This window comes from Spermophilus citellus, assembly GCF_964194105.1.
Source record: "Spermophilus citellus genome assembly, chromosome: 3".
Classification (NCBI taxonomy): domain Eukaryota; kingdom Metazoa; phylum Chordata; class Mammalia; order Rodentia; family Sciuridae; genus Spermophilus; species Spermophilus citellus.
Window position 1 is genome coordinate 207,293,010 of NC_138184.1, and position 72,089 is coordinate 207,365,098.

Consider the following 72,089-nt stretch of genomic DNA (forward strand, 5'->3'; position numbering starts at 1 on the left):
AGTCACATTAGACTCTGATTTCCATGACTACTTCTTAATGAGATCTTTCAACATCACTTGAATTTAAAAAAAAAACTTTATTTTCACAATTTAGTAAAATAAAATTATTTCATTTTCTAAATGATACAGAGGCACAAACATTAAGAAGATCTACTAAGGTGCTAGGGGCATAGCTCAGTGGTAGGGTGCTTGCCTAGGATTAGGAGGCATATTTGATCCCCAATACCAAAAAGCAAGGGGAAAACAAGGGGGGAGATTAAAGCTGCAGACCTAAGGTCAGTTGAGGGTCACCCACAGAAAAATGCAGAAATAGCAAGGAGCAATAGAAGCAGATACCTTACACAGACAGTGGGCAGAGCAGGACAGTTCAGAGAACCACAGACCAATCAGAGTCAGGAGAGGTAGGGAGGGGCTGAGTGGGCAACCAAAGAATTCTGATTCTCCTTCAAAAGACAAAGGAAAGAAAGAGAGGCTGCATCTAAATTAGCAACAAGACTTGGAGGACCTAAAGAGAGTGCTCAGCATAGTATTCTACGCAAATAAGTTGAAGCACAGGTCACAATCTAGGTGAGAGGGGATGTTCCCAGAACAGCCAGAACACCCACAGGCTTTCTAATAAGACAGCTCAGACCCTGAGGTGTAAGGATAGGTTGCATCCTTGAGCTTGCAATCCTCTTTCCTCAGCCTCTGGAGTGGCTGGAATTACAATAATGTTAAATACTGAAGATGAAGGAAGGCAGACTGGTATCTGCCTTCATGTCAAAATGATCATCTCCACACTAACAATTACTTATCCCTTTCCACCACTCCCTCAAATGCTGCTCCAAAGGGAGTCACTTTTCCATCTGTTAAAGTTAAAACTGCCTGAAGAAATCATTATATTAAGGTACCCTCCAGGAGGTCTGGAAGAGCTCCACTAACCCATGTCTACAATCTAGGAGCTCAAAGCTCTTTGGAAGTGCAAAACTCCAGATATTGCTTAAGCATGTTAATTCCTGCCCTCTACTCAAGCTGCATGTGTGTTGGGGAAGAGGAAGAGGGTACATTCAGGTATCCCAAACCAGGGAGAAAGGATTCTTAGTAATCCAGAGCCATTTCATCTCTTAGGCTACTTCTTTGGAGAATATAAAGGTACTTTTTTGGAGGGGAGGGGGGATAGCACAGCCAGAGATGCCAAAGTCAGCAGGGTAGAGGTAGAAATAGCTCTGGAAACTTCCTTTCCAGGGTTTCCTTAGTTAGATTTCTGATTAGTTTCTTGTTTATTTACCCTTTCGGAACTGCCTACTATGTCTTCAGAAATCTGTGTACTCAGGGGGAAAGTAAAGCCCATTAAATAAGAAGTTGAGAAGTTTAGGAGAGTAATGTACATGTGAGTAGTCCTAAAGGTCAGGGGGATAAATAGGTGTGGCAGATTATGGACATGGGGTCTGGAGCTTCTTGATGGTACAAAACAAACAGGAGACTCACAAGGAGTTCAACAATGTAGAGGAACTTCTGAGACCCCGGGACTCAAGGACAGTTCAGTGGACCCCTGATGCTGGCGAAAACTAGGGCTGGGGGTGTAACTCAGTGGTACAGTGCTTGCCTAGCATGGGTTCTACCCTGAGTTCTACCCAAGTGTGGGGGTGGCTGGTGACACACCAGCTAAAAACTTTTGGGAAAGGGAGTGCATGTTGCACTTACAAGTTTTGATTATTGCCTTCCATTCTCCAAGACAGGCAAGAATTCAATTCAAACTGATGCCCTAAGTGAGCCAGATTCTGTTTTTTAGATTGTTTCGGTATATGTGTGTGTGTGTCGGGGGGTGGGGAGTACTGGGGATTCCACTGGGCCTTGTGCATGCTAGGCAAATGTTCTATCACTGAGCTATACCTAACCAGCCCATCTTTTCCTATATCAAGCCAGGGTCTTGCCAAGTTGCCCAGGATGGCCTTGAAGTTCCCGATCCCACTGTCTCAGCCTCTAGAGTAGCTAGGATTACAGACAATAGGGCCCAGCCAGATTCTGCTTTAATTTTAGGTGTTGATGCTGATACTGACAGTCAGCCCAGATAACCTGCCTGGCCAGCAACCCTGCAGGCAAGACTCAGCTGCCCCGATATAAGAAATAAGGAAGCAAGGAAATACAAATTGTATGCCTGTTGACCAAACTGGGGAGAAGCAGCTAGATTGTTTCTCTATAAACCCTAAAGAAACTGGTTACAACTTACAGAAATAAAAGACAAGAGATATATATGTACGGATGTAGCTTGGCTATGTAGCCAGAGAATGTGAATTTCACTTCCTTGGCAGGAGCTTGGTCAGGACTTGCTCTTAATTTCAAAGGGGATCTGTTTCAATGCTGTCTATACATTTGAATTGAACAGTTCCTCATTCTGGTCAACTTTAACCATGTCCCTATGAGCACTTTTCTCAACTAAGCCTCACTTTCCATAGCCTAGTTTAAACAAAATCATCCTACCCTGGCTTTTTATCACTCTCAATATTTAATCAAATTCTTCACTCTCCCCACCCTTGATGTCTCATCACCCTAACCTGCCTTCAGCAAGAATCCTGCTTAGTAATTCTAGTAAGAATCTCCCCTACCCTTGATGTGTTGTAGTAATTTTCCATCCACATTACCACCAGCTGGTTCCTTGACTATACTTGTGCTCAATGTCAAAACCAAAAGCAAAACCAAAAAAATCTTCCATACTGCAAAAGTCTTATCACTTTGACCTATCACAATAGTCCTCAATAAATCTTCCTTACTCTGTTAACTAGGGTCAGATAAATTTTTATTTAAAAAAAAGCCCCACCTATTCTAGACAGCACTGACATGCATCTCCAAGAACTAAGAAACACTTACCAGGATCTTATTACTTGATAACCTAAGGTGAGGGGGTACAGGACCAAATCAAAGGATACCAATTTCTCAGAATATTTTTTCCATTTCTTAGGAGAGAGAGAGAGAGAGAGAGAGAGAGAGAGAGAGAGAGAGAGAGAGAGAGAAAGGAGAAATCACATCCTTAAATGCAATAAAGTTGTGATATGGAAAAACACCAAAGTGTTTAAAATAACAATATCCTAGTAATCATTCCATTTACACAATAAAATTAAATATGGATTATTAATTAATTTCATATTAATATCCTTCCAGAATGTCTTAACATGGAGTCATATTCTTCAGATAAATGGCCTTGATCGGGAGTTGGACACAATACCCTGGCCACATGGTTGTGTCACACTGTATCCCAACCACCTCTTATCACAGCCTGGGCTCCTCCAGGGCAGGAGCTCTGGTTGGGAGTCAGGATAGGAAGCTGCTCATCACAGCTGAGCACAGGCCTCTAATTCCATTATCTCTTGAAGAGTATCAGGTAGAGGACTAGTGTTGTGGCTCAGTGGTAGAGTGCTTGCCTAGCACGTGTGAGGCCTTGGGTTCAATCCTCAGCATCACATAAAAGTGGATAAATAAAATAAAGATATTTTGTCCATCTAAAAATAAAAATTAAGAAAAAAAAGAATAAAAGGTACAAATTGTGGACCATGAGAAGCTCCGGACAATATTTTGGTTCCTTAGATATCCAATAATGTAAATAAGTTATAAATTTGTGCCTAGAACTTTTGAAGTTGAAACTTTTTTTTAATTTATTTTGTTGTACTGGGGATCAAAATAAGTGCCTCCCACTTGCTAGCCAAGCACTCTATCATCGAGCTATATCCCAATCCTTTTTATTTTGGAATTACAGGTGGGTACCACTACAATGCACAGAAATTTAGTTCTTTAGGAGACCTTCAAGGATACATAAAATTATAAGAGGTTATGAGGGGCAAGGGGGAGGGGAAAAAAAAAAGGGAGAGAATTGAACAACAGCAGGGGAGGTAGAGAGGGAAGATGGGAGGGGAGGGGAGGGGAGGGGGGATAGTAGGGGATAGGAAAGGTAGCAGAATACAACAGTCACTAATATGGCATTATGTAAAAATGCGAATATGTAACAGATGTGATTCTGCAATCTGTATTTGGGGTGAAAATGGGAGTTCAAAGCACAATTTGAGTCTAATGTATGAAAGATGATATATCATGAACTATGTAATGCGATAAATAATCAATAAAAAAAAATAAAAAATTTTTTAATCATAGGTGGACACAATACCTTTATTTTATTTATTTATTTGCATGTGGTACTGAGGGTTGAACCTAGCACCTCACATACTAGGTGAGCACTCTACCACTGAGCCACAACCCCCACCCCAGAAATTGAATTTTTTATTGCCCCTCTGGTCAAATTATGTCTGGTGCTATTTCTTTATATCATTAGATGATCTCAGTTAAAAAAGGAGAGAGAGAGAGAGAGAGAGGCAGAGAGAGAGAGAGAGAGAGAGAGATATTCAAGAAAATTTAAGTCCTTGTCCAAGTGGTAATCACATTTCCCCAGTGGCAATCAACACAGACTTAATATTATTATATAGGCTTTAAATTTTTAAAAAAATTTTTTTTTGTGTTGACGGACCTTTATTTTATTCATTGATTTATCTGCGGTACTGAGAGTTGAACCCAGTGCTTCATACATGTGAGGCAAGCACTCTACCACTGAGCCACAACCCCAGCCCCAGGCTTTAAGATTTTTTCCCAAGGATGTGTATTCATCTATGTGTCCATTTATAATGGATACAAATAAAGACTGTTCTGCTTCTGTTGGGGTATAAATGGCAGATAATTGTAGCTTATATTATTTCTACAGTTTTTGTTATTTTAGAATGGCTTATAAAGTGCTTTGTATTTGGTCATTCTATTAACTTAAGAGCAAGTAGAAATAATTCTCCTCCTCCTCCTCCTCCTCCTCCTCCTCCTCCTCCTCCTCCTCCTTCTTCTTCTTCTTCTTCTTCTTCTTCTTCTTCTGTACTGGGGATTAAACCCAGGGACACTTAACCATGGAGCCACATCTCCAGTCCCTCCACTTTTTTTTAATTTTTATTTTTTAGTTGTAGATGGACACAATATCTTTATTTCATTTTAATGTGGTGCTGAGGTTTGAACCCAGTGCCTCACGTGTGCTAGGTGAGCACTCTACCACTGAGCCACACCCCAGCCCTTTTATTTATTTTTATGTGGTGCTGAGGATCAAACCTAGAGCCTTGCATGTATGAGGCAAGCCCTCTCCTACTAAGCTATAGCCCCAGCCTGCCCAGCCCTTTTCTATTTTTAAATTTTGAGACAGTGTCTTGATAAGTTGCTCAGGACCTGGCTAAATTGCTGGAGGTAGTCTCAAACTTGTGATCGTCCTGTCTCCGCCTCCTGAGTCATTGGGAATACAGGCATGTGCCACTGGGATTACAGACATATGTCACTGGGCCTGAAACGAGTAGGAATTATTGATAGAACAATTTTTATAGCAAATTTATAAGAAGAGAAAGTAGGCAGGCCCAGTGGCACATGCCTATAATCCCAGTGACTTGGGAAGCTGAGACAGGAGGATTACAGGATCAAGACCAGCCTCAGCAATTTAGCAAAGCCTTAAGCAACTTAATGTTGCTGTCTCAGAATAAAAAATCAAAAAGTTCAGTGGCAAAGACCCCTGGGTTAAGTCCTCAGTACAAACAAACAAACATAAAAAGATAAGGAATGAGCCCTAAGTTTTCTTACACTTATTTTTAATGTTTTTAGTTATAGATAGACACAATACCCTTTATATATTTATTTGTTTATTTTTATGTGGTGCTGATCATTAACCCAGTTCCTCACACATGCTAGGCAAGTGCTCTACCACTGAGCTACAACCCCAGTCCTACTTATAGTTTTTGATCTAACAATTTTTTTAACCTTTCTAGAATGATTCTATATGTACTTTTTCATTTGCAAGTCAAAATTCTAACTAAAAATATAATTTAGGTTACCTGAGTGATGTACACATTTTATGAAAACATTTATTATGTAAACAAAACTTTAATAATCAATATGTACACATTAATGCCTTGTGCATCACCCTCAGTTTATGGTTCAAGATGGTGATGATGATGATGATGATGACGACGACGACAACGACGAGGGCTGCAAGGATGATGATGAAGCCTGATTTAGTGGAGAGCATGCTCTGTGACCAGGCATAGAGGTTGGTGCTTTCCTATGGTCCCAACTACTATGGAGGCTGAGTTTGAGAACAGACTGGGCAATTTAGAGAACCTCTGTTTCAAACTAGAGCCTGGGGGGGTAGCTCAAGGGTACAGTGTTCCTATTGTTCAATCCCCAGTGCCAGGCAGGGTGTGGGGAAAGAACAGTTTAGTTGGTGGAAGTGGATTGATTGAATTTTAATACCTGGCTCTTACTCTTATTGACTGTGTTGTCTCAAGGAAGTTACTTAATCTCTGGACTTTAATTTCCTTATCTATGAGAGGTCATGATGATCATGATTATGATAATAATAATACCTAGCCCATAGGATATTTATGAGGATCAAATGAATTAATATCTGCACCGTTTTAAAATAGTGTCTAGCACTCAAATTCTTGATGAATTAGAATAGTGCCTAGCATATAGAATGTACAAAGTAACTATTTTGTAAACAAAGCAATGATAATTAATATTCGCTGCAAACTTACTGTGTGCCTGATTCCAAGTTTAGTACTTTGAACACATTACTGCTTTTCATCCTCCCAGAATCCTATATGAAGGATAGAGATTCAGGTTACAGATGAGGAAACCTGAAACCCAGAGTGCTTAAGTAGTTTGTCCAAAGTGGCACAGCTAGTGTGTAGCAGAATTGAGGCTGAGTTAGCCTATCTCTATCTAGAGGTTATATTAATACCCACTGCATGTCCTTGTTGCATTTAAACCATTCTACTATTGATGGAGTTGATTCTGTACAATTTTGGTTCCTCTACAACCTCAGTGAGCTGCATAAATATTCAACTTTGTCATTCTCTTCTTTTTTGTAAGTATTCAGATAAATCTTAATTTATTCTTATCTTTTTGATATCAAGGTATACACATTTTTTTGAGACAGTTTCTCCCAATACTGTCCAGGCTGTCCTCAAATTTATAATCCTCCTACCTCAGCTCTCTGTGTAGATGGGATTTCAGACATGTGCCACCATGCCTGCATAGAGATATATATTTAATGCCAAACAAAATAACATAGCTATCTTTAATAAACATATAAGGATAATAAAGATGGTTTTAGGCTCACAAATATTCTGTCTCTGCTAATAAGGAGATTACTTGAATTATTTAATCTATTACTTTGGTGACCAAATATTTTATTTGTTTGACCACAGATTGAATTCTTCTGAAGTAGAGTAAGGCCAGAGGTACCAGGAATTGAACCCAAGGGTGCTTAACTACTAACCCATATCCACAGCCACTCCCCAGCATTTTTTGTTTGTTTGTTTGTATCAGGGATTGAATTCAGGGGCACTCAACCACTGAGCCACATCCCCAGTCCTATTTTGTATTTTATTTGGAGACAGGGACTCACTGAGTTGCTTAGTGACTCACCATTGCTGAGGCTGATTTTGCACTGGTGATGTTCCTGTTGAAGTCGCACCCCCTTTCTCCACAGAAAAGCCCTCTTCACCATGGCTAATTTTAGGACTGTCAGCAAAAGAGTCCATTGTAGATAAACTTCATATTTTCGTGTCACCCTGTTTACTTGGCCACTGGCCAAGAAGATACTAGCACTCCAGGTGCTGGACACCCCCTTACTAGTTTTCACAAACATATCCAGTATAGTACTTTGAAGAAATATGCAAACAAGGCCTCTGGTCTTGAGCTGGGCTTCACAGAGATGTCTACATTTTTAAGATAAGTTACAAATGGGCTCCATGGTAACAGCTGGCAGGGGGAGGAAAGAAAGGGGAGATGAAGCTCTTCCCTTCTCAGGTGTTGTCCTTGAAGAGTTAACTTGCCCAGAACAGTGAAAGCAAAAGCTGCTTTTTATGTGAACTTCTACAGACTGTGAACTTCTGAGCCCCTCCCCTTACACGCTGGGTATAAAACTCTGAAGCTCCCTGAACTCGGGGTTCAGGGGATTGATTGATTACAGCAAAAGCTGTACCCTTTGAACCTGGCTGCAATCAAGTAAAACTGTTTCCTGCTATCTTCGGTGCCTTGCCTCTTTTGTCCCTACAAAATTTTTGGCGACCCAGATGGGACAGAGGAGGTAAGGAAGGCTATTCTGCCTCTTTTGTCTCTGGGGACCGGCTTCCCCAGGGCAATGGGGGACTGCGGTCCCCTTGGCGGCCCAGGCCACTCTTGGCCTGAAGGAGTATCCACTCATCCAGCGCCCTAGGGCTGCCACCCCAGAGCACAACAGAACCCACAGGCAGCAGGAACCAGAATTAGGGTTTTGGAGCACCACCCAGCTGAACAGGTAGAACCGGGTCCATTTGGTTTTGCAGCCCACCTGACTTCCCCGATGAGGCCTAAGCAGGTGGAAGAGAGGCTTGATCACCCTCGGTTGGGTCCCAAGTACCCTCCAAAGTGGTTGGAGCTGAAGCGGACCCGGGGAGTCGCCCGAGTACTCTCTGTTCAGGGTCAGCGAGCAGAGGGGAAACCGTGACTCCATTTTTGTTTGGTTTGGAATTGTTGGAATTTGGGCGGTATAGAAATTCTGTCCTGGCCATGTCTGTGTGAAAGTGTGTGAAAGTGTGTGAATGAGACAGACAAAGGGAAGGGTTCCAACCCAACCCAAGGGCCGAAGGGAGTGCAGAGTCCTGATCCGCGGTTCCATGGCACCTCATACAGTCTATGGTGGAATTTCACCAACCAACATCTAGGTGAAAGCTCCAGGTCGGGGGTTGATACCGACCTGCAAGGCTAAGAGGGCCCTAAGTCCCTGCAAGGGGAACAGCCAGAGATGGACAAAGCGAGTCTTGTCCTAAATGTGTTTTGTTCTAAGTGTGTGACACCTATGCAGGGTGGAACATGGGAGGCACACTAAGGAAACTGAGCCTTCTAAAATGTGTGTTAGAAACCTTTAGGAAGGTTTTCCTGGTAACTGTGGGGTGAGACTCACTCCACAAAGGTTGCATACTCTGTGAATTAGAGTGGCTCACCCAAGATGTGGGCTGGCCACCAGAAGGATCTTTACATGAGAGAGTCATTGCTGAGGGCCTTTTGATTGTTGTTGGAACCCTGAACCAATTCTCTTATATTGATTGTTGTCAAGAGATAGTACAGAAACAGCCCCCTTGGTTGAGAGCCTGTCTAGATGGACAGTCCAAGCTGATGTTAGCCAGGAGCATAGTGGTCTCTAAGACCCACCAGAAAGCAGCTAAACAGAAAATCTGACTAGGAAAGACAGGAAAGGAAACAGTTTTCCCCATGAGCCAGAAGAGGACCCATAACCAACTTTGCCAAACCACTGGGACAGCAGAGTGTCCCCTCAGCCCTCTTGTCCTCAGAGGCAACAAATGATGGCCCCAATACTGGCTATTCCTTCCTCTGTGATGTCCTCAGAGCCAAATGCTTCCTAGGACCAAAGACTCTTTTACCTCCCAAGATTAAGGTGGGAGATTTGTCCCAGGATCAGAGCCATAACTCAGATAAGAACTCTCTAGATGCCCCAGCAAGGGATCAAAGGACACGCCCATGTTGACCAGAAGGGAAATGTCTGAGGGAGACAAGGCAGTTTTGTGTGCCAGCCTTTCACCACCATTGAGCTCATAAGCTGGAAAAACCATACTCCCTCCTACACGGAGAAACCCTGGGCCATGACTGATCTATGCAGCCCATTATCCAGACCTAGGATAGGGCCCCAATGAAGAAGGTCTAAAGATAAAGAGATGTCAAGGAGCCCTCAGAGAAAGTCTAAAAGAATAGAAAAAGGAGAACAAAACATTTTCTGTGCTAAAGAGTTAGAAGGAATCAGAGCCAGCCATGAGCCCCAGCCTAAGAGGGCTTTTCTGTAGAGAAAGGGGGTGCCACTTCAATCCCCCCCTTTAATGATGCTCCCCATAATTTAATCCTTTAAATTTAAGAGCATCATTACCATTATCTTGGCTTAAAGCCTTATAGAATGCCAAAACCTTAGTTGTTGTCATCCTTTCAACAGCAGCTTCTATAGTGGACCTCATAGTTTTAATGCACAGTGGAGCCAAACATGGGAGCAATGAACAGGTTAACAGCAGAATACCTACTACACCAGTTAAGCTTTTACATATACCAAGAGTTGAAAACTATCTCCCAAAAATGTGTTTGGGACTCAAACTTTAATGCCTTTCTAGGTATGAATGGGCACATGTGCTAGTTCTTTTGTGTTGTTGGCTATATTTTAACTCTTTGTCTAATGTCATCCATTTAGAAGCAACAATCTGAGCTGTTGAACTCTCCACATATTTCTCTTTCCTCAGCCAGTAGTTAATCTAATGCCAAGCACTTTTGATAATTAGCCACTCGCATCTGGTCTGTTGTGTGGCTAGGAGGTCAAAGACTGTGGCAGTCTGATTAATAATAATTTCTAGTACAGCTTGTAAGTGAATAATTCTGTTTAACATGTAAATAGGAGTTTTATAGCTCCAACTGTCATTTTGTGCCCAGGTAGCTGGAGCATAAGTGGCAATAGTCCTCTGGGGTGGCCAGTTACCTTCACCCTAAGATTTGTGACCTCCTAAATCAAGTGTCTTTCCAATGGACCTCTTTTTCCTTTCCAAACAGTCATCCATCCATTGCATTCCTCTGGTGGACAGTTCCTAAATATATGTTTTTACCACCTCTTAGTTATAGTGGATTGTCTTGATATTTGGTTCACATGAACTTCTTGGTTGGAATAGGAGTAGGACAGAACCCCTTAAGGTTATCAAAGGAAACCAAACTGAATAATAGACTAACATTTTGGTTAGCATATGTTAAACAGCATAAATTAATAAAGCCAAACTAATAACACCAAACAAATCCTAGAAAACTTGTAATAAGCAAGATTAAAAAGTATAAGTGAAATTTTGCCACCCAGAGTCCAGTCAGTAAGAGTTCCTGTTATCAAACCAGTAGCAAAAACCAGAGAATTATGTATATATCTATAAGCAAGGGGTGGCAATGCATTACAGTGTAAGAACTATCTCAGAGGTTGAAAGAGTTCATTAGTCCTGGTGGGAAGTTTATCTTTCACTGTGCTTTGATCAGCCAGTCCCTGAGGGCTGAAACAGAGCAGTAGTCTCCTGAAGCTTCCCCATTGAGTAGACCACTCAGCTTCTGGAGTGACTGGAGCAGGGCTATTGTCCTTCTGATCCTCAGTCTTCTCTGGTGCTCCTTTTTCTTCAGAATGATCAGCTTCAAGGGCGTAGCAGCATCTGGAGAGCACTCCCAGTCCTCAGCTGCAGGCGTGAGTCTGGTGTAGTGAATCCAGGGACCTATCTCTGCAAACCTTACTACAGTTGGGGTGGAAAAAACAACAGTGAAAGGGCCCTTCCAAAGAAGTTTAGGAGTTGAATATTTCATTTTTTGACCAGACTCAATCACCAGGCTTGAAGGAGTATGCACCTGTGGTCAAACTTACTGGCAATCTTTTTTCTAACTCATTGGTTGAGAACCTGTAAAGTTTTCCCTAAGACCTGAAGATGTCATCTCAAGGTTAATTTTACTACCTCTCTTAAGTCTCCCTGTAGACCCCTAATAAGAGGGGTCTCCTGTATATTATCTCAAAAGAAAAGAATCTATTCCTCCTAGTGGGAGTGGATCTAATCCTCAACAGTGTAATAAGGAGAAATTAATCACAATATAGGTGAGTCTCCTGACACAGCTTACCCAATTGAGCCTTAAAGTCCTGTTCATCCTTTTAACTTTACCAGAACTCTACAGCCTATAGGCAGTATGTAACTTCCATCTGATGTTTACACTTTTGGTCAGTAATCATATCACCTCTGCCCAAAAGCTGGCCCATTGTCTGAGCCAATAATTATTGGGACACCAAATATGGGAATAATTTCCCAGAGAAGCATCCTGGTTATCTCCCTAGCCTTTTCAATGTGGGTGGGAAACACTTCCACTTGTCAGAGTATGAACACACAAAAAACAAAAGGGTAGTTCAGTGAAGTTTACTTCCAAGTCTTCAAAAGGTGCTCCTCCTGTAGTTTAGATTCCTGGTGGGAGCTCTGGCCCCTGACTAGGATTGTTATGAGCACAAACCTCACATTGTTTGCAGATCATCCAGGTGTTGCTTGTGAGCCAGGGGACATAGAAATGTCAATTCAGAATTGTCTCAAGTGCTGTATGTGAAGCCAGATTTAAAGATAGGTAGTTAGTGTAATTAGGTAAATCGGGTCTAATATCAAGTAAAATCAAAAATGAAGGCCATGTTGAGAATGGAGCCCTGAAAAGCAGAGCAGCACTTGGGAAAATTGAAAAGTTAATGTTCCAAGGCCCTGAGCCCATTCTAAAGAAGTGTTAATGAAGCAGCTCCTAGCAAACTGGAAAGTATTAATCAAAAGCAGCCCCAGACCCTTCCTTCCCAGATTACTCCTCTGGCCCATCTGCCCCTCACCTTTTGGGTCTTCTCACCTATATTCTATCACTGAAAGATAACAGAACAAAGGACAGAAATGCAGGAAAGCTGAAAGAAGACCTTGGCTATAAAAAAGGAAAGACATCGCCCTTCCACAGATTCCACCTCTTGGGTCCCCTTCTTCCTCCTGGGAGAAGTCTTTTCTGCTGTCCATAACAAAGCTTCTACTTTCCCCTCTAAATTTGCCTCGGCATGCTTCTCTGGTGTTATACTTAAGCATTGGGGAAGCAAGGACTGACTCATCACCGGTAAACAGTGGTAACATATGTCCAACATGTTTTCCTGCAAAGCTATCTGATAAAGGCTGGGGCTAGAATCTCCCAGATGGCTATTCCAGCCATCAGAAAATGTCCACCATTCATCTGGGAGAAAATTTTCTTTTTCAGTCTTAAATCACTTACTTTCATGTTGGGAATATGTTGGCTCCCATTCTGTTAGTTAGTCGGCCAGGCAGAGGGCAGCATTTAAACCTGGGACTGGATTTTCTTCCCGTTTTTTGCAGACAGCTAACCCGGCCTCTCTGTCAGCTCTGTGGTTGCCCTGAGAAACCAGTGTTTCCCATTGGATGACCTTGGCAATATATAATCACAACTTTCCTGGGAGCCCACAGTACACCCAAAAGTTTAAGAATTTCTTGTCCATACATCAAGTCCCTTTTTTTCTCTCCTGAGTTAATTAGCATACATAAGGCCCTATGAACATGAAGGTAGCAAATGCATGTTTTGAGTCTGTAAATATCCACACAGACTCCTGTTGTCAACTGAGGTGCTTGAATCAAAGCAATAAGTTTTACTTTTGTGCTGAAGTTCCTTGAGGCAGATGTTCTGCCTCGACAGTAGAGTCCAGAGTGACCATTGCATATCCAGCAAAACATACCTCATTTTTTTATAAAGCTGCTTCCACCTGTGAAGTACTCTGCATCAGCGTCCTTGAGAGGCTGATCTGTTAGGTCTGGTCTGCTGGAGAACACAACATCCATGACCTCAACATATTGATCAGGTTTTCCAGGTCCAATGGGCAGCAAAGTTGCCGGGTTTAGAGTTCTGATGACCTCGACGTGGATACGTGGGTTTTCACATAACATGCCCTGATATTTGACCATTTTTTCATTAGTCTACCAATAGTGTCCTTTATTTTCTAACAATATCAAAATTGAATGAGGAACTATGACAACCAGTTCTTGTCCCATGGCCAGTTTATCAGCTTCCAACACCAGAAGAGCTGTGGCTGCAAGGGCCCATAAACAAGGTGGCCAGCCCTGGGCTACAGAGTCCAGTTGTTTGGACAAATAGGCCACTGGATGGTGCCATGTCCCCAGCATCTGAGTCAAAACTCCCATAGCCACTCCAGACAGATCATGGACATACAGAAAGAAAGGTTTTATGAGGTCAGGGAACCCTAACCCAGGTGCACTGGGAGTGCTTGTTTAATGTCCTCAAAGGCCTTTTGCTTAGTTGACCCCCATATTAGATCCCATTTTCCCCACTTTGTGGCTTCATAAAGGGGTTTTGTCATAACTGAAAGCTGGAGATCCATATATGGCTGAACCCAGTAGCTCCCCAAAATTCTCTAGTCTGATGGCAGGTTGAAGGGACTCAGGAATTGAGCAGATCTCCTGTTTCTTTTGAGGCTCAGTGGTTGTTCTGTTCTGTTGTTGAGTCAGATGGTAACCAAGGTATTTGAATTTTTCTTGATAAATGTGGACTTTAAGTTAGAGTCCAGTGTTATCGAAAAGATGGTCTTCTCAAACACCTGGGAGGAACTGTCATTTAGGGAAGGGAGGTGTACATAGAGCCTCTGGTGCTTTAAGATGCAGGAATTTTTTTGTTATCTCCCAGTGCAGGATCTTGGCTGCTAGATTTTCCAATTCTTAATCTAATGTAAACCTTAGCAGAGATTGATAACCTGGGACATCATTTGTATAAAAGGCACCTATGTAAGTCTCGCTGTGGGCCATCTGCCAAGGTTGGAGGGCAACGGTGTGGTCCCGTGCAGGTCCCAGTGTGGCAGCCACATTGTGCCCAGCTAGGTGTTTCTCTTTGTCTGCATGGTTTTACCCTCCCGCCAGGTGGGAGCCTGCTCTAATTGTATATAGTAGCTGCCCCCCTTGTGTTGTTGTTCAGTATGACTGAGTGCATGGGGCTCTGTGTCCCTTCCTGCTGCTGGCTCACAGTGTGTGGCTTGGAGCCAGGGTGGCATGTCCTTTTGGAGTGAGCACCCTATGGCCCACTATCAGCGATTAACATGAAACATCCCTTGTTCATTTGGGGGCTTGCAGCAGCTCAGCCCTCCTGAGGCACTGGGACCTGTGCATCAGATACAGTTGTGTGTGTCTATGGGACCCCTGCCATATTTGTCAATCATCAAACTTCTGAGCAAGAGGAAAGAAAGTGAAAGGAGGGGCTAGGGCCAATGGGGGAAAACATTCACTCCTTCTCTGTTCAAGACTTCGCATTTGAGCATGGCAGTGGGTGCTTGCCCACTGGGGCCACTGGAGGCTTCCCCTTTTGTCTGGCCACGATTTTTTTTCCTTATAAACATTTGGACCATTGGCTTTGTTCTAGTGAGAATGCCTTTGAGTGACCTCTGGGTTTGTGGTGAGGGCAGCTGTAAAGAGATCCATACTCCTCTCTATCTTTTTGGTCTGCCTGTCTTTGAGCCTCTGGGTATCGATTGATGGAAACTGTGGTGGCCATCTTCGTCAGCTCACTGGCACACTTCTCAGTAAAGCCCTCTAGGATTATAATTTTTGGCAAATGGCTCTCTGAGCCTGTCCAACAAAGGCTGCATTGATCACCTGTTGCTTGCCCCTGTGCATTTCTTCACTGACAAACTTGCATTGCAGCTGCAATGTTTGTATGGTGCCCATCCTCCCCCAGGCACCTCTGGGCAGGGAGAGGGGTGGCAGCAGCAGTGTCCTGTACATTTAGCTCTGAGTCAGTTGGGCACATCTCTTTTGAATATTGCTGCCAGTTTCATAGGGCAGAGGGGTCTTAGGCAGATGTGGGGCCCAGAGAAATGTTCAGGGCTATCAGAGGGTGTGAGAAGGAGATGCTGGAGCAGCAAGAGGCTTATCTCAGCTCTGTTTGTCTGCAGAAGCACTCGGCTTTGGCTAGGGCTCAGAGCTGGCTCCAATTCCTTCTAACTCTTGGGCACAGACAGTGTGTTTTGATCTCTTTTTTCTATTTTTTTCAGACTTTCTCTGAGGGTCTCTTGACATCTCTTTATCTTTAGACCTTTTTCTTTGTTGCGACCCCATCCTGGGTCTGCATAATGGGCTGCATCAGATCAGTCATGGCCCAGGGTTTCTCCGTGTAGGAGGGAGTATGGTTTTTCCAGCTTATGAGCTCAATGGTAGTGAAAGTATGGCACACAAAACTGCCTTGTCTCCCTCAGACATTTCCCTTCTGGTCACATAGGTATGTCCTTTAGTCCCTTGCAGGGGCATATGGAGAGTTCTCATCTGAGTTGTGGCTCTGGTCTTGGGACAAATCTCCCACCTTAATCTTGGGAGGTGAAAGAGTCTTTGGTTCTAGGAAGCCTTTGCTCTGAGGCCATCACAGAGGAAGGAATAGCCAGTATTGGGGCCATCATTTGTTGCCTCTGAGGACAAGAGGGCTGAGGGGACAGTCTGTTGTCATAGTGGTCTTGGCAAAGTTGGGTAGAGGGGCACATAAGGTCTTGGGTCCTCTTCTGGCTCACGGGGAAAACTGTTTCCTTTTCTGACTTTCCTAGTCAGGTTTTCTGTTTAGCTGCTTTCTGGTGGGTCTTAGAGACCACTATGCTCCTGGCTAACATCAGCTTGGACTGTCCATCTAGACAGACTCTCAACCAAGGGGGCTGTTTCTGTACTATCTCTTGACAGCAATCAATGTAAGAGAATTGGTTCAGGGTTCCAACAACAATCAAAAGGCCCTCAGCAATGACTCTCTCATGTAAAGATCCTTCTGGTGGCCAGCCCACATCTTGGGTGAGCCACTCTAATTCACAGAGTATGCAACCTGTGGAGTGAGTCTCACCCCACAGTTACCAGGAAAAACCTTCCCAAAGGTTTCTTATACACATCAGAAGGCTCAGTTTCCTTAGTGTGCCTCCCATGTTCCACCCTGCATCGGTGTCACACACTTAGAACAAAACACATTTAGGACAAGACTCGCTTTGTCCATCTCTGGCTGTTCCCCTTGCAGGGACTTAGGGCCCTCTTAGCCTTGCAGGTCGGTATCAACCCCCAACCTGGAGCTTTCACCTAGATGTTGGTTGGTGAAATTCCGCCATAGACTGTATGAGGTGCCATGGAACAGGACTCTGCACTTGCTTTGGCCCTCGGGTTGGGTTGGAACCCTTCCCTTTGTCTGTCTCATTCACACACTTTCACACACTTTCACACAGACATGGCCAGGACAGAATTTCTATACCACCCAAATTCCAACAATTCCAAACCAAACAAAAAAGGAGTCACAGTTTCCCCTCTGCTCGCTGATCCCGAACAGAAGCTACTTGGGTGACTCCCTGGGTCCATTTCAGTTCTAACCACTTTGGAGGGTACTTGGGACCCAACATAGGCTCAACGATAGGCATACCAAAAAGATAGAGAGGATTATGGATCTCTTTACAGCTGCCCTCACCACAAACCCAGAGGTCACTCAAAGGCATTCTCACTAAAACAAAGCCTGCTAGGAGCCACAAGCAAATAATATGATGCATGGCACCTTTGGTTGTAAAGTGACGCCAGCTAGCCATTGAGATGATATGATTATGTTAAGATTTACATTCATATGGAAATTGGACTCTTGCTGTTCACCTTGGCCTGCTACGGGACTCATGTTACGGGACTCCTGGAGAGTTCCCATTGGTTGGGGAAGGATAGTAGGAGGGAATTCCGGGGGAGGTCCGCCCCCCCCGTTCCGGGGCCACGTGGTCCCGGTAGACGGCGCGTAGGAGGACCGGGTTTAGCTTGCCAGCGCCTACGGAGTATTGGCGGCTTTTTCAAAAATAAAGTTTTGTTCCTGCTTGAGTGGCTCATGATTCTGTGCCCAGCCAAGACTGCGGCAATTGGTGACCCGTGCGGGGAACGCCTGAAACTTAGAGGTGAGTAAAATTGCTCGCCCCTGAGGGAAGGTGACAGAATGGGTGACCATTTCAAAAAACAATGTGTTCTTGTTTTCATTTATTTTGTTTTTATTTCAAGCTCCCTAGCCCTAGAATTTTCTCAGGCGAACTGGGAAAAATGGTTGGCTCAAGGTTTGAAGTTATTCGGCCCTGAGAAAGAGAAAATTGAGATAACCATTCTCTGCTCCGTTTTTGTTTCATTCTGCTTCGGCTTTGTTTTATCCTATCTTATTGGGTTATGTTACCTTTATAGTAGACTAGAATCTAGTAAAAAACAAACCAAAAAACTGTTAAGTAAATTGTTAGAGGTCCAAACTATGGTAGAAAAAATGCTAGGTCAAGCAAAAGAGAAGGTCTCTCAAGCTAGTCAGACAGAGGAAAATTTAAAGAAAGAAAGCTTAGAGGAAAAACAGCCATCAGGTGGAGAATTACAACAGGAGGTTGCTACTAACTCTGTTCTATCACCAGAGGGCGTAATTCAACCAACAACTCCATCTATAGCTGAGCGGCCCTCAACTCCCGTAGTTGATGGACGGAATTCTGAGGCAGGACCCCAAAGATTAGCATGCCCTGTACTTGAGCAGGCAGGAGGGCAATGAATTCACTGTGCTTTAGATTTCAAAACAGTAAAGCAATTAAAGGAGGCTGTAACAACCTATGGGCCACAAGCTCCCTTCACGGTAAGCATGGTCGAATCTGTTACCAACTTGGACATGACACCAGCAGATTGGGCTAACATGTGTCCATCTGTGCTAAATGGAGAACAATATTTGTTATGGAAGGTTGCCAATGAGGAATTTTGCATGGAGACAGCTAGGCGAAATGCAGAAGCCGGTTACCCTCAAAGAAATATAGATATGCTATTGGGAAAGGGACCTTATGAGGGTCAAAGACAGCAAATTGAATATGACCCTGGCGTATATGCACAAATTGCTGTAGATGCAGTTAGGGCATGGAAAACTTTACAGGGGCATGGAGATTTACAAGGTCAATTATCTAAGGTAATACAAGGAACTAATGAACCTTATGCTGAATTTGTAGATAGACTTATTCAGACAGCCTCTAGAATATTTGGAAATACAGAACAGGTAATGCCATTTATAAAACAACTGGCTTATGACCAAGCAAATCGTTGCTGCAGAGAGGTCATTAGACCATGGAGACATGAAGATTGAAACACATATATTAAATTATATAGAGACATTAATGAACAAGGGCAAGTCTTAGCAGCAGTACAACAGGCTTTAGATGCCAGGCCAAAAACATGCTATAATTGTAATCAAACAGGACATTTTAAAAGGAGTTGCCCCATAAGAGGAGGGTTTAACAAAACTGGGTATCAAAGGAATAGAATACCAGGTATTTGCCCACGATGCCATAGAGGGAAACATTGGGCTAATGAATGCCATTCTCAAACCACCATAGAGGGTATTCCGTTATCAAAAAATGGACAAGGACCAAGTGTTTACCCACGATATCATGGAGAAAGGTATCAGGCTCCATTGCCAAAAAACGGACTAGAGGGCCCAATGCCCCGGGGCCCAAAACCACAAATATATGGGGCAATGGAGGAACCCAGCAGCACCATCAAGGTAGTGCCCAGGACGCATTATCCATTAAATCCCTCATCAGACAAACTAGAGGGAGTGCAGGGTTGGACATCTGCGCCTCTGCCAGAGCAGTACTAACTCCAGAGATGGGAGTTCAAATCATTCCCACAGGAGTAAAAGGACCTCTTCCCCAGGGAACAGTAGGCTTATTATTGGGACACAGTTCTTCTACACTAAAAGGACTTATGATAAGTCCTGGGGTAATTGATCCCGATTATGAGGGTGAAATAAAAATTATAGCTAGTTCTCCAAGAGGTATATCAGTAATTTCACCAGGAGATAGAATAGCACAGTTATTAATAATGCCCAGCCTGCATGATAAATTTTCCAGTTGTAATGTAGAAAGAGGTTCCAAGGGATTAGGCTCCACAGGTGTAGATTGGGCTATGCTGTCTTTAAATTTAGATTCTCGCCCAATGCTAAAATTAAATATTCAAGGACATGACTTTAATGGGCTGCTGGACACAGGTGCTGACCTCAGCATCATATCTCGTCAAGAATGGCCAAAACATTGGCCATTACAACAAGCCACTCAAACGCTTCGAGGCCTAGGAGTGGCAACAAATCCCCATAGAAATGCTATGGTATTAGATTGGAGGGATCCTGAAGGATGTGAAGGAACTATACAGCCCTATGTATTGGATCATCTTCCCGTAAATTTATGGGGACGAGATGTCCTAGATCAATTAGGATTGACATTAACAAATAACATCAATACTAACACGCCCACTACTAGGGCTAAACAAGGCTTTCGGAAAGAAAAAAGATTAAGAGAACAAGAACAAGGTATGACAGCACCTATTCAAATAGATCAAGAAATAAATAGACATGGATTGGGTTTTCAGAAAGGGCCACTGAGACAATCAAAATTACTTGGAAATCAGAAAGATCAGTGTGGGTTCCTCAGTGGCCCCTGACTAAAGAAAAGATACAAGTAGCCCATGACTTGGTCAGACAACAATTAGCGGAAGGACATATACAACCTTCCATATCCCCCCATAATACTCCCATTTTTGTCATTAAAAAGAAATCTGGTAAATGGAGATTATTACAAGATTTAAGAGCCATTAATAATGAGATGGTTATTATGGGACCTGCTCAATCAGGGATTCCCCAATTGTCTGCTTTACCAAAAACCTGGCATGTTTTAGCTATAGATATTAAAGATTGTTTCTTTTCAATTCCAATTCATCCCAAGGATAGTCCACATTTTCCATTTACTATCCCTGCACTGAATCATGAAGGTCCTGATCAGAGATATGAATGGAAAGTACTCCCTCAAGGGATGGCTAACAGCCCAACTATGTGTCAAATTTATGTTAATAAAGCAATCCAGCCACTTAGAAATCAAAATCCTGAACTACAAATATTTCACTATATGGATGATGTGTTATTGGCACATAAAGATAAAAACACATTACTAGAATGTTATGCCACACTTACAAACTTATTGAAAAATTATAATGGTCTAAATGTTTATAAGGAAAAAAAATCGTGGCCAGACAAAAGGGGAAGCCTCCAGTGGCCCCAGTGGGCAAGCACCCACTGCCATGCTCAAATGTGAAGCCTTGAACAGAGAAGGAGTGAATGTTTTCCCCCAGCCTTTGGCCCCAGCCCCTCCTTTCACTTTCTTTCCTCTTGCTCAGAAGTTTGAAGATTGACAAATATGGCAGGGATCCCATAGACACACACAACTGTATCTGATGCACAGGTCCCAGTGCCTCAGGAGGGCTGAGCTGCTGTAAGCCCCCAAATGAACAAAGAATATATTCGTGTTAACAGCTGATAGTGGGCCATAGGGTGCTCACTCCAAAAGGACATGCCACCCTGGCTCCAAGCCACACACTGTGAGCCAGCAGCAGGAAGGGACACAGAGCCCCATGCACTCAGTCATACTGAACAACAACACAAGGGGGGCAGCTACTATATACAATTAGAGCAGGCTCCCACCTGGCGGGAGGGTAAAACCATGCAGACAAAGAGAAACACCTAGCTGGGCACAATGTGGCTGCCACACTGGGACCTGCACGGGTCACACCGTTGCCCTCCAACCTTGGCAGATGGCCCACAGCGAGACTTACATAGGTGCCTTTTATACAAATGATGTCCCAGGTCATCAATCTCTGCTAAGATTTACATTCGATTTAAGAATTGGAAAATCTAGCAGCCAAGATCCTGCACTGGGAGATAACAAAAAAAATTCCTGCATCTTAAAGCACCAGAGGCTCTATGTACACCTCCCTTCCCTAAATGACAGTTCCTCCCAGGTGTTTGAGTACACCATCTTTGCAACAACACTGGACTCTAACTTGAAGTCCACATCTATCAACAAAAAGTCAAACATGTTGGTTATCATTTGACTCAACAATTGTCGCGTCCAGCTACGGGAGCCGAGTCCGGCGAGGGATGGCGAGGTTAAGAAATACACAGGACACCAGGGTTCTTCATCCAGGAGGAAGCGTGCGCGCTTTATTGCCAAATTTGTTCCCCTTATATATCTTTTGTAACAGCTGCGGGAAATTACTCAAAAGTGAGGAGGAAAGAGTAATAACTGCGTCCTTGGGTTACCGCCACCATCCCCTATCAGAAGGCGCCAAACAGGTCAAGATGTTCCCGTAAGACACATGTGCTCGAGGCAGATAAACAGGAAACCGCAAGCCTGCATCACGGCCTTGTGAGCTGGCCACATTGACATGCAGAACAAAGAACTGGAGGTTGAGTCCCCCAGGGGCCAGGGTGGGCCTGCTACCAGCAAATCCCCCTTTTTTGTTTTTTGCATGTCAATGGGAATAAAGTAGCCCCTGTCTTAGGTCATCCACTGCCCTTACAGTGCTTACCCATCTCTGGGGAGGCCCCATTCCCCTGTCTTAGGTTGCAGTGCAAGCGTGGAAGTTGCCCGTCACTGGGAACTACAAGATCAGCTTTTATTGATAGGTGGAATATTATGGCCAGCAGGGCATGACTGCGGATCCCATTTATCGTTTTTGTTGATGGGACAGTTATGACCAGTGAGCTTCCCTAAATACAGGGTTTTATGGCGACGGTGGCAAGGCAACAAAAGGACTCAAACACAAAGCAAACACACATATGCAGGGGCCTGGATGCTGGCTTCATCCTCAGGGATCACATCTCATCTTCGGATGGGTTGTAAATACACCTCATGGGCAGGTTCGTCCTCCTCCAGGCGCTGATAATGAATCTGTATTGGCTTAGAGACTAAGATGTTAATTTGATCTTTAATGAATTGAATCAATCTGTTTGCAATACAAGGTCCCAAAGTGGCAATTAAAAGGAGACCCAGAAAGGGTCCCAAGAAAGGAAGGAGGTATGGTAGAAACCCATTAAGTCCAGTCCAGAGGGGGTTTTCAAATAATTCTCTTCTCCTTTTCTCTAGGTCTTCCTGAAGCTGTTTGATCTTAGTGTGGACTATGCCCGATTTATTGGCATAGAAACAGCACCTTTCTCCTAAGGCTAAACAGATTCCCCCCTGATTGGCAGTCAGTAAGTCTAGGCCTCGCCTATTTTGGAGGACCACTTCTGTCAAAGAGTCAATTTGGTCTTGTAGATCCTTAATAGTGCCAGACAGGGTCTGCACATCATCTATAAGCTGCTGAGATAGACGGCGATAAGAATGTATCACTGTACCCAGTCCAGCTGTGCCTGTGCCCACAGCAGCCATTATCCCCAGTGTGGCAAGTAACGGTAGAGCCTGTATAGCTTGCCTGTGTCTTCTCACTAGAGTGTCTAGGCTGGGGATGGGCAGGGGCTCATCCCCAGGGACAATGGTTATGTCAGGGAGGAGCAGGGTGAAAACACAGACACCTGTCCAATTTGCAGGGAGTTGAGGGAAGGCAGAATTTCCCCCACACATAAAAACAGTTCCATTAGGGGGACAGAGGGCTGGAGTGGGTGAGGAATAATTCTTCACCATTGAGCAGTTTCCATAGGAGGTCACTCCAACATCCACATCGTAGGTATTGTTTTGCATCACACCCAGAAGGCATATTGTAAAGACACCCATGGGCTGGACCTTGAAAGGCAATCCAGGCTGGTAAGTATCATTACTATGCATGGTGACATTAATAGGGACCGCTACAGGCATAACCGCCCCTGTTGTCATGCAGAGCCAGCAATCATTAGCAAGTGTGGGATTGGAGTCGTTAAGCAAGGAGAAGGTGGTCCTTACGATATCTAATGTGTTAGCATCCAGATCCGGGAGCTGTGACTTAGGCAGCACCAAGGGTTGGTATACAAGCTCAGAGATCTGCAGTTTCAAAAGCTTGATAACTTGAAGAGGTTTAACAGAATCAGTAGGTTCCCCCCCCCATCAGATATCCCTGTAGAGGCTGCAGTGGGCCAACAGGAGGACTTACCAACCTCACCCTGGCACCCAGCCAACCGGAGTTTAGATTCAACTCCCCCTTGGCCGAAAAGAAACGGGGTAAAGTGATAGCTCACCCCCACTCCCTTCTCTGACCGAGTCTTGGTCAATTTGGCCTCAAAATGCTGTTGTCCCTTATATACACAAATCGAGGCCATCTCAAAGCAGGAGACGTGAACTGCTGAAGTATAAGTACAAGTTGTGGAGCAGTTACTGAGGGATTTTTCAGGACCAGGGGGGTTAATCTTTGGTTTGTTCATGCATACCCACTTAGGGTGGTGAAATCCCCCAATTTGTTGATGAACTTCAGCCTGGAGGTAGGCTACCCTGGTTACACAATCAGCAGTCTGGATCCAGCTACTGGGGGCCTGATTCCAATTCCCTCCCTGACAGTCACAGAGGGTCCCAAAGAGATGTTGATAGATATTACCTGGTGGGGGATCTAGCCCTCTGTCTGCAGGCCTGTATGACAGGACCGTTATTAGGAAGATCCGTCCCACAAAACTTATTCTGTCACTCTTTTGGAGAAACGAAAATGGCAGAGCCCGAAGTCCCAGGGTCGTCGGTCCTTCCCGAGTTTTCATCCACCGGTCTCATACAGCGCTCCGGGACCCAAATGGGTTTTTCCGTCCCTGGAGGGAAGACACAAACGGCTCCTCTCACTCTAGCCAAGAGTGGAGCAGGGGGTTGCCACTTCCCTGTAGCCAGATCCTTCCATCTTATCTGTGCTTTTTGTATGGTGGGAGGGGAAAAGTGACGCTGCGCCGCTGTGAGCAAAAAATTTAAAGTGAATAGAGTTATATCTAATAGTGCATGTGGTCCCTGACAACTCTGGTATATCTCCCCCTCTTTAGTTTTTTGCAAATAGGTTTTAAGATGTTGATGGGCCCGTTCAACAATGGCCTGTCCTTGGGGGTTATATAGGATTCCTGTCTTGTGCATGATTTCCCATTGTGAGCAAAATCTTTGGAAGGTTTGACTAATATAAGCTGGGCCATTATCTGTTTTTATACATTGAGGGGTTCCCATAAAGGAAAAGGTTTTTACATAGTGCTGTATCACGTCCTTAGCCTTCTCTCCTGAATGTAAAGTAGCGGAGATAAAACCAGAGAATGTGTCTATACTGACATGCACAAAAGACAGTTTCCCAAAACTAGGGATATGAGTTACATCAGTTTGCCAGATGTCATTTGGTTGGAGGCCCCTTGGGTTAATTCCCAAAGAGGGGGAATGGATGAAGGGTGCACAAGTAGGGCATAAGGAAACAATTTTTAAAGCTTGATCCCAGGAACATCCTGAGCGGAAGCGCAAAGTTTGTGCGTTTAGATGAAATTTATTATGAAGCTGGAGGGCCTTATCATACTCAGTTATTGTAGATATAAAATTAGTGGCATGTATGGCAGCATCTGCCATGGCGTTGCCCGCCACCAGAGGACCTGGAAGTCCGGAATGACTTCTAATGTGACCTATGAAGAGAGGGTCTGCCCTAGCCCATATAAGAAGCTGCACTGTTTGTAGTTGATCCATGATAGTGGATTGTTTTCCAATATAAGGTGCTGTCTCAATCGCGGAGGCCAGCCTGGTGATATAGAGACTGTCTGTGAAAACATTAAGGGGCACCGAGCTATAGGTCTGTAAGGCCAATATTAAGGCTGCAACCTCCACTTTTGGGGCCAAACAATCGGCCACTCTCTTGTGGATGACCTGGGTCCCATCTGAAACGACAGCAAACCCATTTTTGGCCCCGTCAGTGAAGACGGTTTGTGCCCCCGGAAGAGGATCCTTTTTTAGGATCTTTGGGAAAATTATGGGACATGTTTTTAGACTCTCAAGGATTTTGCTTTTAGGGTAGTGATTGTCGATCTGCCCCATGAAACTACAAAATAAGAGACCCCAGATATCATGTTCTTGTCTTAACTTAGAAAGAATGTCTTGATTGTAGGGTAATATGAGAACATCAAAGGTCTTCCCAAATAAGGCATCTCCTAGATATTTTGCTTTCCAAACTAATTGTATTACCAGATCATGGAAAGGTATCAAGACCTGGGAGGGGGATGCAGGTAACTGAACCCAATAAATAGGACCAGTCTGCCAAAAGACCCCAGTCGGGGTGAGTTTTGACGGTAAGACGATGAACAGCAAGGACTGAGAATAGTCCACCGGTGTCACCTGCATCTCTTGTAAGGCTGTTTCTATTAACCTGAGTGCTTTCAAGGCCTCTGGAGTGGGTTCACGTGGGGAGGTGGGAGAAGGGTCCCCTTTCAAGAGGTCATACAGGGGTTTAAGTTCACCAGTAGGGACATGAAGGGAAGGCCACAGTCATTGGATTTCCCCCAGAAATGTCTGCCATTGGTGCAGGGTTTTGAGCTGGTTCACATGAAATTGAGGCCTCTGGGGAGTGATCCCTACTTTGTTAATAGTATATCCTAGGTAGTTATAAGGATACTGAATCTGCACCTTCTCTGGGGCTATAATCAGTCCAGCCCCCTTTAACAGGGACTGGAGGACTTCATAAGACTGGAAAAGTGCTTTCCTATCAGGGCCTGCCAACAGTATATCATCCATATAATGGACAAGGTAAAAGTTTGGGAATTGTTGCCTAAAGGGTTGCAGAATTTTTGCTATAAAGTACTGACACATAGTAGGGCTATTGGCCATTCCTTGACATAAGACAGTCCATTCAAACTGCTGATAGGGTTCCCTAAAATTTATTGAAGGTAAAGAGAAAGCAAAACGTTTGTGATCCTGGGGGGGCAGGGGAATAGAAAAGAAGCAATCTTTTAGGTCCAAAATAATAAGATGCCAATCTTTAGGGATAGCCGTGGGGAAGGGTAGTCCTGGCTGTAAAGGTCCCATGGGCTGCATGGTACTATTAATAGTCCGCAGGTCTTAGAGAAGCCTCAATTTTCCAGACCCCTTTCTTATGACAAAAATAGGAGTGTTCCAGGGGGAAGTGGAAGGCACTACATGCCCCACCCTAAGCTGTTCCTGAACCAGAAGGGTCGAGGCCTGCAATTTATCCTTAGTTAGGGGCCACTGTTCTATCCACACAGGGTCATCTGATAACCAAGTAATAGAGGACGTGGCTGCATTTCAGTGGCCCCTAGGATAAATTTCCTAGCCCCCTTCGATCTCCTCCACTTCTGGTAATTTCTTCTGTAGGGTCCACAGGCGTTGCCCTTCCCTCATGTCTTTTTCCCAGTCCTTTTCCAGGAAGCCATCCCATATCTAACATCATGTCATTAACAAATTCATTACTCCCTTTTAGGGTCTGAGTGGTGAGGATAGCTCCCATTTGTTGAAGTAAGTCCCTTCCCCAAAGGTTTTTGGGGAGTCCAGCCACTACGTAAGGCTGAAAATAACCACTGTGTCCTTCCTCATCTCTCCATTTTAGAAAGGAGGCACTTTTTTCTGGTCTAGTTTGCCCAATTCCCTGTAATACTCCTGAGGGATCTTGGAGAGGCCAAGCAGATGGCCATTGTCTCTTAGAGATAACAGAGACATCAGCTCCTGTATCTAATATCCCCTTGAAGATTTTATCCTGTATCTTAAAGGGTAACTGTGGTCGGGAGTGGTCCAAGTGTGCTACCCAAAAGGTTTGAGGGATGCCGGTAGAACCAAAACTGCCATTACCCCGGGCTGCCTGTAGGGCGTGGCTGGGTAGGGACACCGCCGACAGCAGCAATAATTGTGCTGTGCGTTCTCTGGGAGGAATTATAACGATCCCTTGGGTAGCCTCGGCAACAATTTTTAACTCCCCGTGGTAATCACCATCAACCACACCTGTAAGAATTTTGAGCCCTTTATGTAGAGTGCTGCCCCTTCCCAGTATCAGTCCCACAGTTCCCTCCGGCAAAGGGCCAAAGGCTCCAGTCGGTAGGGTCTGGGGACCCATCTTCAGAGTCAGTTCCGCTCGGGAGGTGGAACTGAGGTCCAGTCCTGCACTCCCCGGCGTTCCCCTTGGGAGCTCCCAGATAGAAAGGGGTTGGTCTGAGGAAGGTGACGGAGTCACCCACTCCCCGGAACATTGCCCTGTCTCTGGGCCGCCCCGTACACTCTGGCTTCCGGAGCCCGGGGCGGGCCCCTGAATCTGTTTCCTGACTGGATCAGATTGCCTTGAGCGTCAAATTTGGATCCACACTCACTGCCCCAATGGTTTCCTTTTCGGCATCGGGGACAAAGGCCAGGTGTTCTCCTACGTTTCCCCTCGCCACCTTCTTCGGGACAATCTCATTTAATGTGTCCCTCTTTCCCGCATCAGAAGCAGCCTTTGGGTCAGGCCCCTCTACCATTAAACCCTGACAATCCCGTTTTGAGGGCAGCGGCCAAGATTTGTTCAGTAATATGAGCTCCATTGATATCCTTACAAGCTCGAATCATGTCGTCTACGCTCTTTGCTCTGGAAGATTTGATGGCATTTTGGCAATAGGAGTTTGCATTCTCAAAAGCCAATTGTTTAATGACCAGCATGGCTTGTTCCAAATTAGGGAATATCTTTCCTGCTATCTGCATCAGTTGGGCTATGAAGTCAGAATAAGTCTCAGAGGGCCCTTGAGCAATTTTTGAAATTTTTGTTTCAGCATTTGAAACAGGTAGAGCCTTCCAGGCCTGAACGGCTGCTGTGGCTATCTGAGCATAGACCCCAGGATCATAATTAATTTGCTGATTTATGACAGCATATTGTCCCGAGCCTGTTAACATTTCTATGTTACACCGTGGGAAGCTGGCGTCCTGATTGACTCGGGCTAGCTCGCGACACCTCTCTTGATTTTCACTTTTCCACAGCAAAAAGTCCCCTCCGGACAACACAGCCCTGCAAAGCTGTTGCCAATCACTAGGTGTCAGTTGATTGGCAGAGAAAGACTTGAAGAGAGTCAATGTAAAGGGAGCATGGGGTCCATAATTAGTAACGGCCTCCTTTAGTTGTTTAATATCCTTAAAGGCTAAAGGAACATGCGCTCTGGCCGGTTGTCCATCGGCACCCAAGTTTTCAATCACCGGAAAAGTTTGGACTGTCTTAGGCTGCCACTGAACACCCCCGCGACTTCTGGGGTTGCCCTCGTCCCAATCGGGATTATAAGGAGGGAGCGCAACAGCGATCGGGGCCGTAGGTGCTTTCAATCTTGACTTCCTCAATCGACCCTCCAGTTCCTCTATCTCCCTTTCTAGCTCCTCCTCCTCGGAGAGAGAGAGAATTAAGATCCTCATCACCCTTTTCTGAAGCGGGGACCTGAAGGCGCCTCTTTGCTTTACCATTTAGGTCTTCCGAGGGACCTTCGTCCTTTAAAGACGCAGCCATCTGCTCTTCCTGAACCTCACTGAGGGCTTGCTCGAACTCGGCAAATTGTTCCTTAATCTTTACTTTGTCAGTTAAATGAGCATCCTTAACCAATCTCCATAGAGAGAAAGTAGCAATCGGGACTCTATCCGGACCCTGGTCTCTCAACAGCTTTTGAAGATCCTGCTTCACCAAGTCCCAATCACTGTTATTGAGAAAGCCTCCTGTCAGAAACCAAGGACAAGCCTGGGCTATAGTTTCAAGGAAATTTGTTGCTGTCTTAGTCTTAATTCCTGTTCCTTGTCTATTTAACAGCTCTTTAACCTCGTTGGCCAGACGAACCTTTGCTGTTGAATTACCCATGGTACGTACCCTGTCTCTCTTGAATTATCTTTAAACCAATCCTCCCCCTTCTTCCTTAGAAGGTGAGCCCCGTCCGCTTACCCCTGCTTTCCGGATCTCGGTGGGAACCTCCAGATGCCGCTTCTGGCTACGGGAGCCGAGTCCGGCGAGGGACGGCGAGGTTAAGAAATACACAGGACACCAAGGTTCTTCATCCAGGAGGAAGCGTGCGCTCTTTATTGCCAAATTTGTTCCCCTTATATATCTTTTGTAACAGCTGCGGGAAATTACTCAAAAGTGAGGAGGGAAGAGTAATAACTGCATCCTTGGGTTACCGCCACGTCCCCTATCAGAAGGCTCCGAACAGGTCAAGATGTTCCCGTAAGACACATGTGCTTGAGGCAGATAAACAGGAAACCACAAGCCTGCATCACAGCCTTGTGAGCTGGCCACATTGACATGCAGAACAAAGAACTGGGGGTTGAGTCCCCCAGGGGCCAGAGTGGGCCTGCTACCAGCAAACAATATAACAGAACAACCACTGAGCCTCGAAAGAAACAGAAGATCTGCTCAATTCCAGTGCCTTCAACCTGCCATCAGACTAGAGAATTCTTGGGAGCTACTGGGTTCAACCATATATGAATCCCCAACTTTCAGTTATGGCAAAACCCTTCTATGAAGCCACAAAGGGGGGAGAATGAGATCCTCTGATGTGGGGGCCAATACAGCAAAAGGCCTTTGAGGACATTAAACAAGCACTCCCAGTGCACCTGGGTTAGGGCTCCCTGACCTCACAAACCTTTCTTTCTGTATGCCCATGATCTGTCTGGAGTGGCTGTGGGAGTTTTGACTCAAATGCTGGGGACATGGCACCGTCCAGTGGCCTATTCGTCCAAACAACTGGACTCTGTAGCCCAGGGCTGGCCACCTTGTTTATGGGCCCTTGCAGCCACAGCTCTTCTGGTGTTGGAAGCTGATAAACTGGCCATGGGACAAGAACTGGTTGTCAGAGTTCCTCATTCAATTTTGACATTGTTAGAATATAAAGGACACTATTGGTTGACTAGTGAAAGAATGATCAAAATCAGGGCATGATATGTGAAAACCTATGTATCCTTGTTCACATCATCTGGACTCTAAACCCAGCAACTTTGCTGCCCTCGGACCTGGACAACCTGATCACAACTATATTGAAGTCATGGATGTTGTGTTCTCCAGCATACCAGACCTAACAGACCAGCCTCTCAAGGATGCTGATGCAGAGTACTTCACAGGTGGAAGCAGTTTTATAAAAGATGAGGTAGGTTTTGCTGGTTATGCAGTGGTCACTCTGGACTCTACTGTCAAGGCAGACCTCTGCCTCAGGGAACCTCAGCACAAAAAGTAAAACTTATTTCTTTGATTCAAGCACCTCAGTTGACAGCAGGAGTCTGGATATTTACAGACTCAAAATACCCTTCATGTTCATAGAGCCTTATGTAGGCTACTTAAATCAAGAGAGAAAAAAAGGGGGGGGACATGATGTATGGGAAAGAAATTCTTAAAATTTGGATGCACTGTGGGCTCCCAGGAAATTTGTGATTATATATTGCCAAGGTCATTGGAAGGGAAACACTGTGGTTTCTCAGGGCAACAGGAGAGCTGACAGAGAGGCCGGGTTAGCTGTCTGCAAAAAACGGGAAGAAAATCCAGTCCCAGATTTAAATGCTGCCCTCTGCCTAGCTGCCTAGCTAACAGATTGGGAGCCAACATACTCCCAACATGAAAGTAAATGATATAAAACTGAACAAGAGGGCTGGGGATGTGGCTCAGGTGGTAGCGCGCTTACCTGGCATGCGTGCAACCCAGGTTCGATCCTCAGCACCACATATAAACAGGGATGTTGTGTCCGCTGAAAACTAAAAAATAAATATTAAAATTCTCTCTCTCTCTCTTTAAAAAAAAAGAAAATATTAACCATGTGGAAAGTGTAAAACTAATACCATTTAAAAAAAACTGAACAAGAAAATTTTCTCCCAGGTGGATGGTGGAAAATTTTTGATGGCCAGTATAGCCATCCCAGAGATTCTAGCCCCAGCCTTTATCAGACAGTTTTGCAGGAAAACATGTTGGACATAGAGCACTTGAGACAGTTCTGAGTCACATTTCTATGTCCTCCAGCTCACAAGCAACACTTGGATGATCTGCAAACAATGTGAGATTTGTGCTCACAACAATTCTTGTCAGGGGCCAGAGCTCCCACCAGGAATCCAAATTGTAGGAGGAGCACCTTTTGAAGACTTGGAAGTAAACTTCACTGAACTACCATGCTCATGGGGCTATAAGTAAGTTTTGGTTTTGTGTGTTCCCACTCTGACTAGGAAGCCTTTCCCACCAGCACTGAAAAGGCTAAGGAGATACTAGGATGCTTCTCTGGGAAATTATTCCCAGATTTGGTGTCTAAGAAATAATTATTGGTTCAGACAATGGGCCAGCTTTTGGGCAGAAGTCATTAGATTACTGACCAAGAGATTAAATATCAGATGAAAGTTACATACTGCATATAGGCTGCAGAGTTCTGGTAAAGTTAAAAGGATGAACAGGACTTTAAGGCTCAATTGGGTAAGCTATGTCAGGAGACTTACATTGTGATGAACTTCTCCATATTACACTGTTGAGGATTAGATCCAATCCTACTATGAGGACTGGATTCTTTTCTTTTGAGATAATATATTGAAGTGGCACCCTGTTTCTCCACAGAAAAGCCCTCTTCACCATGGCTGATTTTAGGACTGTCAGCAAAAGAGTCCATTGTAGATAAACTTACTATTTTCATGTCACCCTGTTTACTTGGCCACTGGCCGAGAAGATACCAGCACTCCAGGTGCTAGACACCCCTTTACTAATTTTTCACAAACGTATCCAGTATAGTACTTTGAAGAGATGTGCAAACAAGGCCTCTGGCCTTGAGCTGGGCTTCACAGAGATGTCTACATTTTTAAGATAAGTAAAAATGGGCTCCCTGGTAACAGCTGGCAGGGGGAGGAAAGAAAGGGGAGATGAAGCTCTCCCCTTCTCAGGTGTTGTCCTTGAAGAGTTAACATGCCCAGAACAGTGAAAGCAAAAGCTGCTTTTATGTGAATCTCTGCAGACTGTGAACTTCTGAGCTCTTCCCCTTACATGCTGGGTATAAAACTCTGAAACTCCCTGAACTCGGGGTTCAGGGGATTGATTGATTACAGCAAAGGCTGTACCCTCTGGACCTGGCTGCAATCAAATAAAACTGTTTCCTGCTATCTTCGGTGCCTTGCCTCCTTTGTCCCTACAACATTTTTGGCGACCCAGATGGGACAGAGGAGGTAAGGAAGGCTATTATGCCTCTCTTGTCTCTGGGGACTGGCTTCCCTGGGGTGATGGGGGACAGAAGTCCCCTTGGCATGCCCAGGCCACTCTTATCCTGAAGGAGGATCTACTCACCCAATGCCCTGGGGCTGCCACCCTGGAGCACAAGGGAACCCACAGGCAGCAGGAACCAGAATTAGGGTTTTGGAGCACCGCCCATCTGAAAGGTAGGACCCGGGTCCATTTGGTTTTGCAGCCCACCTGACTTCCCCTTTGAGGCCTATGCAGGTGGAACAGAGGCTTGATCACCCTCTGTTGGGTCCCCAGTACCCTCCAAAGTGGTTGGAGCTGAAGCGGACCCGGGGAGTCGCCCGAGTACTCTCTGTTCAGGGTCAGCGAGCAGAGGGGAAACCGTGACTCCATTTTTGTTTGGTTTGGAATTGTTGGAATTTGGGCTGTATAGAAATTCTGTCCTGGCCATGTATGTGTGAAAGTGTGTGAAAGTGTGTGAATGAGATGGACAAGGGGAAGGGTTCCGACCCAACCCAAGGGCCGAAGGGAGTGCAGAGTCCTGATCCGCAGTTCCGTGGCACCTCATACAGTCTATGGTGGAATTTCACCAACCAACATCTAGGTGAAAGCTCCAGGTTGGGGGTTGATACCGACCTGCAAGGCTAAGAGGGCCCTAAGTCCCCACGAGGGGAGCAGCCTAAATGTGTTTTGTTCTAAGTGTGTGACACCTATGCAGGGTGGAACATGGGAGGCACACTAAGGAAACTGAGCCTTCTGAAATGTGTGTTAGAAACCTTTAGGAAGGTTTTCCTGGTAACTGTGGGGTGAGACTCACTCCACAAAGGTTGCATACTCTGTGAATTAGAGTGGCTCACCCAAGATGTGGGCTGGCCGCCAGAAGGATCTTTAGATGAGAGAATCATTGCTGAGGTCCTTTTGATTGTTGTTGGAACCCCTGAACCAATTCTCTTACATTTATTGCTGTCAAGAGATAGTACAGAAGCAGTCCCCTTGGTTGAGAGCCTATCTAGATGGATGTTATCTATGTTGAGGTCGTCAGAACTCTAAACCCAGCAACTTTGCTGCTCATTTGACCTGGAAAACCTGATCAATATGTTGAGGTCATGGATGTATTGTTCTCTAGCAGACCAGACCTAACAGACCAGTCTCTCAAAGACGCTGATGCAGAGTACTTCACAGATGGAAGCAGTTTTATAAAAGATGAGGTATGTTTTGCTGGATAGGCAATGGTCACTCTGGACTCTACTGTCGAGGCAGAACATCTGCCTCAAGGAACTTCGGCACAAAAGTAAAACTTATTGCTTTGATTCAAGCACCTCATTTGACAGCAGGTGTCTATGTGGATATTTAAGACTCAAAATTTGTGTTCGCTACCTTCATGTTCTCAGGGCCTTATGTAAGGAAAAGGGACTCAATAACTCAGGAGAAAAAAAAAGGCATGATGTATGGGCAAGAAATTCTTGAACTTTTGGATGCACTGTGGGCTCCCAGGAAAGTTGTGATTATATATTGCCAAGGTCATCAAAAGGGAAACATTGTGGTTCTCAGGGCAACTGGAGAGCTGGCAGAAAGGCCAGGTTAGCTGTCTGCAAGAAACTGGAAGAAAATCCAGTCCCAGGTTTAAATGCCGCCCTTCTGCTTGGCTGACTAGCTAACAGAATGGGAGCCAACACACTCCCAACATGAAAGTAAGTGATTTAAGACTGAACAAGAAATTTTTCTCCCAGGTGGATGGTGGAGATTTTCTGATGGCTGGAATAGCCATCCCGGAGTCTCTAGCCCCAGCCTTTATCAAACAGTTTCACAGGAAAGTATGTTGGACATACAGCACTTGAGACAGTTCTGAGTCAACATTTTTATGACCCCCCAGCTTACAAACATCACCTGGATGATCTGCAAACAATATGAGGTTTGTGCTCACAACAATTCTTGTCAGGGGCCAAAGCTTTCACCAGGAATCCAAACTATAGGAGGAGCACCTTTTGAAGACTTGGAAGTAAACTTCACTGAACTACCATGCTCACGGAGCTATAAATAACTTTTGTTTTTTTGTGTGAGTTCATACTCTGATTGGGTGGAAGCCTTTCCCACCCTCACTGAAAAGGCTAAGGTGTCCCGATATTTATTGGCTCAGACAATGGGCCAGCTTTGGGGCAGAAATGATAGGATTACTAACCAAGAGTTTAAATATCAGATGAAAGTTAAGTACTGCTTGGCTGCAGAGTTCTGAAAAAGTTCAAAGGATGAACAGGATTTTAAGGCTCAATTGGGTAAGCTGTGTCAGGAGATTTACATTGTGATGAATTTCTCCCTATAACACTGTTGTGGGTTAGATCCACTCCACCTAGGAGGACTGGATTTTTTCTTTTGAGATAATATATAGGAGCCCCCCCTCTTTTTAGGGGACTGCTGGGAGACTTAAAAAAGATAGGAAAATTAACCCTGAGTCCACAGCTTCAGATCTTAGGGAAAACTTTACAGGTTCTCAACCAATGGGTTAGAGAAGATTGCCAGTAAGTTTGACCCAGGTGCACACTCCTTCAAGCCTGGAGATTGAATCTGGGTCAAAGAATGAAATATTCAGCCCCTAAACTTCTTTGGAGGGGCCCTTTCAATGTCATTTTTATCCACCACATTTGCAGTAAAGTTTGCAGAGATAGGTCCCTGGATTCACTACACCAGACTCACACCTGCAGCTGCAGACTGAGAGTGCTCTCCAGATGCTGTTATGCCCTTGAAGCTGACCATGCTGAAGAAAAAGGAGCACCAGAGAAACTTGAGGATAAGAAGGACAACAGCCCTGCTCCAGTCACACTGGAAGCTGACTGGTCTAAGAACAGCCCAAGCTTGAGGAGACTACTGCCCTGATGCAGCCACGCAGGAGGGACTAACTGATCAATACAGGATTATGAACTCTTTCAACCTCTGAGATAGTTCTTATACAGTAATGCATTGCCACCCCTTGTTTCTGGATATATGCACAGTTCTCTGTTTGGTTTCAGCTACTGGTTTGATAACAGGAACTCCTACTGACCGGATTCTGGGTAACAAAATTTCACTTATAGTTTTTTTTATCTTGCTTATATAAGTTTTCTAGGATTTGTTTTGTGTTATTAGTTTGGTTTTGTTAATTTAGGCTGCTTAACCTATGCTAACCAAAATGTTAGTCTATTACCTAGTTTGGTTTCCTTTGATAACCTTACGGGGTTCTGTTCTACTCCTAATCCAACCATGGAGATCGTGTGAACCATGTGTCAAGACAATCCACTATAACCAAGAGGTGGTAAAACATATATTTAGGACCTGTCCCACCAGAGGAATGTTATAGATGTATGAGTGTTTAGAAAGGAAAAAGAGTTCCATTGGAAAGAAACTTGATTTAGGAGGTCACCAATCTTGGGGTGAAGGTAACTGGCCACCCCAGAGGATTATTGCCACTGGGAATTCTGGGTGGGACAGGGGGAACCGGGGTTGCACGCAGCATATTGACCAGACCTGATACCTCATGGGTCTACCTCCTGATCTTTTTTTTTAATATTTAATTTTTAGTTGTAGTTGGACAGAATACCTTTTTATTTTATTTGTTTATTTTCATGTGGTGCTAAGGATCAAACCCAGGGCCTTGCACATGCTAGGTGAGCGCTCTACCATTGAGTCACAACCCCAGCCCTAACCTCCTGAGCTTTAAGAGAATACCTTCATGTGTTTTAAGCCATTAAGTGAGTGTGGTAAATTGTCTGCACTCAATCATTTCTTCTGCCTTGTTTATCAACTGCTTAAAGTATGAATTTCTGACTTTCTATAATTAGATTTATTTAGGCTGTTGAAGGAAAGAAACTAGTATTTTAGTATTTCTTTTATGGGCTGGGATTGTTGCTCAGCAGTAGAGTGCCCACCTGGCATGTGCGGGACCCTGATTCGATTTTCAGCACCACATTAAAAAAAAAAAAAAAAACACGTATATCTGGGCTGAGGGTATAGCTTAGTTAGTAGAGCGCTTGCCTTGCATGCACATGGCCCTGGGCTCTAATCCCTTGAACAAAAAAAAAAAAAAAGAAAAGAAAAAAAAAGTATTTCTTTTATTTCCCTGCCCCCAACCCAGTACTGGGGATTGAACCCAGGGGTGCTTCATTCTTAGCCCATTTTTAAAATGTTTTGTTTTGAAACAGGATCTCATCATGTTGCTAAGGCTGGCCTCAAACTTATAATCCTCTTGCCTCAGCCTCCCAACTTGCTAAGATTACAGGCATATGCCATGGTGCCCAGCTCTTTTTCTGTACTTCATAGTAACCAGAAAATTACATACACATATATGATCACCTCTAAATAAATATGCAACTCCATGCAACAGCATTTTACTTTTTTATTTTTCTCCTCTTTTTAAAATTTGTTGTTTTAGATATACATGATGGTAGAGTGTATTTTGACATATTATACTTACATGGAGTACGACTTACACTAATTGGGATTCCATTCTTGTGGTTGTACATGATATGTAGTTTCACTGTTCATGTATTCATATATGCACATAGGAAAGTCATATCCAATTCATTCTACTGTCTTTTCTACTCTTATCCCCCATTCCTTTCATTCTCCTTTGTTTAATCTACTGAACTTCCATAGCTGCCCCTATTGTGTGTTAGATCTGCATATCAGAGAGAATATTTGACTTTTGGTTTTTTGGGATTGGCTTATTTTACTTAGCATGATAGTCTACAGAGCCATCTATTTACCATAATTTCATTCTTCTGAGAATATTCCATTGTGTATGTATACCACATTCCCTTTATCCATTCATCTGTTGAAGGATAGGTTGGTTCCATAGCTTAGCTGTTGTATATTGAGCTGGTATAAACATTGATGTGGCTGTGTCATTGCATAATGCTAATTTTAAGTCTTTTGGGTATATACTGTGGAGTGTGATAACAGGACCAAATGCTGGTTCCATTCCAAGTTTTCTGAGAAATGCAAGAGCATTTTAAAAGTCAAAAATTTTAAAAATAGGGCTGTGGGTATGGCTCAGTGGTACATTGCTTGCCTAGCATGTGCAAGGCCCTAGGTTCAATCCTCAGCATTGCAAATCATAAATAAATAAAATAATAAATTTAAAAATTAAAATCCCCAATTGTTGTCATTTCAAAAATGATCATTGAACTCACTGATGAAATTATAATGCAATTCAGGGAGGAAACAGATCAATTGTCTAGCAGCCTTCCAAGGAAGCTACACTTTGTAAAGAATGGTATGTCTGTGTCCATTTTAGTGACAAGTTAAACTGTAATAGAAATGGATGGGCTATCTTTGTTGCAAATGAGTTACCTACAGATGAATAGAAATATACCACTTTCTTACTAGCTTGGGGAAGAGATCAGCCTGCTTGCTACGGAGAATGAATTGTTAGTGCTTGAGAAGTGGGAAAAACTCTGAGGGGTCCTGAAATCACAATGCTTAGCTGCTGCTTTGTATATGTTTTGTTGAATTTAATTTTGTACTTAGGAACAGAATACTTAAACTTTAATAAATTGATACAGTTGACATTCTACTTAGTATTAATACACATATGATGAAATGATCTCAAGGCCTGGGGCTGGGGCTCAATGGTAGTGAACTTGCCTGGCATGTGTGAGGCACTGCATTGCATATAAATAAATAAAATAAAGGTCTATCAACAACTAAAAATAAATTTTAAAAAAAGAAAGAAAATGATCTCAGTCCGATGTTCTGCCACAGAATGCGCACACCATTGGAAAAATGATAAGAGAGTTCTTGAGCCTCTTAAGGAAAATAGAATGGACAATAATGCAAGCAGGGAGTGAGACAAAAGGAGATACTCTGTTCTTTTAACACAGCTGATTTTTTGATATACTGATTTGCTAATCCCGGCTGCTGCTTCTATGTAAAAGAACATCAGTCATCTTGACCCATTGGGCTTTAATGATTTTGGTAATTATCAATTCCATTTGCATTTTCCTTTTTGAGGGGGGGCAGGGATTGAACTCAGGGGCACTCGACCTATCCCCAACTCTATTTTGTATTTTATTTAGAAACAGGGTCTCACTGAATTGCTTAGCACCTCACTTTTGCTGAGGCTGGCTTTGAACTTGCAATCCTCCTGCCTCCAGCCTCCTGAGCCACTGGGATTACAGGTTTTTGCCACCATGCCCAGCTGCATCTTCCTTTTGACCATGCAATTGCACTCCAAGGACAGAGGAAATTTTGCAACAGTGTCTGAAATTGAGCAGAAAAAGATTTATTTCATTTAAAACACTTGGGTAAACAGGGGAGATAACAAGGAGTGTGCTAATAACACTGGACCCTGCTGCATGTCTGCATATATTCTGGCTGAGATTCATGGTTTATCAACAGTAATAGCTACTGTCTGTCATTGTTGCTGCTTCTTTCTCTTGGTCCCCTGGGCACCTAACAGCTTAACTCAGATGGAGTCCCTAGAAGAAAAAAGTTTATTTTTCTGTTTCCCCCAAATTGGTGGCCAGGCTGTATTGCTCCTACACTAGTCTTCCCTACATCACAACTCTCTGCTTGTTCTCCGCCAGCTGCTTAAGGTACACTGGACATACTATTAGGCTTATTGACTGAAATCATGCATCAATTAAATGACAATACATAAAATTATTCCCTTATAAACTCACAATACCTGACATTAGCAAGTGTATGGCTTATCTCAATTAATTTACCCCTAAAACTCTCCAAGAGCCTGAGGATGAAGGTGGCAGATGATTTAAGTTGAAGACAGAACTTAGCTCTTAGCTGAAGTGCCCTGAATCCCTCACCTTGGTTTGAGTGTGGTGCTGAAATCCCGGTGCCAAGAGTGAATAGGTTGTCTTCTCATTCTCTTCCTCTTATTTTGTGATTGTGTCTTGTCAACTGTCATGGACTTCTTCCTTTGTCTTCCCACAGCATCTCTTTTGTGCTTTTCCTGTGTCATTTTGCCTTTAGGGTAATTTTGGTTGTTTATGTTGGGCCTCAGCTCCTATAAAGATTAAGTTCCTTGACAGTCAAAAATTTATCACTCAGGTTGGGGCTGTAGCTCAGTGGCAGAGAACTTGCCTGGCCTGTGTGAGGCACTGGGTTTGATCCTCAGCACCATATTAAAAAATAAATAAAATAAAGTCATGCTGTCTATCTATACTATAATTTTTTTAAAGTTATTACTCACATTTGTCTCCCTCACAACATATCAAAGCTCTGCGCACATACATATTTGCTGAGTATATATTGACTGAATAATGGCAACTGATTGAATTATTAACTTACTGATTCCTACAGGGCCAGGTCTGCAATGGCCTGGAAGAGTGACCTGGTAGATGCTTAACAAGGATCTTTACTGTATCCTTTTAAAAATTATGTAGAATATAATTTTTTAAGCAAATTACTTTTTAAAAAAATAATATTTTTTTTAGTTTCTGATAAAACTTTATTTTATCTTATATGTGGTGCTAAGAATCAAACCCAGTGCCTCACACATTTTAAGCTAGTGCTCTACCACTGAGACACAACCCCAGCCCAGCCCTGCTTTTTGTTTTAATTGATGATGTTTACATTCATAGCAAGTTTTGCTTTTTTTTTTTTTTTTAGTGGTGCTGGGGATTGAACCCAGGGCCTTGTCCATGTGAAGCAAGCACTCTACCAACTGAACTGTATCCCCAGGCCCATAGAATCTGACTTTTAAAAAGCTGTACTTATCCATCAACTCTGCCTTATTTTATTTTTTGCCATACTGAGGATTGAACAATGGCCTGGCACATGATAGGAAGCACTCTACCAGTGAGTTGCATCTTCAGCCCTATCTTATTCATTTGACAAAGAACATGTATATAAGGTTATTTTAGAATTTTTTACATGACCAAGCACATCCAAGGATAATTATTATTTGAATAGAATTTATTGTCTGTAGAAGTCTTGGAGCTTCAAATTTCATTGAAAAGAAACACTGATGAAGTCTAAATCAATCACGGTAAGACAAAAATGAAGGTAAATTTGTCACATGGAGTCATTAGGATGGTTTCAAACTAGCCCTTTTTTCCTTTTTTCTCTGTTTGAAAATGATGTTCAGTTAATCTATATTGCCTTTTACATAGATAAACTAAAAGCCCATTCTAAAAGCTGTACTTTTAGCTATTTAAATCAAACTGATAGTTTTTTAAAAATATATTTTTAGTTATACATGGACACAATATCTTTATTTATTTATTTTTATGTGATGCTGAGAATTGAACCCTGTGCTTCACAAGTGCGAGGGAAGTGCTCTGCCACTGAGCCACAACCCCACTCAAACTCTGCTAGTTTTGATGGTTCATATCAACAAGCCCTTATTCCACTGGGTCACCATATCCCTCTGTCAGGAAAAAAAAAATCCTTTTAGGAAGAGGAAAGAAGTCATGTGACTGTTCATGCTGAGAAGGACCCCTCCTGTCCATTCACCTGTCCATTTAGAGCACAGGTAACTCCAAAATGTGTCCCAGACCACCTGTATTATTTTTACCTATAATACCCAATTATCAAGAGACCCATAAAACTGTGTCAGGCTAAACCAAATAAAATAAATAACCAAGAGTGAAAAAAAATTGAGAATATTTGGAAAGTTACACAAAAGTTTAGTAAAAAGGTAGAGATCATTCACTCATATTTGAATTAAATTCTATAGTCATATAATATATTAAATAAGAAATATTGGATCTCTGATTACCATGTGTTTCTGACATTATCTAGATCTTGAGGCTAGATATGAGTGCTCAATTGATCTGGTACTGTGCACTGCCATAATTAAGCCTATGTGAAATAAAAACGTTTTTAACAAATATATCATGGAATGTATCTAATTCAGCTACTTTCAGTGGAATTTGAATTCTGAAATTATCAAAGAAATTATCAATTTCTTTGTTATTAAGAGGACTGAGTTGTACAAAATAAATGTATTGTCTATTATTTGTGACTCAAGTCTAATTTTTTTTTTGGTAAATGAATAAAATCTTTATATAACTATTAATCTGACATCTGGTGTTTTACAATACCAAAAAAGAAAGTGTTGACATTTTATAATTTGTTGCTGAAACAAATCCATAAAATGAAATGTCATCCTGTAATTATTTCTTGATTCCAGTCTATCACAATTCCTACACTAACTTTTAAATGTGCTGTGTTTAATTTTCAGGTAGCATTAATCTCCCCGCAGCATAACTCAGGTTATTCAACATAATCTTCAGATCAAACAGTGCCTTCTGTCACTCTATAAACACTCTGTGTTCCAATAAGTTTGAAAAATGTGTGAATAAATTCAGTTGCAATCCCTAAGGCAGGCTTCTGATCAAGGATTGTTAAAGTAATCACCATCCGTTGAAATCAGGGGAATATTTATTCTATAAATTCACATTTGGAATCACCATTTGGTGAATAAAAATCCCTCTTCATTAAAGCTGGCAAACATGAGAAATGGCTGATATAACCACTTCACTAATTTATTAATTTGTTTAATTCTTTTTTTGGTACCAGGAATTGAACCCAGGGGTGCTCAATGATTGAACCACATCCCCAGACCTTTCTTAATATTTATTTAGAGACAGGGTCTCACTGAGTTACTTAAAGCCTCGCTAAATTGCTGAGGCTGCCTTTGAACTCACAATCCTCTTGCCTTAGCCTCCTGAGCCATTGGGATTATAGGCATGTGCCATGACATCTGGATAGTCACTTGTTTATTTTTCAAAAAATATTGATAATCTTCTGTGTGACACCCACTTGACAAATACTGCAGATACAAAAGTACAAAGTAGACATGGTCTCTGCCTAGAAGAATTTGCATTGGAATTAAGTCAGTCATGTGTTGCCACATGCACTTTTGTAAAAAAAATTTTAATCTCTTTATTTTTTATTTGTTCTTTTTAGTTACACATGACAGTAGAATGTATTTTGACATATTATACCTATGTGGAGTATAACTTCCCATTCTGTGATTGTACATGATGTGGAGTTACACTGGTCGTGTGTTCATATATGAAGGTAGGAAAGTTATGTCCAATTCATTCTACTATCTTTCCCATTGCCATCCCTCCTCTTTCCCCCATCCTTCCCTGTCCAATGCAGTAAACCTCCAGCCCTTCCCTCAGTGCCCTCACCTATTGTGAGTCAGCACCCACATATCAGAGACAATGTTTGGCTTTTGGTTTTTGGAATTGGCTTATTTCCTTTGGCATTATAGTCTACAGAGCCATCCATTTACTGGCAAATGCCATAATTTCATTCTTCTTTGTGGCTGAATAATATTACATTGTGTATATATACCACATTTTCTTTATTCATTCATCTGTTTTTACTTTATTTGTTCTAATTAGTTATACATGACGGTATAAAGTGAAAGAATTCCCCACGCAAAGACACTTTGCCGGGAGAATTCCAATTTTATTGCAAAAAGCTGTGTGCTTATATAGAACTAAAGGGGAGATGGTAGGGCTTAGATAAATGGCAGGCCGCCTGTTTATTGGCAAGTTCTTCCAGATATCAGCTCCCGCGCCCAGGAATTAGTTCTCATTGGGGCTAAGGTTCCCCGCCAGCGAGATTTGAAATTGGCGCCAGCCAGGGGTGGGAACTTTTCGTGCCACTGCAGAGAAGAAGAAGGTAGGAAGAAGAAGTCCTTAGGCGCCATGTTGGGGTTTTTTCTCTGGGGTACGGCTGCCGTTTATACTTTTCCCAACATTAAGCATTTTGACACATCATACATTAATGGAGTACAACTGCTCCCTCTTCTGGTTGTATACAATGTCGAATCACACTGGTCATGTAATTGTATATGCACATAGGGCAATAATGTCTGATTCATTCTACTACCCTTTCTACTCCCATATTCCCTCTTCTCCCTTCACTCTCCTCTGTCTAACCCCAATTACATCTGTTCTTCCCTAGCCGCCACCCGTTATTGTGAATTAGCATCCACATATCAGAGATAACATTTGGCCTTTGGTTTTTTTTTTTTTTTTTTTTTTTTGGAATTGGCTTATTTCCTTTAGCATGATACTCTACAGAGCCATCCATTTACTGGCAAATGCAATAATTTCATTCTTTTTTAAGGTTGAGTAATATTCTACTGTATATATATATATACCACATTTTCTTTATCATTCATCTGTTGAAGGGCATCTAGTTTGGTTCCTTAGTTTGGCTATTGTGAATTGAGCTGTTATAAACATTGATGTGGCTGTATCATTGTAGCATGCTGATTTTACGTACTTTGGATATATACTGAGGAGTAGGGTAGCTGGGTCAAATGGTGATTCCATTTCAAGTTTTCTGAGAAATCTCCATACTGCTTTGCATTATGGTTGCACCAATTTGTATTCCCACCAGCAATGTGTGAGTGTACCTTTCCCCCTACATCCTCACCATCATTTATTAATGCTTATATTATTAATAATTGCCATTCTGACTGGAGTGAGATGAAATCTTAGTTTTGATTCGCATTTATCTAACTGCTAGAGATGGCGAACACTTTTTCATATATTTTTTTGATCGATTGTATTTCTTCTTCTGTGAAGCATCTGGTTCCATTCCTTAGCCCGTTTATTGATTTGGTGGAATAACTTTCAGTTTACAGCTAGCAACTAGCAGCTATGAGCAGCTCGGAGTGCTTGAAGAATCTACACTTGTTCAGGCCTGATAGGAACAGGATGCTCTGATCTAGCCAGTCTTTATTGAAACCACATCCTTAGCACTTGTGGTTAGTGTGGCCAAGCTGCCACGCCAGGAAAATGATGGGCAGGAGCTTCAGGAATGGAACTTCTAACTTAGAAATCCCCTCCCCTAGGGACAAAGACCCTTTCTGATGATAGCAATATTTAGAATATCCTCATAGTGTGGTTACATTAGGCATCAGATGATTGCCTTATGGATACTATCTTGCTTGTGTATGATTGATGGGCATGCCCCACTGGAACCCTATAACAATTGTATGCATTCCAAAAATAAACTGAGCTACAGGTCCACGACCTGAGGTGGGTCTCCAGCCAGTTCTCTCACCAGCTCCCGGAGTCTGTGTGTTGATTCCGCATCCCTACCACCCCCAGGACAAGGTAGCCGAGCAACTAGTTGACCAGAACCACAGCAATATGGCACCTCAACGTGTCTGCTTGCACCCTCACACCTCGGGACTGGCCATCCCGTAGATTTCAGGTAGGATTTTGTGTAGTAGACCCCGTTTGTGTTCTGTGTGCTGCTGGTTCCTTGAAGGTGAGCAAGGAACCCCTTCCTCTAACCCCTTTCCTTGTCTTTATCGTACCGTTGGTACCCGAGTTGAGGCACACACCATCATAAGGACTGGTGTCACCTTATGACCCCTCCTTCCTGTGGTTCACTGGGGAATTCACATAAGGGACTGGTCCTCCCAGAATTTGAAACCTCGGTTTGCTCTGTTAAAGGGAACTCTGCTCCGGAGACACCGTGTGGGCATATGGCCTTGATCTAACAAGTCAAGGAAATCCCCCACTAAGCACAAGACATTGGACCCTAAACACATCTTTTGTTTGTCTTAGGCAGGGCCCTCCATGTCAGCATCTTGGGCCCCTATATTAGGCATCTTGTCAAGTCAAAGACATTGCTTTAAGAACTCTTAAAAAAAAAAAAAGAGGAATTGTTCAGAAAAATGATCCAAGGCCCCATGAATGGTTTCCTGACTTCTTATCTGGAATAATCCAGGCACTCCGGAAGCTCATTCAACCTGGCCCTACTCAAGGCTCATTACTTAAACAATTAGCATGGGAAGCAGTGACTGCAGGAGCAAGGGCTGCAATTGCCCCAGTATGCAGCAAATCCCTTTCGAAATGGATCTCTGCTAAAAAGGAAATAGCCTCTCTTCAGGGCCCATTCAGGCATAACAGCTGCCATTAACAAACAGTTAACAAAAATAATGGGCCTTCCCAACCAAGATCTGATCCCATTTGCTAGGGCTGTAATCAGCCAGGCCACATTGAAGGTTACTGTCCTAAGAATGGCAGTCTCCCTGGCCCCAAGACACCTGCCCTAAAAAAGTCATCTCCCATGTACTTAAATGTTCTAAAATTATGGATGTTCCATGTCTATTTAAAAAAAGAGCCAACCTATACTAACAAGACATTTCAAGCAATTTGCAATGTTTTGCATATACATTATTTAATTGGGATTCCCTATAGCCCTGAGACTCAAGGCATTATAGTAAGAGCACACAAGAAACTATACCAACTCCCCTCATGATGCCTTGAAAAGAATCTTATCTGATTTAAATCTTCTTTCAATTTCAAAATTTTCTATGAAAATAGCAGCCCATAAGCATTGGGCCCCCCTCTTGAGGTCCTCCCATCTATTTATGGTCTCATGAAAGGATCCCATAACAAATGCAAGGGATGGTCTGGGGCTCCTCTTAACCATGGGTGGAGGGTTTACATATGTTAACAGGAGCCTCACCCCATTTGGGTACCAGCAAGAAATTTCAGACCAGCCACTGGCTTCGGAAACCAAGCCAAAAGGAGAAGAAGAGATCATCACGACCTCCCCACCAGAGGGCTCACAAGATAACCTGGGGTGATATCAAAGCCCTATCTGATCAAGCTCAGACCATGTCACCTGCTGGAGACCAGAGCCCTGGTACTCTCTTCTTGCTTATGTGTATAATTATAACCTGCAACTCATAAGTAAGTGCACAACAGGTAAGTATGGAGTATGAAAGGCCTCTGCCTAATGGCCTGATAACTCAAGGCCCTATGCTGGCCTGTCCAAGCAAAACAGACACACTTCAAAGTATGTCCCAAGAGGGAAAAATTGCTTTGCAGATAGCTATCTCTCATGAATGGCTGTTCTGCGGGAAAATTCTCCTCTAGTGGAGAGCCTCTAGTGGCAAAAACCCTTCAGTGAGCAAAATACTCATGCCACTACAATTAAAAAACCATGAGAGCAATCCACATTCAATTAATAGTGATCAGGATGTCGTACATACTTCTCTCTTAAATCTTGCAGAATGCATCCCAAGGACAAAACTCACGAGGACAACAGGAGCCCCCCGGGATCAATATCATCATAAGGCTCGTGGTCCTCACAGCCACAATTTCAACTGCTGCTCTCATTACTACCCTGCACCAGACCAAAAGGACACACCCAAGCAATTGGAAACAACTTATGCTGTTGCTGGGACTTTAATTGGACTTTCCCCTTCTTTTGCATCAATGCAGAAAAACCCCTTTATGCTTTTGTGCATCATTTTGTCATTCAGCCCGCAAGTACATGCCTGGTGGGTGGGGGCTCCATCTCCCCGGATTCTTTTACATGTTGGTTTAGATGATACTGTATTGCCTTTCTTGTTTGATACTAATGTTTTCTCGCGATGCCCAGTTACATCTGACCCAATAGCAAGGCACCCTTGGAATATGCCACTCTCACTTGATCATTCATGGGCCTTTACTATATTAAGGGATGTGGCTAGGGCACAGAGGTTGTGTCAGTCTACAATTTTCCTTCACAATGATATTCTTTGGGAGCCAGGAATAGGAGGCATTATAGGTTTTTGGCCACTCTCCTTAGAAGGAGAAGCAAAAGTAGTCTCTGTTAGTGGTCTGCCTAGTGGCATGACCATGACCCCTCATGCTAGAGACTCACGTTATTGGCCCTAATCCTTTCTGCAGAGATGTCCATGGAAAAAATTTAAGGACATCAATGAAGGTATATCTCTAAGAGCTATATCTTGGAGATATTGTCTCTCCCTTTCCAGACCCTATTTCTGATGAGCTTATTAGTTGGTCCAGACCCTATACAAAAGGTAGACGAAGAATGGAATTTTTTTTAATATTTATTTTTTTTAGTTTTCAGCGGACACAACATCTTTGTTTGTATGTGGTGCTGAGGATCGGACCCGGGCCGCACGCATGCCAGGTGAGCACGCTACCTCTTGAGCCACATCCCCAGCCCCAGAATGGAATTTTTAACAGAAACAAATACGTTAATATTTAAATATCATACAGATTGGATAACAAATGCTCAAAATACAAAAGAAAGACAGTCAGGAGACTTTTTGCAATTAGGCAAACAATTGTTATGTGGTGCTTACAAATGTATAGGTATCAGTCCTATTGTCACCATGGGTGCCATTTGGTTTAACAGTTCTTTTGAGAAACCCTCAGCTAAACGTGCTACTAAAGGCCATGTATATGTTAAGCCACCCTTTTTCTTTGTAACTTCCACTCAAAATCACAAAAATGGTCATCTTAATTGTGATGTCCCCAATGTGAGTTAACCAGTTGTTGGAATTCTTCTGGTAAGACAGTAATGCTAATGAGAACACCCCCCATGTTGTTGTTCCCAATGGAGGATGACTCCTCCATTCAAGAGGTTCACTTTACAAAAGATATTTCCCTTCCCAGAGTTAGGTAAGATTTGGGGAATACTGCTGCCATTATAGCTGCCTCCCTCACTGCAGTCGCAGCAGATACTGCCATTGGTGTAGCTTTGACCCAGTCCACAGCAAATGCTGCAACCATTAATCAGGTAGTGCAGCGCTCCACTAAAGCCCTGACCACCCAGGAGCGACTAAACCTGCACTTGCAAGGAGGTATCTTAATGTTACAACAACAGTTTGACCTTATTGATGAAAAAATTGATATGCTTCAATTGAATGTTAGAGTACCCTGCAGTCCTCAATTTCTGTATGTTTGTCAAACCCCTGTCTCAATAAGAAATGTAACAGAAGCTCGGCTTGAACCAGCAAATAGACTTAAGGGACCTTGGGATATGACTTTTAGAAATTTCATTATGACACTGCATGCTCAGATTCTCAGCCTAAATGAAAGCAGAGCAGAGCTAATTCTTAACCCCTAGATCTTACAGCTTCTATGGAATAAATTGCCAGCTTTAATTGACCCTACTAATTGGATCCTCGCTGGTATTGGCATAGTTTTTCTTGTTTTAGTATATGTTATTTTAAGATGTTTTCAAAAAAGGCTCAACAAAGTAGAAACAAAACAAGCTATGTTAGTTCATGCATGTAAGGAAAGTCAAAAGGAAAATAATGTTTCCCCCGCATCTGTATGGATGGTGGCTTTGGACAGGATCTAAGTAGTACCAACTAAGGGCCAGTTTTCTATGAGGGATCCTGCCCTGAGTCTTAGCACTGCCCTCTTTTTCATCTATCTGTGTCTCTCTCAGCTCTGTGACTATATTACTGTTTGTCTGTCTATGGCCTTTTTCCTTCCTTCCTGAATGCAGCCTCACCAGCCCAGTGCTGTGAGCTGGGCCCTCCATGGAGAAGAAACCTGAATTTCCCGATCCTAAGGTAAACACTGGCATAGAGGCCACGAGGGCATTATCTATCAAGGAGACAGAGAACCCTCTCGGTGGCAATGCCTTGCACACTCTACATCACCCTGTTTGGCCCCGGAGAATGGCTGGTTAGTCAAAGATGGGTAAGATTCCTCAAGGGAGGAACAACCTAAGACAGGCACAGCCACAGAGAGGCCATCAGGAGAAAACTTGGGGGCCAACAGAGGTGAGGCACAGAACCTCACCCCCCACCTATGCAAAGGCCTAAGTCTTCACCCTTTCTGACAGAGATCTCCTGCCCCCATGGCTGCTTTGCTCCCCATGCCCAGCTCAGATCAGGACCCAAGCTACAGACAGAGACCTAGTCAGATGCAGCTGCCCTCTCACCACAGCAGGTAACAACTGCAGTTACAGGAATGGGCCATGTCTGCATCTTTCCCCTTTTCTCTTTCTTGGTTGTTTTCCATTTTTCTATGCTTTTCCCTCTTCCTTTCTTCTCTCATCATGGTTCTCCTTCAGCAACAAATTTAATAAAAAGAGAGGAAATGTTGGAATAACTTTCAGTTTACAGCTAGCAGCTAGCAGCTCTGAGCAGCTCGGAGTGCTTGAAGAATCTACACTTGTTCAGGCCTGATAGGAACAGGATGGGATGCTATGCTCTAGCGAGCCCTTAGTGAAACCACATCCTTGGCACTTGTGGTAAGCGTTGCCAAGTTGCCAGGCCAGGAAACTGATAGTCAGGAGCTTCAGGAATGGAACTTCTAACTTAGAAATCCCCTCCCCTAGGGACAAAGACCCTTCCTGATGATAGCAATATTTAGAGCATCCTCATAGTGTGGTTACATTAGGCATCAGATGATTGCCTTATGGATACTATCTTGCTTGTGTATGATTGATGGGCATGCCCCACTGGAACCCTATAACAATTGTATGCATTCCAAAAATAAACTGAGCTACAGGTCCACGACCTGAGGTGGGTCTCCAGCCAGTTCTCTCACCAGCTCCCGGAGTCTGTGTGTTGATTCCAGGTCTCTTCAGGCCCCCCACCACCACTGCGCCACAAGGTAGCCGAGCAATTAGTTGATCAGAACCACAGCACAGGACCCATTTGAAGAGCCAGGGCTAGAAAGAAGGTGGGGGAGAAGAGGGTCCGGGCATTGCCAAGATACCACACCACAAGGGGAAGAGAGGTGACTCACAGGAGGGGGCCAGTAAATGGGGCCTTAACCAGGGTAGAGGGGACTCGCCCCTCAAGTCGGGAGACCCCTCCCACCTGGGTGTTGGGGGAGCTCCTATAACTCTGCAGCCAGGGTAGAGGGGACTCGCCCCTCCAGTCAGGAGACTCCTCCCAGTGGGTTTTGGGGCGAGCTCATATACTGCCATAGCCAGGGCAGAGGGGTTCGCCCCTGCAGGTGGGTGTCCCTGGAGCTCTTATAGGGCACCAGCCAGGGTAGAGGGGACTCGCCCCTCCATGCGGGAACCCCCCCACACCTGAATGTCTAGGGGAGTTCCTACACTTCCAAAGCAGGGTAGAGGGGACTCGCTCCTCTAGGCAGGATACACCTCCTACCTGGGTGTCAGGGGAGCTGGTATACCAGGGCAGCCATTGTAGAGCAAACTCGCCCATTCAGGCGAAAGTCCCCTCCTACCTGGGTGTGGGGTGGAGCTCATATTCCTCCACAGCCACTGTAGAGGGGACTCGCCCCTGCAGGCAGTGGATCCCTCCCACCTGGGTGTCAGGGGGAGCTCCTATACCGCCTCAGCCAGGGGAGAGTGGACTTGCCCCTGGAGGCGGAGACTCCTCCCACCTGGTTGTCAGGGGAGCTCATATACTGCCACAGGCAGGGTAGAGGGGACTCTCCCTTCCAGTCGGGAGACCCCTCCCACCTGGATGTCAGGGGGAGCTCCTATACCACCGCAGCCAGGGAAGAGGGGACTAGCACCTCCAGGGTGCGGGGGAGCTTGAAACAGCCACAGACAGAGTAGAGGGGACTCGCCCCTCCTGGCAGGAGACCCCTCCCACCTGGGTGTGAGGGAGAGCTATTATACCGCCACATCCACAGAAGAGGGGACTCGCCCCTTGAGGGGAAAGACTACTCTCAATTGCGTGTCAGGAAGGAGATCCTATACCAGCACAGGAAGGGTAGAGGGGGCTATACCCTCCAGGCGGGTGACTCCTCCCACCTGGGTGTCAGAGGAGCTCTTATACCGCCAAATCCAGGGAAGAGGGGACTCCAGAAGCCAGGGTATAGGGGACTCGCCCCTCCAAGTGGGAGACCCCTCCCACCTGGGAATCCAGGGGACCTCATGTACTGCCACAGCCAGGGTAGAGGGGACTCACCCTTCTAGGTAGGAGACCCCTCCCCCAGGGGTGTCTTATACCTCTGCAGCCAGGGAAGACCGGACTTGCCCCTCCAGGCGGAAGACTCCTCCCACCTAGGTGTGGGGGGGGGGGGGAATATCCTATACCGCTGCAGCCAGGGTAGAGAGGACTCGCTCCTCCAGGCGAGAGATCCCTCCCACCTGAGTGTCCTGGGGGGGGGGGGGGGACTCCTATACTGCTGCAGCCAGGATAGAAGTGACTGCCCCTCCTGGCAAGAGAACCCTTCCACCTGGGTGTCCAGGGGAGCTCCTATACCACCACAGGCAGGGTAGAGGGGATGCTACCATGCAGGGGCCTGACTCCTCACACCTGGTTGTCATGGGAGCTCCTATACAGCAGCAGCCAGGGTAGTGGGGACTTGCCCCTCCAGACAGGAGACCCCTTCCACATGGGTGTGGGGTGGGGGAGGGAAGGCTCCTATACAGCTGCAGCCAGGGTAGCAGTGACTTGCCCCTCCAGGCGGGAGACCCCTCCCTCCTGGTGTAGGAGGGGACTCTATTACCCCTGCAGCCAGGGTAGAGGGGACTGGGCCCTCTAGGCGGGAGACCCCTCCCACCTGTGTGTGGTAGGGAGCTCCTATATCGCTGCAGCCAGATTAGTGGGGATTCACCCCTCCAGAAAGGATATCCCTCCCACCTGGGTGAAAAGGGGAACTTGTATACCACCTTAGCCAGGGTAGAGGAGACTGGCTACTCCAGCCGAGAAACCCTTCCAACCTGGCTGTCTGAGGGAGCTTTTACCACTGCAGCCTGGGTAGAGGGTACTTACCCCCCCTGGTGGGAGTTCTCTCCCACCAAGGTGTCAGGGGGAGCTCCAATATTGCCACAGCCATGGTCGAAGGGACTCGACAATGCAGGCAGGAGATCCCTCCCACCTGGGTGTCCTGGGAACTCTTATATGGCACCAGCCAAAGTAGAGGGGATTCCCCCCTCCAGGCGAGAGACTCCTCCCACCTGGGTGTCAAGGGGAGCTCCTAAACTTCCACAGCAAGGCTAGAGGGAACTCGACCCTCCAGGTCAAAGACCCCTAGTACCTAGTACTGGGTGTCAGGAGAAGCTCATATACCCCAGCAGCCAGGGAAGACGCGACTTGCCCCTCAAGGAGGGGAGACCCCTGCCACCTGGGAATCAGGGGGAAATCTTATACCACCTCAGTCAGGCTAGAGGAGACTCGCCCCTCCAGTCGGGAGAACCCTCCACTTGGGTGTCCAAGGGAGCTGGAATACCACTGCATCCTATAGGCGGGAGACTCCTCCCACCTGGGTGTCAGGGGGAACTCATATACTGCCAGACAGGGTAGATGGTTTTGCCCCTGCAGGCAGGAGAGCCCTCTTAAACCTGGGTGTCCAGGGAGCAAATGTAGAAGAGATTCACCCCTCCAGAAGGGAGACCCCTCCCACCTGGGTGTCAGGGGGAGGTTGTACATTGCTGCAGCCAGGGTAGAGAGTACTTGCCTCACCAGGTGGAAGACCCCTCCCACCAGGGTGTCAGGAGGAGTTCTTATACCACAGCAGCAAGAAGAAAGGGGACTCACCCTTCCATATGGGAGACCCCTCCCATCTTGGTGTCTGGGGTAGCTCCTAAATCTCGCAGCCAGGGTAGAGGGTACTTGCCACTCTAGGCAGGAGACCCTTCCTACCTGGGTGATGGGGGAGCTTGTATTCTCTGGCAGCCAGGGTACAGCGGACTGGCCCCTCAGGCAGAAGACCCCTTCCATCTGTGAGTCAGGGGGAGCTCATATATTGCCATGGCCAGGATAGAGGGGTCTCGCTCCTCCAGGCCAGAGACCCCTCCCATCTTGGTGTCCGGGTGAGCTTGTATTCCTCCTTAGCCATGGTAGAAGGGACTGGCCCCTCCAAGCAGGAGACCTCTTCCACCTGTGTGTTGGGGGGGAGGTATACAGCTGCAGCCAGGGTAGCAGGGACTCATCCCTCCAGGCGGGAGACCCCTTTCACCTGGTTTTCAGGGGAACCTCATATCCTGCTGAAGCTAGGGTAGAGGGGACTCACCCCTCCAGGCAAGAGACCCCTCCCACCTGGGTGCGTGGGGCCTCATATAAAGCTGCAGCAAGGGTAGCAGGGACTTGCCCCTCAAGGCAGGAGACCCCTTTCACCTGGGGGTCTAGGGGAACTCAAACCTTGGCAACTAGCTCGCCCTTCCAGGCGGGTGAACCCTCGCAACCTGGAATCAGGGGAGCTAGTAACCGCCCCAATAAGGGTAGAGGGGACTCGAAACTCCAGGCAGGAGACCCCTCCCACCTGGTGTCCTGGAGTGGCTCATACTGGAAATCAGCTAAACAGAAAACCTGATGGAGGAAAAACAGGAAGGGAAACAGTTTTCCCCATGAGCCAGAAGAGGTCCCAAGACCTTATGTGCCACTCTACCCAACTTTGCCAAGACCACTGGGACAGTAAAATGTCCCCTCAGCCCCCTCATCCTCAGAGGCAACAAATGATGGCCCCCAATACTGGCTATTCCTTCCTCTGTGATGTCCTCAGAGCCAATGGCTTCCTAGGACCAAAGACTCTTTCACCTCCCAAGATTAAGGTGGGAGATTTGTCCCAAGACCAAAGCCACAACCCAGATGAGAACTCTCCAGATGTCTCTGCAAGGGACTAAAGAATCTGCCCATATTGACCAGAGGGAAACACCTGAGGGAGACAAGGCAGTTTTGTGTGCCAGCCTTTCTCCACCATTGAGCTCATAAGCTGGAAAAACCATACTCCCTCCTACACGGAGAAACCCTGGGCCATGACTGATCAGATGCAGCCCATTATCCTGACCTAGGATGGGGCCCCAACAAAGAAGGCTAAAACATAAAGAGATATCAAGAAGCCCTCATAGGAAGTCTCACAGAAAACAAAAAAAGAAAAGAAACTGTGCTCAAAGAAAAAGAAACTGTGCCCCAACAAAGAAGAAGGGCTAAAAGTAAAGATATCAAGAAGCCCTCATAGGAAGTCTCACAGAAAAAAAAAAAGGAAAAGAAACTGTGTGAAAAAGAAAAAGAAGGAATCGGAGCCAGCCCTAGGCCCTAGCCTAAGCCAGAGCACACCTACAGACAAACAGAGCCATGAAAAACCTCCCGCTGCTCTAGCATCTCCCCTCTTGCACCTTTGAGAGCCCTGAACATTTCTCTGGGCCCCACATCTTCCTTAGGCCCCTCTGCCTTATGAAACTGGCAGTAATGATCAAAAAAGATGTACCTACCTGACTCAGAGCTGAGTGTCTGGGCCACTGCCGCTGCTGCCCCTCTCCCTGCCCAGAGGTGCCCAGGAGAGGAGGGGCACCATACAAGCATAGCTGCCACAATGCAAGTTTGTCAGTGAAGAGATGCAGAGGCTCAAGCAACAGGTGACCAATGCAACCTTTTTGGGACAGGCTCAGAGTGACATTTTCCAAAAATTATAAACCTAGAGGGCTTTACACAGAAGTGTGCCAGAGAGCTGATGAAGATGGCACCAGAGTTTTCATCAATCGAGACCCAGAGGCTCAAAGACAGACAGACCAAAAAGATAAAGAGAAGGATGGACCTCCTTACAGCTGCCCTCACCACAAACCCAGAGGTCACTCAAAGGGGGTCTCACTAGAACAAAGCCAATGGTCCAAATGTTTATAAGGAAAAAAAGTGTGGCAAGACAAAAGGGGAAGGCTCTAGTGGCCCCAGCAGGCAAGCACCCACTGCCATGCTCAAATGCGAAGCCTTGAACAGAGAAGGAGTGAATGTTTTCCCCCAGACTTTGGCCCTATCCCCTCCTTTCAGTTTCTTCCCACTTGCTCAGAAGTTGATGATTGACGAATATGGCAGGGGTCCAATAGACACACAAAACTGCATCTGATGCATGAGACCAAGAGCCTCAGTAGGGATCAGCTGCTGCAAGCCTCAAAATGAACCAGAAATATGTCCATTTTAACACCAATAGTGGGCTATAGGGTGCACACTCCCAAAGGAAACCCTGGCTCTAAGCCACAGGCTGTGAGCCACCAACAGGAAGGGCCACAGAACCCCATGCACCCAGGCATACTGAACAAAAACACAAGCAGGGCAGCTACTATATACAATTAGAGCAGGCTCATACCTGACAAGAGGAGAAAGTCACTCAGACAAAGAGCAACACCTAAGTGAGCACAATGTGACTGCCACTCAGAACCTGCCCTCCAACCTTGGCAGACGGCCCACAGACTGACATAGGTGCCTTTTATACAAATGATGTCCCAGGTTATCAATCTCTGCTAAGATTTACATTAGATTTGAGAGTTGAAGAATCCCAGCAGCCAAGATCCTGTACCAGGAGATAACAAAAAATTCCTTTAAAGTGCCAGAGGATCTATGTAAGCTCCCCTTCCCTAAATGGCAGTTCCTTCCAGGGGTTTGAGTACACCATCCTTGGGACAGCACTGGACTCTGACTTAAAAGCACATATCTATCAAGAAAAAGATCAAATGCTTTGGTTACCATCTGACTCAGCAACAGAACAGACAATAGCCACTGGGCCTCAAAAGACACAGGAGATCTGCTCAATTCCATTCCCTTCAACCTGCTATCAGACTAGAGAATTCTTGGGGGCTACCAGATTCAGCCATATAGGGATCCCCAACTTTCAGTTATGGCAAACTCCTCTATGAAGCCACAAATGGGGGAGAATAGGATCCTCTAATTTGGGGGCCAACTAAGCAAAAGGCCTTTGAGGACATTCAACAAGTACTCCCAGTGCATCTGGCCTAGGGCTTCCTGACCTCACAAAGCTTTATTTTCTGTATGTCCATGAACAGTCTGTAATGGCTGTACGAGTCTTGACATGGACATCTGTCCAAATAGCTGGTCTCTGTAGCCGAAGGCTGGCCATCTTGTTTACGGGCCCTTGCAGCCACAGATCTTCTGATGTGGAAGCTGATAAACCGGCTATGGGACAAAAAAAAATGGTTTTCAGGTTTTCTCATTCAGTGTTGACATTGTTAGAGTACAAAGAACAATATTGGTTAACTAATGGTCAATACCAGGGCATGTTATGTGAAAACCCATGTATCCATGTGGAAGTCATCCAGACTCTAAACCCAGCAGCTGTGCTGCCTGATCACAACTCTATGGAAGTCATGAATGAAACGTTCTCCAGCAGACCAAACCTGGCAGAACATCCCTCAGGGACCCTGATGTGGAGTACTTCACAGATGGAATCAGTTTTATAAAAGATGGGGTATGTTTTGCTGGATATGCAGTGGTCACTCTGGACTCCACTGTCGAGGCCGAACCTCTGCCTCAGGGCACTTCAGCACAAAAAGCAAAACTTATTGCTTTGACTCAAGCACCTCAGTTGACAGCAGGAGTCTTTGTGGATATTTACATAAAATCAAAATATGTGTTTGCTACCTTCATGTTCATAGGGCCTTATGTAAGGAAAAAGAGCTAATTAACTCAGGAGAAAAAAAAGGTATGATGTATGGGCAAGAAATTCTTAAACTTTTGGATGCACTGGGAGCTCCCAGGAAGGTTGTGATTATATATTGCCAAGGACATCGGAAGGGAAACACTGTGGTTTCTCAGGGCAACCTGAGAGCTGACAGAGAGGCCAGGTTAGCTGTCTACAAGAAATGAGAAGAAAATCCAGTCCTAGGTTTAAATGCTGCCCTTCTGCCTGGCTGACTATTTAACAGAATGGGAGCCAACATACTCCCAACATGAAAGTAAGTGATTTAAGACTGAACAATAAAATTTTCTACCAGGAAGATGATGGAGATTTTCTGATGGCTGGCATAGCCATCCCAGAGATTCTAGCCCCAGCCTTTATCAAACAGTTCCACAGGAGAACACTTTGGACATATAGCACTTGAGACAGTTCTGAGTCAACATTTCTATGTCCCCTGGCTCACAAGCAACACCTGGATGATCTGAAAACAATGTGATGTTTGTGCTCACAACAATCCTTGTCACTTGCCAGAGCTCCCACCAGGAATCCAAACTATAGGAGGAGCACCTTTTGAAGACTTGGAAGTAGACTTCACTGAACTATCACACTCACGGGGCTATAAGTAACTTTTGTTTTTTGTGTGTTCCTACTCTGACTGGTTGGAAGCCTTTCCCACCCACCCTGAAAAGGCTAGGGAGATAACCAGGATGCTTCTCTGGGAAATGATTCCCAACTTTGGTGTCCCAATTACTATTGGCTCAAACAAAGGGCCAGCTTTTGGGCAGAGGTGATATGATTACTGACCAAGAGTGTAAACATCAGATGGAAGTTGCATACTGCCTATAGGCTGCAGAGTTCTGGTAAAGTTCAAAGGATGAACAGGACTTTAAGTCTCAATTGGGTAAGCTGTTTCAGGAGACTCACTTACATTGTGATGAACTTCTCCCTATTACACTGTTGAGGATTAGATCCACTTTCCCTAGGAGGACTGGATTCTCTGCTTATAAGATAATGTATTTGAGGCCCCCCTCTTATTAAGGGATCATTGGGAGACTTAAGAGAGATAGGAGAATTCACCCTGAGACGACAGCTTCAGGCCTCAGGGAAAGCTTTCAGGTTCTCAACCAATGGGTTAGAGAAAGATTGCCAGTAAGTTTGACCACAAGTGCACACTCCTTCAAGCCTGGAGATTGAGTCTGGGTCAAAGAATGGAATATTCAAACACCTGAACTTCTTTGGAAGGGCCCTTTCCCTGTTATTTATCCACCCAACTGCAGTCAAGTTTGCAAAGATAGGTCCCTGGATTGACTACACCAGAATCAAGCTGCAGCTGTGGACTGGGCGTACACTCCAGATGCTGCTACGCCCTTGAAGCTGACTGTCTAGAAAAAAAAGGAGCACCAGAGAAGCTTGAGGTTCAGAAGGACAATAGGCCTGCTCCAGTCACTCCAGAAGCTGACTGGTCTACGCACAGCCAAACTTGAGGAGACTATGGCCCTGTTTCAGCCACACGGGAGGGACTGGCTGATCAATGCACCGTAAAAGATAAACTTCCCACCAGGACTAATGAGCCCTATCAACCTCTAAGATAGTTCTTATACTATAATGCATTGCCATCCCTTACTTCTAGATATATACATAATTCTCTGGTTTTTGCTACTGGTTTGATAACAGTAACTCCTACTGACTGGACACTGGGTAAAAAAAATTCATTTATACTTTTTTATCTTGCTTATATATATTTTCTAGGACTTGTTTGGTGTTATTAGTTTGGCTTTGTTAATTTACGCTGTTTAACCTGTGCTAACCAAAACGTTAGTCTATTGTTTAGTTTGGTTTCCTTGATAACCTTAAGAGTTCTGTTCTACTCCTATTCCAACCATGGAGATCATGTGAACCATATGTCAAGACAATCCACTATAACCAAGAGGTGGTAAAACATATATTTAAGACCTGTCCTGCCAAAGGAATGCTATAGATGGATGACTGTTTGGAAAGACAAAAGAGATCCATTGGGAAGAAACTTGATTTAGGAGGTCACCAATCTTGGGGTAAAGATAACTGGACACCCCAGAGGATTATTACCACTTATGGTCCCGCTACCCTGGCACAAAATGGCAGTTAGAGTTATAGAATTCCTATTTACATGTTAAACAGAATTATTCACTTACAAGCTGTACTAGAAATTATTATTAATCAGACTGCAACAGCCTTTGACTTCCTAGCCACACAACAGACCAGAGGCAAGTTCTAACTATCAAAACCATTTGGCATTAGATTACCTACTGGCTGAGGAAAGAGAAATATGTGGAGAGTTCAACAGCTCAGATTGTTGCATCCAAATGGATGACAATAGACAAACAGTTAAGACCATAGCCAACAACACAAGAGAACTAGCACATGTGCTAGTTCATACCTAGAAGGGCATCAAGTTTGGGTCCCAAACATGCTTTTAGGAGATGGTTGTCAACTCTTGGTATATTTAAAAGCTTAACTGGTATAGTGGGTATTCTGCTGTTAACCTGTTTATTGCTCCCATAGTTGGCTCCACTATGCATTAAAACAATTGGGTCCACTACAGAAGCTGCTGTTGAAAGGATGACAACCACTAAGGTTTTGACATTGTATAAGACTTTAAGCCAAGATAATGGTAATGATGCTCTTAAATTAAAAGGATTAAATTATGGGGAGCATCATTAAAGGGGGGAATTGAAATGGCAGCCCCTTTCTCCACAGAAAAGTCTTACCTGGGCTTCTCCAGAAATCTTCACCATGGCTGATTTTAGGACTGTCAGCAAAAGAGTCTCTGCAAAAGAGTTCAATGTAGATAAACTTCCTATTTTACTTGGCCACTGGCAGAGAAGATACCAGAACTCCAGGTGCTGGACACCCCCTTATTAGTTTTTCACAAACATCCAGTATAGTGGTTTGTAGAAATGTGCAAACAAGGCCTTTGGCCTTGAGCTGGGCTTCACAGAGATGTCTACATTTTTAAGATAAGTTACCAACTGGGTTCCATGGTAACAACTGGCAGTGGGAGGGAAAATGGGGAAAAGAAGCTCTCCCCTTCTCAGGATTGTCTTTGAAGAGTTAACTTGCCCAAAACAGTGAAATTAAAACAGCTTTTATGTGAACTTCTGCAGACTGTGAATTTCTGAGCCCCTACCCTAACAGGTGGGTATAAAATTCTGAAACTGCCTGAACTCAGGTTCAGGGGACTGATTGATTACTGAAAAAGCTGTGCCTTCTGAGCCTGGCTACAGCCAAATAAAACTGTTTCCTGCTATCGTTGGTGCCTTGCCTCATTTGTCTCTACAACAGTACTGTGGTATCCCGGCACTGCTCGTACCCTCCCATCCCCCTGCTTATCCCAAACCTGGGCTCCTCCAATGGGTCCTGGCTCCCCTCTGACCCCCCAATTCTGGACGCAAGGTATCACTTCACAGGGCTCTCCTTTGGTCCTCCTTTGGTCCCAGTCCCTCTCTAAGGATCTCCTCACCTGGGGCAGAGGAGTAGAATTGGCTGGCCTCTGTGCCCTGAAGGCTCCCTATGGGAAACACAGCCCTGTTCCTGGCCTGGGCTGTTAAGGTCTGTAAACAAGTCAGGATGGCTCCTGGCATTTTGCCAGGGGGAGTGGTTTGTGAAGTAACGCCAGCCAGCCATTAAGTGTGGAGATTCCTTATTGGTTGACTGCTGTATCTAGTTTATGTTAATTGAGATAAGCTGTGTGGAATGTATATATACCCCTCCTGTCCTACAATAAACGGCTCCCACTCCTGCTGTATCAATCTACACAAGTTCCTCGTCACCCCCCCCCCCCGTTATTTTGCTGCAGCTGGACTGTGGCACTGGGCCCCATTCCCTGCCCAAACTTGACACCTGGCAGTGGACGAGGACCTAGCACCTGCCTTGGCCTACAGGATCCCCTCCCTTCCCTCCCCTGCCCTCTTACCTTGCATGCTGCCCCTCCCCCAACCCAGCCCTCTGGAACTCCGGCCTCCTGCTCCTTGGGTTCCTAATCCTCTTTTGGCCAGGTCTTTCCCTTGCCTGAGCTTCTTACTTGTGTTCTGGCTCTTGCCCCTCTCCACACCCACTGTGACCCCGGGCCATGCCCTCCCATCGCCATCCTCCCGGCCCTTGTCCCTTGCCACCCTCTTGACCCTGTCTCTGGCCCTTGATTCTCATCTGGGCCAGGCCGCCTTATGGGAAACAGAGCCCTGATTTTCGCCTGGGTCCCTTGCTCCCTGGGCACTTGGTCCTGCACCCGGAGCCCTGGCACCTGGCAGTGGTCTGCTCCTCCTTGGGTCCCTCATCCTAGGTCTGTGGGCTGGTCCCCTGCCTTGGCTCCTGGTTTGAGTCCTGCCTCTCGCCACTCTCCACACCCACCGTGACCCCCAGTTGTGCCCTACTGTCGTCCTCCTCCTGGTCCACTTCCCTTTCCAGGCCCCATTTGCCTGGTCCCTGGTTCTGGATTCTCATCTGGGTCAGAACGCCTTATGGAAAATAGAGCCCTGCCCCTCTCCTGGGCCTTTTGCTCTCCCTGGGCCCTTGGTCCTGTACCCAGAACCCTGAAACCTGGTAGTGGCCCTGGACTCGGATCCCCTGCCTTCCCTCTCCGCCCTTGTCCACTTACCTGAGCCCCCTGCCCCAGCCCTGGCCCTTGGCTCTCCATTCCCTGGCCTGGCTCCTCGCTTGAGCCTCTGGTGGCCCTTCTTGCTCCATGTGAGTCCCTGGGCTTAGACAGTGGGCCCCTCCTGAGGCCTCTTCCCTGCTCCCCTTTGGCTTCCCTGTACTGCAGTACCCTAGTGCCGCCCACCTTCCAGGCCCCGCCCACCCCTGCTCTCTCCTGGCCTGGGCCCTCCTCTAGGTCCCTAACCTGGGCTCCTTGCTGAGGTCCTGGCCCCCACCCCAACAGCACCTGTTTTCCAGCCCTTCAGGCTGTGCCCTCCTTAGGACAACCTATTGTCCCTGTCCCTGCCAGGACCCTTTTCCCCGATCCCCTTCCCAGGATTCTCACTGAGCCAGGGGAGTTGACCTGACCTCTTGGCCCTGCTGGCTCCCTTGGGGAAAATGTAGCCCTGCCCCTTCCCTGGACCCTTTGGCCTCCCTCAGCCCCCACCCTGCTCCTGAAGGCTGATACCCGGCAGTGGACCTGGTTCTTGAACCTTCCTCCCTTTGAACCACCCACTCTCCATTCTCCCCTCCCTCCCCTCCTCAGCCCTGTCCATTTTCATGCACCATGGCCCAAACCCTCGCAATCGGCTCTCCATTCCTGAGACTGGCTCCTTGCTTCAGCCCCTGGCCAACCTTCTCGAGGACCTGTCCCTGTCCCTTGTTTTCAAGAAACTTGTTTGGACGCCTTCCTGTGCCTCCCCTCTTTTCCCCTTATACTGTGATATCCTGGCACTGCCCAGACCTTCTACTCCCCCTACTTCTCCCTTGCCTGGGCTCCTCGAATGGGTCCTGGCTCCCCAGTGACACCCCCCAATCTCGGACAAAATGTACCCCATCACAGTGCCCTCTGTTGGTCCCCATCTCTCTCTGAGGAACTACTCACCTGGGAAAGAAGAGTGGAATTGGTTGGCCGTGGCACCCTGAAGGCTCCCTATGAAAAACACAGCCCTAGCCCTCCCCTGGGCCCCCTTTGTGTTCGAAACTTGACACCTGACAGTGGACATGGGCCTAGAGCTGCCAACCTTGCCCTAGGGTGATTCCCTCTCATCCCTCCCCTGCCCTCTGGGCTTGCATGCTGCCCCTACCCCAACCCAGCCCTCCCTATCCCCGACCCATTGTGCTCCAGTCCCCAGGCCTGGCTACCTGAGCCCCTGACCGTGTTCTTCGTGTTGCATGGCTTCCCGTGGTATCCTGGCTCTTGTCCTTCTGTAAATATATAACTTAAAACATGAATCATTACCTAATTTAAGTATACATAAATTATTTAAAGTATATTATTTAATAATAAGAGAGGCATATTTAAAGTATATAATCTTTATATACTTTCTATATATACATGAATATTGATATCCATGGGGGTCCTGGAACCAATCCCTCCCCCCATGGATACTGTTGGATGACTCCGTTCTCAGAGTTGTACAAGCTCACTACAATTGATTTTATAACATTACATCACCCCTCCAAAGAAACTCTGTACCCTATTTCTAACCACATCCTGGGCCTCAGGCCAGGATGTATCATGAATCTACATTACTTTCCCTATGGATTTGCTATTCTGAACATTTCACATAAATGAAATCATACAATGTGTGGTCCTTCTTGGTCTGACTTCTTTCACTTAGCATGTTTTCAAGTTTCATTCATATCATAGCATGTTGCATGTCTTTTTTATTGCTAAATAATATTCCATGTGAAAGGGTAAAGTTTCTAAACTGCAAAGCCTGGGTTAAATTCCTGAGGCAGTTAAGACAATGCCCTACTGGCCATTTAGTTGATTTATAGCCTAGGTCCCTGTGTAGCTTGTCACGTGAGCATTCAAGACCCTGTGCAGCTTGTCACGTAGACATTCAGGGCCCGAACCAATCAGTTTAAATGTAACCCCCTCCTTAGGAATGACCTATCACTCCAGCTCGCCCTGTTCCCGCCAATGAATGTACTAATCAAGTCTAAGAATTATTGTTTGATTTTCCCAGGGTGTATGGTGATTTGTTAAAGGAGACTGTGATGTATGCAAAGCCCCCGCCCTCCCCAAAAAGTGTACTTAAGCATTGTTACCCCTGCTCTGGGCTCTGGGCTGCTCTCTCCTCTTGAGTGGGCATAGAGCCCCAGCATGCTGGAATCTCAATAAATCCCCTTCTGCCAATTGCATGAGTGGTCTCTTGGTGGTCTCTTCCTCCGATGCTTCGCCAGTCCCTTACACATGTATATACATACAGAATTTTGTGTATCCATTCATCAATTGATGGATGTGAGGACTGTTGTTTTTGTTTTGTTTTGTTTTACTATTATGAATAATGGTGCTATGAACATTCATATACTAGTTTTAGTGTGGACAGATGCTTTGATTTCTTTGGGGTATATAAATCAATGGAATGCTGCACTGTAGGGTGACTCTTTGTTTAAATTTTGGCAGAACTGCAAGACTGTTTTCCAAAGTGGCTGCACAAATTTTCCTTTCCATCAGCAATGTACGAGCATTTCAGGTTCTCTGTGTCCTTGACAACGTTTGTTACAATCTTGGTCTTTGATGCTACCTGTCCTGATGGGTATGAAGTGATATCTCATTATGGTTTTGATTTACATTTCCAATATCATTTACTAATGATATTGAACATATTTTCATGTGTTTATTAACCATTTATTTATCTCCTTTGGAGAACTGTCTATTAGAATCCTTTGTCCATTTATGTATGTATGTATTCTGCCATACAAAGAGCAGGTGTGCTTTACCACTGAGCTACATCTTTTTTAATATTTACTTATTTTTTAGTTATAATTGCACACAATACCTTTATTTATATATGTGGTGCTGAGGATCAAACCCAGGGTCTCGCACATGCTAGATGAGCGCTCTGCCACTGAGCCAAAACCCCAGTCCCTAAGCTACATGTTTAGTCCTTTTATTTATCTATTTTTATTTTGAGACATGGTCTTTCTAAGGCTGGCCTCAAATTTGCCACCCTCCTGCCACAGCGTCCCAAGTAGCTGGGATTACAGGGATATGCCACCATGCCTGGTCTTTTGCCCACTTTAAAATGGGTTGTTTATTTATTATTATTCAGACTTGTGTATGTGTTTATGTGTGTGTGTGTGTGCGTGTGTATGTGTGTGTGTGTGTGTGTGTGTGTGTGTGTGTGTGTGTGTGTGTGTAAGAGAGAGAGAGAGAGAGAGAGAGAGAGAGAGAGAGACTGGGGGATGAACAGAGGGCCAGACATATGCTAAGCATATGTTCTATGACTGAGCTAAGCCTCCAGCCCCAAGAGTTCTTTATGTATTTTAGAGACAAGTTGCTTACCAGGCATATGGTTAGCAAACACTTCCACTCATCCCATGGGTTTTTTGTTTTTTGGGGTTTTTTTACTTTTTTGATGGTGTCCTTTGCAGCACAATTACTGTTGTTTCTTTTGTTTTTTGTGCTTTGGGTGTTATATTTATAGACTCATTGCCTAATCTAAGGAAGATTTACCTCTATGTTCACTTATACAAGTTTTATAGTATTAGCTCTTATATATAGGTCCTTGATCCATTTTGAGTTGATATTTTATTTATTGTGTGAGTACAGCTTCATTGTTGGGTGCATTTATAATTGTCATAGCTTCTTGATGAATTACCCACTTATCATTATAAAATTTTATCTTTGGTAACTTTTGTTTTTAAGACTATTTTGCGGGGGCTGGGGTTCTGGTTTAGTGGTAGAGTGCTTGCCTCACACACGTTGAGGCACTGGGTTTGATCCTCAGTACCACATAAAATTAAATCAATAAAAATATGGTGTACATATACAACTAAAAAATATTTTTTAAAAAACTATTTTGGGGACGCTGAGGTAGGTAGATCACAAGTTTGAGGCCAGCAATGACAATTGTGTGATACCCTGTCTCAAAAATTTTAAAAATAAATAAATAAATAACAAGGACTAGGAGCACAGCTCAGTGGTAGAGTACCCCCGGGTTACATCCCCAATATCACACACAAAAAATAAATTAATTAATGTTTTTTGGCTGGATGTGGTGGAACACACTGTAATCCCAGCTACTTGGGAGACTGAGGCAGGAGGATTGCAAGTTTGAGACCAGCCTGGGCAACTTAGTGAGCCCATATCTAAAAAACACCCAACAAGAACAAAAGTGAAAAAGGCTGAGGGTGTAGTTCAGTGGTAGAGCGCTTGCCTATCATGCATGAGATCAAAGGTTCAATCCCTAATACCACACACACAAAAAGCCTATTTTGTCTGATATATAGCCCTTCCAGTTTTCCTATGGTTGCTGTTTACGTTTTACACACACACACACACACACACACACACACACACACATATGTTATCTTCTTTTCTTTAAATCTTCTTCTACCCTTAAATATAAAGCATGCCTTTGGATTGGGTTGTTCAGTCCATCCTCATGGAGACAGTGTGTATACATCTCCCATTTGGAATGCATTATGGTTTAGATCTGGAATGTCTCCCAAAGGCTCCTCTGTTGAAGTCTGGTCCCTAGTACATCAGTGGTCAGGGCTGGGGCTTTGGAGAAGTGATTGGCTCATGAGGACTGGGACCATGGATGGGTTCATAATTGAATGCACTACTGGGAGGTAGCGGGAACCATAGGAGGTAGGGCCTGGTTGGAGGAAATAGGTCGGGGAGGGGGGCATGCCCTGGGTTATATCCTGTCCCCAGTCCATTCTTCACTTTCTCCCTTTGCTTCCCTGCCCACCATGTGCTCCTTACCATGATGTTCTGCCTCGGCAAAGGCCCAAAGTGATGGGGCCACATGACCATGGGCCTGAAACCTTAAGCCAAAATAAATCTTTCTTCCTTTAAATTGATTGTCCCAGGGACTTTGTCATAAAGATGGAAAGCTAACACAACTTGTTTTGATGTCTTCTTTATTCCTTTATTATCCCTTCACCGCTTTCTTTTGCACCAAATGAATATTTTCTAGTATAACATTTTAATTCCTTTAAAGACATTATATATATATATATATATATATATATATATATATATATATATATATATATGTTGTAGTTGGACACAATATCTTTATATTATTTTTATGTGGTGCTGAGGTTGGAACCCGATGCATCATGCGTGCTAGGCGAGCGCTCTACCACTGAGCCACAACCTCAGCCCCCTTTAATGATATTTTCGCTACACTTTTTGTTCTATTCTTCACGGTTGCCCAGGGCTTGCCTGTGAACAGTGCAGCATACTGTCTTCCTGTGCCACCCAGGTAAGTCGTCTTCAGGAAAGGCCCTGGGCTGGGGTATGGACAGGAAAGCTGCCTGAGCAAGGATGGCCTTGGGCAGCATGGGGGTGGGGAGGACAGTGAGAAGGACTGAGATATGGAGATGGCCACAGGTGACTCTAGTTGGCAATGCAGAGCTTTGATCTCTTTGGGGGCCTATGCAGCCCAGGGGATCACCCCAGATTTTTAGAGAAGATGTCCAGGCCAAGGAAAACAAACGCCTTCAGGTCTGGGCATGGCTGCTACTATATTTTCCTGGTAAATGTCCCTGCTGCCTCCTGTACTACACTTTGAGCACCTCCCAGGATGGGCCTTTAAACTGTCCACATTTGCCAACAAGGCTGTGGGGCAGAGTTCAGAGGGAATGGTGGCTGCCTCCCTTTCCTTGAATATGCTAAAATTAGAAGACTGAGCTGGGGGACACAGAGGGGATGAAGGTCAGGGTGGGATATCCAAACATGAGGAATGTTGAGAATGGAGGTCCAGGGACCCTGAAGGGTTCTGATTTCTTTGTTCAGTCAGTGGCCCTGCTGAGAAAGGACAGGGTTCTTTCTAGTGGTTCATCCCACTGGAATGTTCTGTCAGCTCACCTGGAAATGTTTGGAAATAGACCCAAGAGCAAGGAGCAGGTAGAACATGGTAAAGACCCAGGGTCACTATATTCCAGGGACCAGTCCACACAGCAGGGGTGAGGTTCCTGCTACTCACTTGGATTTCCACAGGGGCCTGGATTGAGGCTTTGGAGGTAGAGTTCAGCTCCTGATTGGAGGTAGGAGGAGAGCTGAAGCATAAAAGGACATGGCTCTGCCCTTAATCCTCACCCTGGGTACCTGCCTCTCATTCTAGTGAGTCTCAGCTCTCTGGCATCCACCATCTAGCAGCAGCTATTCTGCCTGCCAAGTTTTTCTCCATGTAGAGGTGGGAGTCCAGTGTCTCAGGACCCACAGGGGAGACCCCCAAGGAGGAGACCTTCCCTAGGCCTCTGGCCTTCCACTGTGGCCCTCGCCCCTGTTCCGGTGCTGATTTCTTAACTCTAAAGGCTCTGAACCCCTCTTAAGGTCTTCCCCATGAGATCTGAGCCTTACCACTTCTCTGCACCATGGATGGTTAAGGCTAGTGTTCACCACGCTGGTGTTCACCTCACTGACTCCACCAAATCTCTAAGAATCTAGGCAGTGCACCAGGTACAGGAGGGGTGATCTCCAAGCAGACCAGGGCCTCTGTTGGGGTGAAGTATGCAGGACAGAAAATGTACATGCACAAGTGTGCAAGTGCCCAGCACTGTGCCAAAGTCCCTCCTGCTCTACCAGGGACAGAGAGGTGCTCCCTATTAGCTACCACCAGCCTGCCTCCCAGGACATTGAGAACTGTGCAGTCATGCTGTGCTCCTCCCACCAGGGGGCGCGCAGTTGCTCTGCAGACCTGTACACCAAGCTCATCAGGGCTCTGGCCTAACTGTCCTGCTCCACCCCTGCAGCAGATGACTGACCTCCTTGGCCTACATGACTTGGGCTCTCTCTGGATTGGGGATTCTGGTTGAATCCAAAGCCTGACTGAGTCCCAGGAACCAAGTCTATGTCCCTGAGCAGTCCAGATAGAGAAGGGTCCTTTTCTTTTCAGGGACCCATTTATTGAGTAGGTATTCAGGGAGAGGGAAGAGGGGCAGGGCCTCTCCCTTGCAGAACTACGGGCTTCATGATTCTGGTAAGGCGCCCTGCTGCGCATCCCACCACCACATGGCTTCTTATTGTGCTCAGGATCCTACATAAGGTCTAGAAGTGGGTACTCAAGAAATAGTCCTTAAGGGACTGGAAGGATGGGAATCCTGGGAAAGCGACCCACCTGGTTCCTAGTGCCTATAGGAATTGGTCCCTCCTCATTCATCTTATCATTTATCCATTTAAAATTTCATCACTTGTTCATTCAGGAACTCCCAACCTGGAAAAAGACGAGCTTGTACACTTGGTTGTCCCCAGGGAGAAGCCTGGGGTAACCATGGGCCCTGAGTGTGCTCCCACGTGGCGCTGGGCTCTTTCCACTGGCCACCTCTTCCCCACTCCATCCTTTGCTTTTCTCTGCCTTTCCCCAGATGGCTGACCTCCTTGGCCTACATGACTTGTGTTCTCTCTGGATTGGGGATTCTGGTTGAATCTGGCCAATGGGAGGCATTGGCAAGAGTTGGGCAGACAACAGAATGGAACACACAGGGGATTTCTTCCCTTTGTCCCTGACCTTGCCATGGCCACAGCCTGTGGAGGACTGGCATTCTAAGAGTGGAGCTGGTTCCCAGATGATGCTAGGCCCTGGGTGTCTGGAACTTCCAGAGTGGCATTCAGAATCCTGTCCACACCCCTGCAGATGTTCCCTTCACTAAACTCTCTTCATTCGATACCACCTGTGTCCAGCCAGGACCTCTCAGCCACAGCCACCCACACTAAAGGCCAGGGTCCCAGGGCAGTCAGGAGACCTCAGAGTCCCTGGGGAAGAAGTCCAAAGTCAGACCCGCCAGACAGCTGGGAGATGGCCCAGAGGGGTCAGGTTAGGGGTGGGAGTAGGGAGACATGATAGGACAAAGATAACAGGACCACCCCTGGTTCTTTGTGAAGGACATGTCAGGCCTGTTTTTTTTTTTTCCTTTTCTTTTTAAAATTACTTAAGTTTTACTTTAGACTTACTTAAAGAGTCTTTTAAGACTTTTGTTGTTACTGGTAATTGAAACCTGAACACTTTACCATTGAGCCCTTTTTATTTTTCATTTTGAGACGGTCTCACTAAATTGCTTAGGGCCTCACTAAGTTGCTGAGGCAAACTTGTGATCCTCCTGTCTCAGCCTCTTGAGTCACTGGGATTATTGGTGTGTTCAAACATGTGCAGCAATAAGACATGTTTTTATCACATATCAATCTTTTGCTTACAATAAGAAGGAAAATACAAATCAAATAATTAGTAAGGTTTTTCTAAAACTGCTTGACATTTAGAATTTTTTTTAAAGTTTTACAAACTTATTTTTCATTGATGTACAGCCCAATTTACTCTTTGCAGTATATGGTTCTGAGTTTTGACAAAGGCAAAATCGTGTCAAGACACGAACTGTTTCCGTCCCTTCGTGCTATCCCTTTGTGGTCAACCCCTTCCAGAAACTTCCCCCTCCCTGTCTGTTCCTGTGGCTTCTTTGAAGCCTCTTCCCATACTGAGACAGCTGGGGAACAGACAAGCTCTCTCAGGGGCCACAAACATTGCCTGGACACATGGGCCACCTTTTCTATACAGAGAACATCTGGGACCTGACCCCACATTGTGTCTGGCAGGGGAGGGAAAGGAAGGATCAAGTGAAGGGCATGTCCCAAGCAGCTTGGGGAGGGGGTGGTCAGGAAGCTCTGGACTATCAGAGTGTGGGGACCCACATGCTGCTCTGGCTCTGACAGATAGAATGGCTGTCATGGCTTGGTAGCCACTCAGAACCTGCAGAGTACAGGACACAGCTTATTTTCTTATTCCTGTCATTTCTACTGTAGGCCAGGTCTGGGCTAAACTGGTCCTCACCACTGAGCAGCAGATTTGTTGCTTTCAGAATATCATTTCTGAGACTCAAAGAGTTGAACAAGCCCAAGGTAATTGAGCTAGATCACAGCCCAGGTTCAACTGACTCCAAAGTGATAAAATGTCACTCATGGTTTATTCTGTTTCAGCTTCAATTGTCTAATTTTACTCGTTGCTCTGTGCCTTTGGGTAAATTGCCTCACCTGTCTGAACTATGATGTCTTCAGATTAAAATTAAGCATACCCCTGCTTTGCAAAGTTGTTGTGAGAATCAAATATGACCCCAGTGTTTGGGGTGCAGAGTAGGTTACGTGTTAAATACTATCATTGGGGTGTCCGCATCTCCCAAATTGATATGTAGAAGTTGTAACGCCCAGTACCTCAGAATGTTACTTTATGTGAAAATAGAGTTGCTGTGCATATTATTAATTAAATCGAGGTAATTGGGGGGGGGGGGCTCTAAACCAATAGAACTGGTGGGGTCTTTTGTTTGTTTGTTTGTTTTAATACCAAGGATTGAATACAGGGGTGCTAAACCACTGAGCCATCCCCCAGCCTTTTTTATATTTTTTATTTTGAGACCCGCCTCACTAAGTTGTTTAGGGTCTTGCTGAGTTGCTGAGGCTGACTTTGAACTCACAATCCTTCTGCCTCAGCCTGCTGAACCACTGGGATTACAGGTGTGCACCACTGTGCCTGGCAATGACTGGTATTCTTATAAAAAAGGACATCTAGACAGAGAGTTGTGCCATGGGCATGAAAAGATGAAGGCAGAGATCTGGGCGATGCTTCTACAAGCTGAGGTACACCAAAGATGATACTAAGAAAGCAAAGGAGGAACCCAAGAACCTTGCTGAAACTCACAAGGTCAGCAAGGTCCTCAGTTTACTTCTTTGTAAATGGGAACACAAGTAACGCCTATCTCCTCCTAGTGGCTGACTGTGGTAATTAAATGCAATAATGTATTAAAAGTCGTATCTGGCACGGTCAAGTTCTCGTTTGTATTTTCTTGTTATTCTTGTGATTTGTTGGCTTCCAACGTGATCAAATATCACCCATGGTTTATTCAATGTCAAAACTCAGTGCTTTATTTCATCAACAGCCCCTCCCCGGGGGCTCCTCTGTTCCATTGCTTGGGATGGGCTGCCCATCTGCAAGGGGTCCCATCTGCCCCACAGTCTCTTACCTGACCTTGAACCTCAGATCTGCAGTAACCACCCAGGAATGAGCACATTTGCTCTCTAGACGATGGAGTTCCAGTGGGACCTAGGATCCCTAGACTGGCTATCCTCATGCCGGTTCTCTGGGCACTCCCATGACCTGCTCCTGCAAAGCCCCTTAAGTTCAGGGAGCTGGTAAGGAAGTCCCTTGTAAACTGAGAAGGTGCCTCTTTCTTCTTTCCACCCCGCCCCCATCTCCATCCACTTGCAATGGCCCCTGGACAAGCTACTAGGACATGTCCTAGGAGGGAGGAAAGGCCTGGTCCTCAGGACTGGCTCAGATCGCAGAGGTTCTCCTGAACCCCACATGCCCTTTCAGCACCCTCATGGGCCTGGTCTGCCCAGCATGGGGGTCTGGGTGGGCATCAGGGTCTTAGATGGCTCCTGGCTTGGAGAACTGCAAAAACACTAAGGTAGCAGGACATTTTCCTGGTAAGAACTCAACCCCAGGTCCCCTGTGGAGAGGCCTGGTACCCTTCTCCCAACTGGCCCCCAAAGAGAAGAGGGCTCTAGCTCATGATCCTCCACAAAGCTTTAGTCCCAGGCTCTCAGCTTCTTGGCCTTTCTGTCTCCCACCCCCACAGCAGAGGCTACAAAAGCAGGAAACCAGCCTGGGAGTGTGTGGGTCCCACCAGGGTCCCCAGGGTCTGACTGCACATTTTCACAGCAATTGTCTGCACAGCTCTGTTTGGCTACTGGCACCCAAGAGCTACCTCCTCTTCTTCCACCACACATGTGAAATGTTCAACTCAAAACCCCCTCAGGAGTCCAGAGAGGGGCAGCCAGGACATCACC